Source organism: Rhineura floridana, chromosome 11 (genome assembly GCF_030035675.1).
Source record: "Rhineura floridana isolate rRhiFlo1 chromosome 11, rRhiFlo1.hap2, whole genome shotgun sequence".
NCBI lineage: Eukaryota > Metazoa > Chordata > Lepidosauria > Squamata > Rhineuridae > Rhineura > Rhineura floridana.
In genome coordinates this window covers 27,063,532-27,135,620 of record NC_084490.1, presented here as the reverse complement: position 1 = coordinate 27,135,620, position 72,089 = coordinate 27,063,532, and the positions used below count along the sequence as shown (strand labels likewise).

Genomic DNA, 72,089 nt, shown 5'->3' with positions numbered 1-72,089 from the left:
ATATAAATGTAGGTTAATTCTTACATTATTTTTCTTTTTAAAAAAATCTGTACTGTGAACTATATTCTAATATGTTCAAGGAACACACTTTCTCAAAAGAAAGAATAATTTCTTCATTTCTTTACGTTATGTTTCCTACCCTTCTGGTGAGAAACCATCCCTTCTGGACATGGAGCACAATCATAGCAGCAAAATCTCTCTCCCTCCTTCTTTTTCCTACTGAAACCAGGATAGCAGTTGTCATTGCACACAGAAACTGGCAGCACCTGTACAGAATCATAAAAGAGAAAATAGCAATAAGAGATTAGCCCCCTTCAGTTATTCACCTCTCGCATGACAAGAATCATGTGTATGTGTGTATGGGGGGGGAGAGTGTGAATGAGTCCAATGTCCCCGTCATCATTGATTCATGTAGCTCAATATCTCCAGGACAGAGCCTTCTGCACTTGTGACCCCCCCCCACCACACTTACTTTAGAACTCTGCATTATCAGAGTTCTAAATTGCATTGGTAGTTTATGTAACCAGTTGTTTATATGTGGAGAATGATGGGACTGGCCAACAAGTGTGTGATGGAGAGGGTAGGGCTAGGGATAGGTTAAGATTTCAATTTAGTTCACAGTTTCTGAAGCAATATGAGAACCGAAACACAGCCATCCTTCAAAATTTGCAATTATTAGAATTCTGGGATTCGCCAACTAAACATTTACAAAAATGCATAGTAATTAGAGAAATATGGCATATATTGCCTTCTCAGTTACAATTCGACCCATATGCTGACACTAAAATAACTTTATAGGGTATTCCAGATTTGAAGATATAGCTTTTTTGTGGAAGAAATGGGTTTAATGTGGGATATTTACATTACATCAGCTGATAGGCTCAGATGGAGAATTCTTTCATTTCCTATATTATGGTTTAATATATCATATACTGCAGAGTGCTGCATGGCAATATCTTCAGTTACATTTGTTGGTGTCTATTTATAGACCATGTGCTCTCAATATTTCAGCATCTCCTGAATTGTCAGAGGAAATTATTGGATTCTTACAGAAAGTCAAACTCATAGCTGCTGTTTATAAATGCTTAAGGGAGCTTTGTAAGGTAGAAATTCAGGAGTTTAGGGAGGTGTGGAATACGGAATTAGAATCTATCATACAGCCTTAACAATGGAAAATTGCTTTAGAATCTGTAGAGAATGTTTCTTTAGATTTGAAATTGAAACTGACCCAGCAAAACACTAATGTTTTCAGTATACTGGTGTCCATAACATCTGTATAGGACATCACTGTCTAAAATAGATAGATGTTGGAAGTGTAATGCTGAAAATGCCTAGCTGAAAATGCCTGTGGGCTTATTTAGTGATGTATTATTTTTGGTTTCAAGTTAGTGTTCACATTAATTTTGTATTGGCAAAATCCTTAATAGTTTCAGATGTTCATGTACTTTTACATTATATTCATGTAGTCTGGGTATTAACTGTAGGAAAACAAAAGTAGAATTCATGAGCTCTTCTAGTCATTAAGAGGATAAACATCAGCATCTATCACACAATGGCCTGAGCAACTCACTGTCCTTGCTACATTTGAAGATATTTCTTAAAACCGTCAATCTCATGTTGATTCCTATTTGACTATCTGGAGGCTTATATTAACTTAAATATTTAACTTAAGATATATGTACTGTTGGTTATTGTATCCTTAATTTGAGACAATTGTGTTTTTTAATTATTTATATATTATTCTTTTTCATTTCTTTTCTTCTTTTTTGTTTTTTCTTGTTAAATTTGCAAATAAAAATAAAATTGATTCTTGTACAATATAAATGAATATGACAAATGTGAGTTCATTGTTACTACTGAATATTTAAAAGGTGGTAAGGATTTTTTAAATCCTATCCAGCATCATTCAGCGGCTGAAGAGCAGGCAGAATAATGACCTGACCAAAATTGAACTTTTCCCTATTAAATACTCAAGCATTTGCAGTTTTGTCTCACCTGGTTAAAGCTTTTATGCCACATAATCAGGCCTTCTTTAATGGTTAACTCTTTGCCCCTAGGAGCATGTGGGTCCAGTCTTCCAACTTTGACTCTAACCAGTGAGCCATTGGAGAATATCAACCAGTTTGTAACATCAAAACCAGCAGCTAATTCTCCATTTTCATCAAAATATATGGTGTCCCCAACACTGTTATTGAATACAATATGCCTTAGAAAGTGATGGACCTAGATTGAAACACAATATTAACAAAGTGAAAACAGGTTTTTAAATAAATTCAGCGAGCTTCACAAAGGCCTTTCTCTCTTGGACAGTATACGTGTTTACATTTCAAATGGTCATTTCCCTCTGTTTGTTCCATTGTGTGACTAAAAAACTAACACTGTTACATGTGACTGACACTACTTTTACAAATGGATGTGAAAAAAGCCCCACAACTATAAGGAAAATCACAAACAATTTTGTTGGAATTTCTTTATGCACTCTACAGTTCCCTTTCCTCAGGAAGAAAATCCACCCTGACTAAATAAATTAATAAAACAGTGTTGAGATTGAATCACCTGCCATGATTGTACATTCTGAAATCCCTGTCTCCCTCTTTTTACTATTCTGTGTTTGCAGCTGGATTTGTATATGGCATGCAAAGCATGTGCCACGGCATAGATAGCATTGTAGACATTGTAGCTGTGGCCAGTCATCTTCATTTCAAACAGAATTCCAGGAATATGCTCCAGCTTCTCCTCCCCAGTGCATAATTTATTATTTTCCTCCCCTTCCTCTTCATCCTCAGACATTTTTAATGAACAGCTGAATGCCTGTTCCCAGAAGTCCTGGATAAAACCATCTCCTTTTGACCAGGAAGGATTTATCATCTGGATAAACTTTTGGAATCCTAATGGCTGATTTGAGTGTACTGTGAAGGATATGGAACCATGGAAGGCTTGCATATCCCATATCTTTTGAACAGGAAGTGATGCAAAATCCCAGTGGGATGTAACAATCCACACTTTACCCAGAGGTGACACTGAGAAAAAGGGTGCTAGAAACAACAATATTCTCAATGCCTGAAAGGATGGTGGCTCGCCATATACGAAATATACATTGGCTTTTCTCTCAAAGAGAGTTTCAAAATATTCCCACTTGTGTAAAATCATGTGTATAATTTCATCCAGATAATTCCATTTTGGTAGTCTCACTATGAAGGCATAACAGATGCCATTTTGGGAAAGTGTTGGTACAATTGTTTGTAAAAACCTGTCTCCTTTGTCATCATCCACAGCCAAAACCCCAATCCACGTCCATCTGAAATATTGTAGTAACTGTACAACTCCTTTGTGCTGTTTGGCTTCATTTGGGACCATCTGGTACAAAAATGGGAGTAGACTTTTGACATCTTCTACTGGAAAAAAGGATCCATAAGTGAGCTGAAAAATATATAAAAATTTTTTTCAGTTGGATATGAAGAGAATGTTATATCATCAAATGATAGCATTTGAAGGATGCTGTGGACCATTCTGTGGAAATCCAGAGTGAGTGGATCTTCAACCAATGGCTTTCCAGCCCTACTTTAAACAGCTCCAACGAGGGAAAATACTTCCAGTAATCAGTTCCATTGTTGAACTGCTCTTTCCATTCACAGCTCCTGCTAATCGGTTCCATTGCTGAACTACTTTTACTATTCAGCCTTGTGGTCAATTATAGTTTTAGCTTATTTTAGCTTTTTTGGCATGTCTTTTCATAAAGGGATTCTATAGTTATATTGTTGAATTTTAATAATTGTTATGGATATATTTTAGTGATTGTAAACCACTTTGTGAGACAATTGTTCTGAAAATTAGGGAAAACAATATCTAAGCCTTTATAACAACAGCAGCAATAGGAGTAGCAACAACAACATTTTGTCTAATATTCAGTGAAATCTAGTTCCGTCCTATGTTGCAGCAAAGAATTAATCATTGCCCACTTCTATGTGGCAGTCATTGAGTTATGTGGCAGTTACAATGAGTTTCCCTTGTTTTGTCTTCTCAAGCTACATACCCATTTCCTTTATTGGTTCCTTATAGGACATGTTTTACAAATCCCTAACATTCAGTTTGGTCACCAACATATAATTGGGATAGTTATCAAAAGCTTTGCTGACATCAATATGATGTCCTATGATGAATAATCATTCATAAAGCTTACCTGGGGAGTTTTGTGGATAGCTGAAATGGTAGCAATATTGGCAGAGATCTCAGAGATACATCCCCCAGTGAGAGCAATGAGATTGTTCTGGTGGTGACACTTAAAATAGGGCACAAACTGATGTTGTGTGGAAAGCAGGCTGAGGGTAGCCTTATAGGTCATCCTTGCCGTGTAGTAGCTGTTGAGGATGTGGAACCCCAAAGAGATATTTGATAAGATTTTGGGATCCTCATTGATCTCCTTTATGGCAAACACTAAGGACAAAATGTGCTGGTAGTTCTTAGGCATTGAACTGTAGTAAGAGTTAACAGCATTTTAATAAAAGATCAGTAACATCAATGAAAAATGCAGGTGGAAAGCATCTGTATGCTTTCCGGATTGAATTGTATCTGCGAACCGTAGAAGATAATAGAATGAAGTAAAAAAAGGGGAGAAAAAGACATCGGAAATAAAAAAAATCATCCCATAAAAACCTAAATGCTCAGATTATTATGGAATAATTCAAGTGCTTAATAAACTCCCTAAACATCCTGGAGTTATTCCCCTTGAATACCAACAAAAAAAACACAAGGCAAATAAGACAGAGACAAACATACAAGACATATGTATGATTCTCTCATATTTCTTTAAAAGCAATAAATGAAAGAACATAGAGAGTGATACTCTTCTTTCATATTTGTCATTTAGGCAACACACTGAGAAATCTTGTGCCAACACTTTCAACGAAACAAGAAATATGCAATAAGATGTACAATTTATGTGACGTCAAATGAAGGAACTGCAAAAACATGTATCATAAACATTCTTTCATGAGTGAGTCAGATTTAGTTCCCACTACAGTATGCTTTAAGTTTCAGCAAGAAACCTGAATTTGTCTCTTTATGACTTGAGAATAGGCCATGCAAATTGCAGAGATGAAAATAACAGAAAGAATGAATTATTATTATTAAAATACTACATGAGAAGTGCTAGGGTAGGAGGCAGAGATACAGTAGAGGGCAAGGATGAAAGACAGAAAAGCTGTAGAAACAGCAGGTATAACAAAAACTAAATTCTAAAACTGATATAATCAATCATTTGGTTATTCTTCAGAAGCCCTATAGAAATGCACAGGATCCATTCATTTCAAAGGTATTGTGGAGGAAAACAAAATAGTTGTTTATGTCCAGCAATATACTGTAGTAGGTGGGGGGAGATGGAAATTAGCAAGTGGAAATATTGCAGGAATGCCACTTACTGTATCGAATTAACAGAAAGTAAAGAAATTGCTGTTTCATAACAGTTTTGCATAATATTAAGTTCCTAATCATTTATTGTGGTCTGAATGTACTACAGAATGAGAAACATCAAAGAAACAAAGCCTTACATAGGTTCACCAATCATGATCTGTGTAGGCTGCTCCATAAAAGAGAGGTTACTATAGAGGAAGAAGACTTGAGAAACAATCCCACCAATCAGTAAGTCCCCTGACTGGTAAAATTCATGAGGAATAGGAAGGGGGTCATCATATATGCTGCAATTAATTGAATGTGTTTTGCATACAGTATGGCACAGTAATACAAGCAGCAACACCACCACCAGTATGATTCTGTTAACAAAATGCTCCCTCCCAACAAGGATTTCCATATTTCCAGCTACAGCATTATATGCAGATGTTAGCAATGCTGCTACAAATGATGGATGATATTGTTACTATGATGATATTGTTACTACACTGATTTATACCTTGCCTTGTTAGGGAATCCGCACATCCATACCTTAGGCTTATAATTAATAATGGCTCCTTGTTCATCAGTCTTCCTGAACAGCGTATTTGGGGGTTGAAGTCAGATTAACTTAGTTAAAATTAGCTCTCACTGATATCAATGGAATTTATGTTATATCTAATTTGTCCCATTGATTTCAGTGGGAGCTATGTTTAACAGGTAATTAGTTTGGATAATTTGTCACCAACACTTTGTCACCTCACTTTATTTTCTAAGACTGAGTGAGAACTATTCTTTTTCTTTTTCAAATCCTCATATACAGCTGTTCAGGTACACATATCAATGATTTTGCCGTGGTGTGCAAATTTTTAAAAGTGTAACTTTAAGAATGTTCAGTCGTGTTCAAAGGAACGTACGGTAAATTACAGTAATGCAGTGTGCATGTTAATTAATTCCTATGTTATAAGGGCCAGTTTTTCACAGTAAGAATCTGAGGAGTGTAAGATTCAATAGGCTAGGGCAAAAGATGAGTAACTGGGATACTCATGGTACGCTTGTTAAAGTTTATATTCATTGTGAAATCAGCTAGGGGAAGCTTAGCATATAAAGGGGAAAGGATCATACAAAAGATCAAGAGCACTGCCTATCCCTGGAATAATTTCTGAACAATGTGCATTTTATAGGTTTTTTTTCAGATACTGAAAGGGTCTGAAAATACATTGTGTCAAAACATGGAAACCAGTAATTTTGACTATAATATAGATTATTATCAATGCCCCAGTGTGTTGCTTGCTTTTGAAACTGCATCATTCATGAAGAGGGAAAAAACTGCTAAGAGGTTTTCTTTCTTTCTTTCTTTCTTTCTTTCTTTCTTTCTTTCTTTCTTTCTTTCTTTCTTTTCTTTCTTTCTTTCTTTCTTTCTTTCTTTCTTTCTTTCTTTCTTTCTTTCTTTCTTTCTTTCTTTCTTTCTTATAACTTTGATGGATGATAAGCATTCGCTGGCACATATCCAAGGAGGTCCAGGAGCTTCTCTCAGAACTAGAATTAAATTTACTCACATTTCATTTATTTCACAATTTGAAGCAAACTCCTCTCTTAATTTTGCATTATACAGCAGATTATAATAGTTTAAACAGGAGGTTACAAGAGCATTAATTACATGCCAGGCTCTCGTTCATAGCTGATGAACCAGCACTCCTTATCATGGAAGTCACCCGGGCATCCAGTGAATCAAGTACTTCCAGAATCCTTTATAGTGCCCATGGGTCCTACTTTACAAATGAGAGTCTTCCATTTGAACATATACATCTACCATATCAACCATAAGAAGAGAAGGCAGGGGCCTTGAGGTTGCTAATCAACAGTTAGGGGCTGGACAGCAGATTGAGCAGGAAGACCTCATAATTCTAGAAGCTGGCATTTATCCAATTAAGATGAATGGGGCGGTGGGGGTGGAGATTCACGACAGGCAAAAGATAACCCTTCACACATCACATAGTTAAGTAAGTAGTTTGGAGTTACAACATGTACCATGTTTTAAAGTCTACCAATTCTTTAAAATAGAATCAGGCAAATTCATTAAGGAATTGCCTGGAGTCATGCCTATATTGTCCCAGTATCAGAAGCATTATCCCTCTGAATCAGAGCTTGGAAGATTACTTTAAAAAAGTAATAAATTACAGCTACAGTTACATGGCCCCAAAAGGCAGTAATTACCATTACAATTGCTCTGAAAGTAACTGACTACTTTATTTTTGCTCAAAAGTAATCACTACAATTACATTTTAGTTACTTTTTTTAAAAAAAAATTGCCTACAAGGTGCTGGCCTTGGCTGCTGCACATATAAGTAGCCTAAAATAACATTAAAAATAAGAACACACACACAGAGGGTAGTAGAATAAAAATGTTTATCTGTAAGATTAACAGAATGGCATAACAGAATCACACATCCCCCACCCCACCTGCAGCAATGATGATACCCCAACACACATATAATTCACTTGAAATAAAATTTTACATTTGAAATGCTGCTTTTACAATACATTTCTGTTATATCTCAAAAGAACAGGATGCTCAAAAAGCATGTCAGACAAGGGATGTCTTTTTACAGATTATGCTGCCATCAGTACTGAACAGGCGTTCTACAGCAGCGCTTGAAGGCATGCCTGTGTTGTGCTGTAAAAAACAACGCAGAACCCCTTTCAACTAAAACACATTTTGATCAATATGGCAATCCCCTATCATCAAAGAAAAATGCAAACTTTAGTACCTGTACTCTAGTAGTTGCCTTTGTAATTTTCTTTGTCAACAGTATACCTTAGAGGTAACTTAATCCTGTACATACTTACCAGGAAGTAAGTCCCATTGAACTCATTGGGTAGACATGCATGCACAAACTGAACTGTCAGAAGCAGAACTTAAGAGACATAATGAAGGTAAACAGAAAATGCACATATCAAAAGTAATCCACCAGCATAAACGTTATCCCTTCTCCTGCAATTAAAAATGTGGTCTTGCCCAGCATATAGTGAAACCATGGAATTTACTACCACAAGAAGCAGTGATGGGTACCAACTTGGATGGCTTTAAAAGAGGATTAGACAAATTCATGGAGGATAAAGCTATCAGCGGCACCTAGCAATGATGGCTATGTTCTACTTCCACTGTCGGAGACAGTATGCTTCTGAATATCAGTTGCTGGAATTACAGGTGAGGAGAGTGCTGCTGGTGCACTCAGGTCCTGCTTATGGGCTTCCCTTTAGGGCATATGATTGGCCACTGTGAGAACAGGATGCTATGCTACATGGGCCACTGGTTGGATCCAGAAGGCTCTTCTTAAGTCCTCCTTTATCCATGTTCTTGCCCACTGGCTCCTTTCTCTCTCCACTCCATTCTTCACCACCACCATCCATTTTTTAAAACAATTGTTTTCTCCACTCCACCCCATCTCACTCTCCACCTCCTCCCTCGTTGCCTCCTAAGCACCCATAGAGCACGAGGGAAAAGCGACGCTGCACAGAAGCCCAATTTGAAGCACATGATTTTTATCCACAAATCAGAGGAGCAGAAGACTTCCCCTGCTCACCCCCCCCCAAGTAATGCCCAAAAGTAACTCTGGAAACGTTACAGTTACAGCTTAAAAGCAATGAAGTTACTACTCGTTCTATTACCAGCAAAATGTAATGAAGTTACCCACTCGTTACTCAAAAAAGTAATAAATTACAAATAACTAGTTATTTGTAACTAGTTACTTCCAAGCTCTGCTCTGAATAGAGTTGCTGGAGATCATGAGATAGAGAGTGCTATTGCCCACATGTACTGCTTATGTACTTCCAACAGGCATCTGTTGTCCTACAGGATTCCCTTTTGCCCCCGTGCTATTTAACATATTTCTAAAACTGCTGTGAATTGTCATCAGAAGATTTGGAGTGAGGTGTCACCAATATGTAGATGACACTCAGGTCTAACACTCTGTTCTGTCTAAATCAGGAGAGGTGATTAATGTGTTAGACCAGAGCTTGGAGGCAGTGATAGGCTGGATATGGGCCAATAAATTGAAGGTGAGTCCTGAAAAGGCAGAGGTGTTATGTGTTCTAAGTTCTCAAGTCTGGAAGCTGGGAAAACAGCCTGTTGGGGATGAAGTTGCACTCTCCTGGAAGGAACAAGTATGCAGCTTGTGGGTGCTTCTGGATTCAACATTGCTACTGGAACTCAGGTGGACTTGGTTGCTAGGTGTGCCTTTTTCCAGGCATGTTTTCTTTTATTCACAGGGAGCCACAGCCTATGGCTGCTAACATGCCCAGGAGTTGAGGGGGATGTTCCCTTAGAATTAGAATTAAGTTCACCTGCCTGGACAGTTGGATTTTGGCTTAATTTGGTTAATTTGGTGGATTTGGAATGCAGGTTCTCCAAAAATTCATTATATTTCAATAAATATAACAATCCATTTCTGTGTTTTGAGTATTCCTTTGGGTGTGGGAGCAAAGATGGATCCAGAAGCACCCCTAGACTACAGATCTGCTTTTTCAGAGGGAGTATGACCCCATCCAAAGCAGGGAATTGACCAATTATCTGAACTCGGGAATCATCAACCCACAGTGCCTCTATTTGGATTCAGACTTAGTTTATTGGCCCTCATCCAGCCTACCCCCTAGTCCAGGCACTGGTCCAGGGCTTTCACAACCTCTCCCGATTCACATGTTACAGAGAAATAGAGCTGGATATCATCAGAGTACTGCTAACACCTCACCCCAAATCTTCTGATGACCACTCCCAAGGTTTCATATAAATGTTAAATAGCATTGGGAACAAGTTGGTACCTTGTGGCATCCCACAACACAACTGCCAGGGGGGCGAAAAACAATCACTCTGGAAATAACCCTGCAGATAGGATAGGAACCATGGCAAAACAGTGCCTCCAATACCCATCTCACCACGTTGGCTCAGAAGGATACCATCATCAATGGTATCCTTTTTTAGTTGGAGTTTTTAGTTGGAATGTGTTGTAGTTATTTTATTTTAATATTGTTTGAGCGTATTGTGTGTATTGTGTTAATTGCATTGTATTATTGATTAAGTGTGTGTATGTGTGTGAATTTTTTGTGTGTTTTGGTGTAAATGTGTATTATTTGGTGTAAATGTGATCAGGTGTGTGTATTGGTGCTTTTATCTCTTTTAATATGTGCCTGGGAGAGTGTATTATACATCAACCGGGGAGACCTTCGGGGGCCCCAATTAGCGTAGTGATGGGTAATGGGAGGTATGGTGTTGTGAGGAGAACATGCCAGGTAAGGGGAACCCGTCCCAGACAAGTAGTGTCTGTGACCCGTTCCGGTTCTCCTCATATCCCCAGGACTGCTGGTTGTCCTATCAGTCAGCCTTCGGATCTCCATATGCTGTTGTTAAACGCCAGGTCGGTACAGCATAAGATCTCCCTTGTTCATGATTTAATTGTGGAGGAGGCGGCTGACCTGGCGTGCATAACCGAGACCTGGGTGGGTGATATGGGAGGAGTTGCTCTTTCCCAGCTTTGCCCACCTGGGTATACGGTTCAGCATCATGGTAGAGCCGAAGGTCGGGGAGGTGGGGTTGCTGTGGTCTATAGAAGTTCTTTCTCACTCTCCAAGCACCCTGTACAGGTGACGACTGGTTTGGAGTGTCTCCACCTTGCGCTGGGCCAGAGAGACAGGCTGGGAATTTTGTTGGTGTACCGCCCGCCCTGCTGCTCAACAAATTCCCTAACTGAGCTGACAGAGGTAGTCTCGGAGGTATTGTTGCAGTCCTCTAGACTGTTGGTACTGGGGGACTTCAACGTCCATGCCGAGACTGCTTTATCTGGGGCAGCTCAGGACTTTATGGCATCCATGACAACCATGGGGCTGTCTCAGTTTGTTACTGGCCCGACGCATGTGTCGGGACATACCCTTGATCTGATCTTCGCCACTGGACAGGGAGATGGTGATCTGGAGGTTGGGGTTTTTTCATCTACCCCATTGTCATGGACAGATCACCGCTTGCTGAGGTTTAGGCTTACGGTGACCCTTTCCCTCTGCAAGGGTGGGGGACCTATTAAATTGGTCCGCCCTCGGAGATTAATGGATCCTGAGGGTTTCCAAAAGGCTCTGGGGGATTTTCCGACTGAGAAGACTGGCGCTCCTGTTGAAGCCCTGGTTGAACTGTGGAATACGGAGATGACCCGGGCGGTTGACACGATCGCTCCCATGCGCTCCCTCCTATGTAGAGCTCATACAGCTCCATGGTATACCCCGGAGCTGAGAGCGATGAAGCAAGAGAGGAGGAGGCTTGAGTGCAGATGGAGGTGGACTCCCGACGAATGCAATTATGCCTTGGTAAGTGCCTGCTCTAAGCGATATATAGCAGTGGTGAGGGTAGCAAAAAAGAGATATTTTGCTGTCAGTATTAAGGCATCACTCTCCCGCCCAGCGGAGCTTTTTAAAACTGTACGAGGGTTTTTACATCTTGGCCCTCGGGATACTATAGATTCATCTGTAGCCTGCTATGATGAGTTCGCTGGACACTTCCAAGATAAGATCACTTGCATTCGTCGGGACTTAGACTCCAATATTATAGCAGTTGGATTCAATGAAGCATCCAGACCACGGTCTTGTCCTCATTTATTGGATGAGTTTCAGTTGGTGCAGCTTGAGGATGTTGACAAGATCCTTGGACTGGTGCGGGCGACCACGTCTGTGCTGGATCCTTGCCCCTCTTGGCTGGTGAAAGCTGGTAGGACCGGAACCGCCGGCTGGGCCAAGGAGGTAATCAATGCCTCTTTGCGAGAGGGAGTGGTCCCTGACTGCCTAAAAGCAGCGGTAGTGAGACCGCTCCTGAAGAAACCCTCATTGGACCCAGATAACTTGAACAACTATAGACCTGTGGCGAATGTTCCGTTCCTGGGCAAGGTTCTGGAACGGGTGGTGGCCGGCCAGCTCCAGGGGCTCTTGGATGACACTGATTATCTCGATCCGTTTCAATCCGGTTTTAGGCCTGGGTTTGGTACCGAAACAGCCTTGGTCGCCCTGTATGATGACCTTTGTAGGGAGAGGGACAGGGGGAGTGTGACCCTGTTGATTCTCCTTGATCTCTCAGCTGCTTTTGATACCATCGACCATGGTATCCTTCTGGGAAGGCTCACGGAGTTGGGAGTTGAGGGTAATGCTTGGCACTGGCTCTGCTCCTACTTGGTGGGTCGTCAACAGAAGAGAGTGCTTGGGGAACACTGCTCGACACCCTGGACTCTCCATTGTGGAGTCCCACAGGGATCGGTACTGTTCCCCATGCTTTTCAACATCTATATGAAGCCACTGGGTGCAGTCATCAGGAGTTTTGGAGTGCGTTGTCACCAGTACGCTGATGACACGCAACTCTATTTCTCCTTTTCATCTTCCTCAGGTGAGGCTGTTAACGTACTTAACAGTTGCCTGGCCGCGATAATGGATTGGATGGGAGCTAACAGACTGAAGCTTAATCCAGACAAGACCGAGACGCTGTTAGTGAGTGCCTTTTCTGCCCAGATGGTGGATGTTCACCCTGTTCTGGATGGGGTTACACTCCCCTTGAAAGAACAGGTTTGTAGCTTGGGAGTTCTTTTCGACCCTTCCCTGTCTCTTGAGGCTCAGGTAGCCTCAGTGGCACGGAACGCTTTCTACCATCTTCGATTGGTAGCCCAGCTATGTCCCTATCTGGACAGTGATGACCTCGCCTCAGTCGTTCATGCTCTGGTAACTTCTAGATTGGACTACTGCAATGCGCTCTACGTTGGGCTGCCCTTGAAGACAGTTCAGAAACTACAGTTAGTCCAGAATGCAGCGGCCAGATTGTTGACGCGGACCAGAAGGTCTGCTCATAAAACACCTGTTCTGGCCCGTCTGCACTGGCTTCCTATTTGTTTCTGGGCTAAATTCAAAGTGCTGGTTTTGACGTATAAAGCCTTACATGGGATGGGATTTCCCAATATGAAACTACCCGTACACTGTGCTCAACATCTAAGGCCCTCCTCCGAGTACCATCCCATCGAGAAGCTCGGAGGGTGGTGACTAGAAATAGGGCCTTTTCGGTTGTGGCTCCCGAACTGTGGAATGGTGTTTCCGATGAGGTGCGCCTGGCGCCGACGCTGCTATCTTTTCGGCGCCAGGTGAAAACCTTTTTATATTCCCAGGCATTTTAATGCATACTATTAATATTTATTGATGTATTTTGCTGCTGCTTTGATTATTTTTGTTTACGTCTGTTTGGTTTGATTCTATTGTATTATTGTATTTATATATTTTTTGATTGCTTTATTGTTATGTACACCGCCCAGAGAGCCCCTGGGCTTAGGGCGGTATATAAATAAAATAAATAAATAAATAAATAAATCAAAAGCCACTGAAATATCAGGTAAGAATAACAGGGTCACACTCCATCTGCCCTTCTCCTGATAGAGGTCATCCATCAGGGCAACCAAGGGCAATTCAGTCACATAACCATGCCTGAACCCAGACTGGAATGGGTCAAGATAATCTGTTTCATCTAAGAGTACTTGCAATTGCTGTGCCACCACCATCTCAATTACCTTTCCTTAAAGGGGGGTATAGTACTGGGGGATGTCAACATTCATGCCGAGGCTACTTTGTCTGGGGCGGCTCAGGACTTCATGGACTCCATGACAACCATGGGGCTGTCCCAATATGTTAGTGGCCCAACACATATATCGGGGCATACACTCGACCTTATTTTTGTTACTGGACATGGGGATAGTGATCTGGATGTGGGGAGTTTTACATCTCTCCCTTTGTCATGGACAGATCACTGCTTGCTGAAGTTTAGACTTTCAGCGACCTTTTCCCTCCGCAAGGGTGGGGGACCTATTAAATTGGTCCGCCCCCGGAGACTAATGAATCCTGAAGGTTTTCAAAGGGCTCTGGGGGATTTTCCGGCTGATAGGACCAGCGCTCCTGTTGAAGCCCTGGTTAATCTGTGGAATGCGGAGATGGCCCGGGCTGTCGACACGATCACTCCTGCGCGCCCTCTCCTTTGCAGAGCTCATTCAGCTCCTTGGTATACTCCAGAGTTGAGGGCGATGAAGCAAGATAGGAGGCGGCTTGAGCAGAGATGGAGACGAACTCCTGAGGAAAGCAACTATACTCTGGTTTGTGCTTTCACCAAGCAGTATATAGGAGTGGTGAGGGCGGCGAAAAAACAATATTTTGCCACCACTATTAAGGCATCTCTCTCCCGCCCAGCGGAGCTTTTTAGAGTTGTCCGAGGGCTACTCCATCTAGGCCTTCAGGACACTGTAGATACTTCGGTGGCCCGCTGCAATGAGTTTGCTGAGCACTTCCAGCATAAGATCTTACGCATTCGTCGGGACCTAGACTCTCATTTTATAGCAGTTAACCCTAGTGAGGTGTCTGGTGCACAGTCTTATCATGTTTTGTTGGATGAGTTTCAGTCGGTTCAGTTCGAGGACGTGGACAAGGTGCTTGGACAGGTACGTGCAACCACTTCGGTACTAGATCCTTGCCCCTCTTGGCTAATAAAAACTGGCAAGGAGGGAACAGTTGGCTGGGCCAGGGAAGTGATAAATGCCTCCTTGCGAGAGGGAGTGGTCCCTGGCTGTCTGAAAGAGGCGGCAGTGAGACCACTCCTGAAAAAGCCTTCCCTGGACCCAGAGGATTTCAGCAGCTACAGACCAGTGGCAAATGTTCCATATCTCGGCAAGATCTTGGAACGAGTGGTTGCTGACCAGCTCCAGGTGCTATTGGATGAAACCGATTATCTAGATCCATTTCAATTGGGTTTCAGGCCCGGTTTCGGCACTGAGACGGCCTTGGTCGCCCTGTTTGATGATCTATGTCAGGAGAGAGACAGAGGGAGTGTAACTCTGTTGATTCTCCTTGATCTCTCAGCGGCTTTTGATACCATCGACCATGGTATCCTTCTGGAGAGGCTTGCGGAGTTGGGAGTTGGAGGCACTGCGTGGCAGTGGTTCCGCTCCTACTTGGCAGGCCGTCTCCAGAAGATAGTGCTTGGGGAACATTGCTCGACACCGTGGGTACTCCAATGTGGGGTCCCGCAGGGTTCGGTTTTGTCTCCCATGCTTTTTAACATCTATATGAAGCCGTTGGGTGCGGTCATCAGGAGTTTTGGAGTGCGTTGTCACCAGTACGCTGATGACACGCAACTCTACTTCTTTTCATCTTCCTCAGGTGAGGCGGTCAATGTGCTGAACCGTTGCCTGGACGCGACAATGGACTGGATGAGAACTAACAAACTGAGACTCAATCCTGATAAGACTGAGATGCTGTTGGTGGATGGTTTTTCCAATCAGATGGTGGATACATATCCTGTCCTGGATGGGGTTACACCCCCCCTAAAGGAACAGGTTCGTAGTCTGGGAGTCGTTCTAGACTCTTCCCTGTCACTTGAGGCTCATGTAGCCTCGGTGGCACGGAATGCGTTTTACCAACTTCGATTGGTAGCCCAGCTACGTCCCTACCTGAGTAAGGAGGATCTTTCATCAGTAGTACATGCTCTGGTAACCTCACGTTTGGATTACTGTAATGCGCTCTACGTAGGGCTACCTCTGAAGACGGTTCGGAAGCTACAGCTGGTGCAAAATGCGGCGGCCAGACTGCTAACAAGAACGAAGCGGTCTGACTATATAACACCTGTTTTGGCCCCTTGCACTGGCTTCCAATACGCTTCCGGGCCAAATTCAAAGTGTTGGTATTAACCTATAAAGCCTTATACGGCGCGGAACCTCAATATCTGTTGGAACGCCTCTCCCGCTATGAACCGGCTCGTACACTACGGTCTGCTACGAAGGCCCTCCTCTGGGTCCCGACTCATAGGGAGGCCCGGAGGGCAGTGACAAGATCAAGGGCCTTCTCAGTGGTGGCCCCCAAACTATGGAATAGTCTCCCCGAGGAGGTTCGCCTGGTGCCGACACTATCATCCTTTCGGCGCCAGGTTAAAACCTTTCTCTACTCCGAGGCATTTTAATTTTTTGTTAATGATTGTAATGTTTGTAATTTGATTTTAGCCTTTGCTGTTTTTAGATTGTGAAATTTGATTTTAGACTGATGTTTTGTATCATATTGTATTTTATTGTATCTATGTTCACTGCCCAGAGAGCTATTGCTAGTCGGGCGGTATATAAGTTTTAAAAATAAATAAAAATAAATAAATAAATATTTGCTACCAGGTAGTAGTTGTCATTAACCAATGGGCCCAGCGTGGGCTTTTTCAGGAGTGGTCAGATCACTGTCTCTTTCAGGGTGACAGCTGTGACAGCCAAGTGAGCACAACCAGGTTCACTCCCCTAATTATATTCTTCCTCTCACTGAAGCTAGTTGTCCCACCTCACCTGCCTTTTATAACTTCTCTAAGGTTACTAACAGCCCATGAGGTAACTGCCCAAAATAGGAGCAATAATATAAATGTTGAGACTGTATATCCCAGTATGTTTTTATGTGCATGACCAAATCTATATGGGCTCCAGCATTATTTTTAAAACTGGCTAAACCCCAGCATTAGTGAGATCTAGACAGCATGGTAAAGCAAAGAGGAACACTTTTATTTAAATCAAGCACTTATTTAGGACAAGCATGTATAACTGGCATATAAGCATGATGGTTATACTGTTACAGATTCAACCTTTCCCTGAATCTTATGTCTCAATGTTCCTTTTTTTAAGATTTCCACTTCCCTAGCACCTCATAACACTTTTCAATCCTACTTATCCCTTCTCTACCTTTAATCCCCACCCAAACTGGTTGTAACTCTAATCTAACTAGCTTCATCACAACCTCAACTCTCCTGCTTAACTGCCAAAACAGTCTTTTCACACTCTCTCCCTTCTCAACATTCCAATGTCAGGATTGACCAATAACTGTAGAGGATGGAACCTAGTCCTGCCCATCATAACAGCATCTTTAAAAATCAAGTACAGTAGGGCCGCGCTTTATGGCGTTCCGTTTTACGGCATTCCACTGATGCGGCAGCTTTCAATTAGGGGAAATTCCCCGTTTTAAAGCCGATTTTGTGCTTTTGCGGCATTTTGTGGCATCTTCTCGTCATTTTTGTGTGACGTGACCCATTATAGCTTTACGGCGATTTCCGCTTTACTGCGGGGGCCTGGTCCCTAACCCGTCATATAAGCGGGGCCCTACTGTAATCACTCTGAGCCTCTTCTTTTCCTGCAATAATTTTTATAATAAAGAATATGCTGTCAGTGTTGTGGTGGTCCTTGAGTCGTTTCCAAGTATCATAAGGGTTGCACTACAAATTTCAGGAACCCAGTGGAAAGAAGACTAGCTTGTATTGTCTCTACTTCATTAACAGACAAGGTGAGATATTTTTTCTCGTTGGCAGGGGGAAGCATACAAAATTGGCATTTGAAAGCAGAATCAAGGCACAATGCCAATTTGAGAGGAGCTGTCCCCAGTCCACCTCTATCGGCACTGCTACTACCAGAATTTCAGTTGAAATATATATACAGTATGAGGAGAATAAAGACTTATATTTGTTCACCTTTTCTGGTCATTATTTGCTCTTTGTTGTTCATTTCAGGCTTCAGCAAAATGATGAAGCATTTAGGGAGAAAGATGCAAACCAGTAAACCAGCACTGGAAGACAAGATGGAAAAGATCTCCACAGCTACCATATATTTTCCTTTAGTGCTCAGGTAGGTTGGAACAAAGGACAACCAAACACTGCAAAACACCAACATGCTGAAAGTGATAAATTTGGCCTCATTGAAACTATCAGGTAACTTCCTGGCCAGAAAAGCCACAATGAAGCTGACAATGGCCAGGAAGCCCATATAGCCCAAGACACAGTAAAACATTGTAGCTGAACCCTCATTGCATTCCAGTATGATTTCCCCATTCACTGAATGCATGTCCCTATCTGGGAATGGAGGGGAAGTACTTAACCAAAAAGTACAAAGCCCAGCTTGAATAAAGGAGCAAGAAAATACAATAGAATTTGTCAGTTTTTTCCCTACCCATTTCCTCATCCTTCCTCCAGGTTTGGTTGCAATGAATGCCAGTACCACAGTGATAGTTTTTGCCAAAATGCTGGAAAGGGCCACAGAGAAAATGATGCCAAAAGCTATTTGTTGAAAAAGGCAGATCACTTTTCCAGGCTGTCCAATAAAGAGGAAGGAACAGAGGAAAGAAAGAAGGAGAGAAACGAGGAGGATGTAGGTGAGGGTCTGATTGTTGGCTTTCACAATGGCACTGTCCTTGTGCTTCATGAAAATTCCAAGTACTAAAGTTGTGAGAAAAGAAAAAGAAAAAGCCAAGGTAGCTAAAATGGCCCCCAATTCTTCTTTGTAAGAGAGGAAGGTTTCAACCCTGGGAATGCATAGAGTTTGTTCCTTATTGGGATACCTGTCTTCTGGACAATTGGCACAGGCATCCATGTCTGAAAAAAAAAGCTGCTTAAGCATTTCAAGATGTTGCCCAGTATCTTTGTAGAGCAGTCATTTATAACAGCCAGTGAATGTGCCTGTTTTTATGCTCCTGCCACCCCTTTTTGAAAAAAGGTTCCATATTTTCAAAGAGTTATCAAGACTTTTGGTGGACTGTTGTGTTGAAGGGTGATATCCAATTATGCCCATGTGCAACCTTATATAATGGAACTACCCCTTCTTTCCCTTTGCACCCTGCAGCAACTTTTATGTCTCCCAAATCTATCCTAGACTGTTGAGGGACTCTTCTGAATACAGTTGTGGGTACCATGGGAGATACAGTGGGTTGGAGAAATGGAATTTTATTCACCCAGTGCTGGGTTTCACTCGATGTATTTTTTTCAGGGAGCATTTAAATACATGATTCAATGCTCATCTCAAGCCACAAACTCAGCAACTAGCCTGTGGTGAAACCATTTGCTCTCAGCTGAAGTCCTCATAGATGCTGATTTATTGTTAATGTTAATGTATACTGGGAGATTGGGATTATCTGTGGCATGATCTCAAAGGTACATGACACAGCATCCAGTTGAAGGTACAGAGTTCTGTGTGTGGTCATTTCCTTGATGGGATACCAGTGAGCCAAGCCATGTTACTGATTTTTATGTCAGAATCAGCTCTTGGAGTTTTGCTACCAAAGTTTTTGGTAATGTATGGTGGCACAATTTGGGATCTCTATAGCTCCACTGTAAAATGACCCTACTATCACATACTTAACAGCTGGTACAGCACAGTGTGGAGGAAAGCCTGGCTGGGAGTCCAGAGTCTGTGAGTTCAAATCCCTGCTCATGTCTCCTGGGTGTCAAGGGCCAGCTAAAGATCACCCCCACAGGGAGTGGCTCAGGGGTTACGTGCCCTGCCACCTGTGCAGCTGTGGACAAGATGCCCCCCAGCTGGCAGTTGCGGACAAGGAAGGGGCCGGATTGTGCAGCTGTAGCAAGCTGAGCAGGCCCTAGCCAGCTGGGGAAGACTAGCCTCAGAGGGAGACAATGGTCAATCCCCTCTGAATACCACTTACATGAAATCCCTATTCATAGCATAGCCATAAGTCGGGATCAACTTAAAGGCAGCCCATTTCCATTTCATCACATACTTATGCTGTTGTGTCTCTAGCCATCTGTGAACAAATTTGAATTGTAATGGGAAAGGAGAAAGCACATGATATTGGGATGTACTTCCTTTTTATCTTGAACCATGAGGTCCACCAGTTTCAATCAGGGGAAAATATTAGGAGGGGTGAAATAAGATAATGGCTCAGAAACAGTGCAAAATGCCTATTTCACCTGTGGAGCCATACACTGGGATGACCTGCCTATTAAACCTTCTTCCAGATTAGTACAGATCAATAGTCTAATCCAGAAGAAAAGCCTTTTTGTTGTTGCTGTAAACAAGTAAAAAAAATTCTCATTTGTGTACTACAGATTATCCTGGGATCTACTGGTAGATCACAATCTACCTTTTTCCCATCCATGGGTAGGAAATCACAGAGGTGAGAGCTTTAGGTTTTCAAGACCAGGTCCGAATCATTGTAAGAACATAAAAACACATTTGAGTTCTTTGAGAACGTTCAGGTGTATGCCATCCAGACCCGGCCATTTGTTAGTTTTTATTTTGACTAGACTTTCATCTCTCATTCCCACTATTTGCCTCAGTTTCTGACTCCCTGCAAAAGTTAGTTCAGGCACAGCAATCTGCCCTATATTATCCACTGTGAAAACAGATGCAAAGAATCCATTTAGCTTCTCTGCAATCTCCTTATCCTGCTTTATCACACCTTTGAATCCCTTGTCATCCAGCGGTCCAACTGCTTCCCTAGATGTATGTAAATAATTGTTTTGTTGTTAATTTTTATATTTTTAAGCAATGTGCTCCTCAAGTTCCTTTTTAGCATCCTTTACTATCTTCTTGCATTTCTTTCACCAGAGTTTTTTTATTCTCCTTTTCATTTTTCTCATTTGGACAACAAATCCATTTTGTAAAGGAAAGCTTCTTGCCTCTAATAGCATCAAATCAAGCTAAATATGGCATGATAGGGAGAAGGAAAAAACTCATTTCTAAAACATGATCTTCCCTTCTAATTTAGAGAAGAAATCAAGGCATAGGAACAAAGGTACATAGAAACATAGGAAGCTGCCTGAATCAGACCACTGTCCATCTAGGTCAGTAGTCTACTCTAAATGGCAGTGGGTCTCCAGGGCTTCATGCAGGGTTCTTTCCCAGCCCTACCTGGAGATGTCAGGGACTGCATTGGGGACCTTCTGCATGCAAGGCAAATGATCTACCACTGAGCTATGGCCCTTGCCCACATAACCACATTTTTTTATTTCTATCTATCTATCTATCTATCTATCTATCTATCTATCTATCTATCTATCTATCTATCTATCTATCTATCTATCTATCTATCTATCTATCTATCTATCTATCTATCTATCTATCTATCTATCTATCTATCTATCTGTCTGTCTGTCTGTCTGTCTGTCTGTCTGTCTGTCTGTCTATATCCTGCCCTTCCGCCTAAAGGATCCAAGGGCAGCAAACACATCAACAAATCATTTTAAAGCATTCTAAAAACAGTTAAAGCCTTCTAAAACTAGTTGCAGTTAAAAATATTCTAAAAACAGTTACTGTTAAAAACATTTTTTCATCCAGTGATCTCAGGGTTGCCAGGAACAGTGTCCTTCAGCTATCAAATGCCTGAGTAAAGAGGAATGTTTTCAAATTCCTCCTAAAAGTGAATCATGATGGAGACAGATGCATCTCACTGGGAAGGTGGCATTGCACAAACAGGGAACCACCACTGAAAAGGCCCTGTCATGGGTCAGTGCCGACCAGGCAGCCCCTGTGGTGGCACCACCAGCAAAGCCTCATCTGCCAATGTAGGGTCCCAGATTTTTAATACTGAGGAAAATATTCTTTTAGGTACTTGGGTCCCAAGCCATCTAGGGATGCATATGCTTGAACGAATAACCTGAACTGGGCCCAGTACTCACTGTCAGCCAGTGCAGTATTATCAGGACTGGAGACACACAATCCCATTGGGCTGCCCCACTTACCAACCTAGGAGTTGCATTTGCATTAGTTGCAGCTTCCAGATGGTCTTCAAGAGCAGTACCACGTATAACACATCACAGTAATCCAGATGGGAAGTCACCAGAGAATGGACAACTGAGGTCAGCCTATCCCTGTCCAGGAATGGCCATAGCTGATGAATCAGTCTGAGCTGGGCATAAGCACTCCTAGCCACAGAAACCACTTGGGACCCTAGTGACAAACTGGAATCCACAAATACTCTCAGATTATGAATCTATTCCTTCAGGGGGTGTACATCCCCCCTGAACAGATTATACACCTAATTCCTAGACACAGCACTTCTATCTTATTCAGCCTCAGTTTATTGGCTGCCATCACTGCTTCCAGACACTGGTCTAACACTTTCACAGCCTCTCCTGATTCTGATGGAATGGAGAGACAGAGCTGTGTGTCATCAACATACAGATGATACCATGCTCCAGTTCCTCAGACAATGGTCCTAATGGTTTCATATAGATGTTAAATGGCATAGTAGACAGAATGGACCCTTGTGGGACCCCACATAGCCATGGAGCCAACCAACAATTTCCTAGCACTACTTTCTGGTAGCAGCCCTGCAGGTAGGAGAAGAACCACTGTAATGCAGTACCTCTAACTCTCACCTCTTTCAGCCACTCCAAAAGAGCATCATGGTCAATGGTATCAAAAATCACTGAGAGGTCAAGGGTTGCATTGCTCTTGTCTCTTTTCCAACAAAGGTCATCATGTGGCAACCAAGGCCATTATTTATTTATTACATTTATACCTCACCTTTCTTTTCATGCTAGAAACCCAAGGCGGCTTACATGTGGTTCCCAGGCAATCTCCCATCCAGGCCCTGACCAGGCCTGACTCTGCTTAGCTTCAGCAGGGAGCTGGCCTCATGTGCCTTCAGACCATAGCCTGGGACAGTTGTGAATCTTACTGACCGATCAGAGAAACTAATGGAAGTCAGGTGTTCCTACACAGATCGCAGAAACCATTGCTAAATGTTGTTTATAATGTGCTAATAGTTCTGCTCCTGAATGTCCAAGTACTTGCTGTTGCCAGAAGTATGGTATATTTGCTCAGGTTTAAATGGTAGACCAACTGTGTCCCTTTCTAGAGAATGTAGTTCATGCCTCAGTTACATTGAGATGGCAGTACTACAATGAGCTCTACATGAGGCCTCCTTTGAAAAGTATTTGAAATGTCAGCTGATACCAAATGCAGCTGTTTGTTCCTTATCCTTAGGTAGTCACTGGGGGCAAGTACCTTTGTTGTTGAAGCAGCTTTGCTCACTTCCAGTTCATTTTGAAGCCCAATTCAAATATCGGAACATTTTAAGGGCAGATAATCTAAAGTACCTCCTTCTCCCATGTGGCTCTACCCATACCCCAAGATCTGCTAGAGGTGTTCTTATAGGGGTTTAGATGTATCATTGTTTGGGACCCAGGAAACATTCTCAGTGGTTGTAGAACTCTTGGGTAAGTGGAGGGGTGGACCAGTTTGGCTCTTTATATTTCAACAGGGTTTTAGCTAATGAGATAACGGATGTTGTTTTATGCTTCATAGGTCTATGACAGGGATAAGAGAAGTTGTTGGACTAAAACTCTCATTAGCCCCAGCCATCATAGCCAATGATCAGGGGTTATAGGAGTTGCAATCCAACAACATCTGGAGGCCACCACCATCCCTACCCCTGGTGTGAGCTTACCCTATCCAGCTTTCTTTAAAATAGTTTATAAAGAATATTTCTAAAGTTTGTAAAGTATTATATCCTTCTGGAGAGACTCGCGGAGTTGGGAGTTGGGGGTACTGCTTGGCAGTGGCTCCGCTCCTACTTGGCGGATCGTCTCCAGAAGGTAGTGCTTGGGGAGCATTGCTCGATACCCTGGACTCTCCATTGTGGAGTCCCTCAGGGATCGGTTCTGTCCCCCATGCTTTTCAACATCTACATGAAGACTCTGGGTGCGGTCATCCGGAGTTTTGGAGTGCGTTGTCATCAGTATGCTGATGACACGCAGCTCTATTTCTCCTTTTCATCTTCTTCAGGTGAGGCTGTTGATGTGCTGAACCATTGCCTGGCCGCGATAATGGACTGGATGGGAGCTAATAAACTGAAACTCAATCCAGACAAGACTGAGACACTGTTAGTGAGTGCCTTTTCCGCACAGATGGTGGATGTTCATCCTGTTCTGGATGGGGTTACACTCCCCCTGAAGGAACAGGTTTGTAGTTTGGGGGTTCTTTTCGATCCTTCCTTGTCACTTGAGGCTCAGGTAGCCTCGGTGGCTCAGAATGTGTTCTACCACCTTCGGTTGGTAGCCCAACTACACCCCTATCTGGACGGTGATGACCTCGCCTCAGTTGTTCATGCTCTGGTGACCTCTAGATTGGACTACTGTAATGCACTCTACGTGGGGCTGCCCTTGAAGACGGTTTGGAAGCTGCAGCTAGTGCAAAACGCAGCAGCCAGACTGTTGATGAGGACCAATTGGTCCTCACATATTACACCTGTTCTGGCCCGTTTGCACTGGTTGCCGATTTGTTTCCGGGCCAAATTCAAGGTGCTGGTATTGACCTATAAAGCCTTACATGGTGTGGGCCCGCAATACCTGATGGAACACCTCTCCCGCTATGAACCTACCCGTGCACTTCGTTCGACATCTAAGGCCCTCCTCCGAGTACCGACCCATTGAGAAGCTCGGAGGGTAGTGACAAGATCCAGGGCCTTTTCAGTGGTGGCCCCCGAATTGTGGAATAGTCTCCCCGAGGAGGTACGCCTGGCGCCTACGTTGTTATCCTTTCGGCGCCAGGTTAAAACCTTCCTATTCTCCCAGGCATTTTAATGTATTTTAAACGTTTTAATGTTTGGTTATTTTAATTTATTTTATTGTTATGTATCTGTATTTTACATTTTGTGATTTTGCTGATTTATTGTATTATCTTATGTTGTACACCGCCCAGGGAGCCACAGGCTAAGGGTGGTTTATAAATTAAACAAAATAAATAAATAAATAAATAAAGTTTGTAAAGTATGATTAGTTGTTTCTTTAAATTTGTATTGTGAACTGCCTATATGTTCATTCAAGGGATGTACATTCATTAAACAAATAGCAAATAAATAATATATTATATTATGGAAATGTCTTAATTATGCATCGTACCCTTATAGTCAGAGATCATCCCTTTTGGACATGGAGCACAATCATAGCAGCAAAACTTCTCCCCTTCATTCTTTTTCCTGCTGTAACCGGGATAGCAGTTGTCATTGCACACAGAAAGAGGCAACACCTGCACAGAACCAAAACTGATAATAAACATCAAGGAAATGTATATTGAGCCCATCTGATCTGCAACTAATGGGTTGTTGAGATTGTATGTGCCAGGAAATTTATCCTGACGTGAGTACAGATGGAAACTTCATGGGCTCAGTAAAACCTGAAGAAACGTGAGGTGAACTTTCAAAACCCCAAATCCTCTTCCAGTTTGGACTGAGATCTGAGATGTAGAGAAAGTTTCCATTTCCCTGCCTGATAAATACTTTGCACATCCAGACATGTTTTTTCTTATTCCAGGATCATCCAACCCACTCCCAGAGATTCCCAGTGGGAGTATGTGAGGTTGTGCTGTTTTAGCAGCTAGATCATACAATAATTCACATACTCCATCCTTATCTCTCAAAATCATCAGTCCAGATGTGGACTTCAGGGGGAAATCAGTGGGGTACAGAAAGCTTCACTGTTCAAGATAGGTTCCTTCTCTGCAGAAATGATTTAAAAAATAATAAATTTATGAGCTCCAAGTCTTTGCACAGCTGTTCTATTCAAACTTATTAGAATCTAAGAGATTCACAGGTGTAAGGAGCACTTCCTCTGTCTCTTATTCACTGCCGGCTGGGCCAAGCCACAAAGCTACAAAAAAAAAGTGAGGGATGTGGTTGTTAGTGGTTAGGAAGTGTATTAGAGGGTGCTGATTGTGGTTCATATCGATTGGGATTGGTAGGGTGTAAGGCAGGAGGCTACCTATACGGGAACCAAATTCAATGATAGGCACAGCCTGAGCCCACAACAGGCAGAGACAACTAATTCAAGTTATGTCCGTATCCGCCTCCTACTGAGTTTTACAAGGCAACACTGAGCAGGAGGAAGCTGCCAGGCAGTGTCACCCCTGCAGTGATTGTAAGTAAGAAAGCAGGCAGATGGGTCTGTCTGAAGGCAGCTTGAGTTTGGTGGGGCAGTGTCCCACTCGCCTTGGTAGACCTGCCTCCAACGGATTACATCATGCTTCATTCCTAAATGTGACTATTGAAAAGGCATGGATATGGCCGGAACATGTGAATGTCTACACATTTGCTGATAAGATGATATCTAGTTCATGAAATAAGAGTTTATGTGACATTTTTGCAGTATTACACCTGGAACTCAATACAGTGTTTTAAAGAACATGGGGGGAAGGGACATGGGATTTCACCTTCATCTTTTTCTGCCATTCAGGGTGGTGGTGGAAGTGAAGCAAAGTGTCCTGTGAAAAAGGTGGGGAGAAATTATTTGAACTCTCAGGTGCCAGTGGACGTAGAATTTGCATTGTTGCATGGTCACAGAATTGTTATGAATGGACCTTGGACCTCCTCATGAGCATAGCTCACTAGAAATGCAAGTTCGCCTAACATGAGGGTAGTGAGACCTTTTGCTAGAGTTAATCCGCATGTAATCCTTAAAGTGTGTATGACTCTGCCCTGAACTCAATGATGCACATAGAAACTAAGATAAAAGTTGGTTTTATTAAGAGAGGAAACAAGGAAAAATATTACAGTTTACAATTACAATTAATAGCTAGCAGCGTTCTAACTATTACTCATTCATTCGTTCTATAGAGCTAGATAGACTGAAGCAAAGACACTAAACCCTACGCACACTTCTGAGTCAAGCTCACCCACACAGGAGAAAAAGAAAAGAAAGGAGCCCAGAAATTGTGTATACCTTTCCTGGAGAGTTGCTGTGAGTCTAAGGCTAAGAGAGAGCCTTTCGTATCTAGCCCAAGGAGCCAAAGCTGCACCTTGTGCTAGATTTGAAGGATCTCATCCAAATCCTTAGCTCTGAAGCTCAGTGTTTGTCCTAAGGATGCTGGGGTGCAGGTAGCCATTGGAGCCCTCCAGAAAGAGGAACTGACGACCACTTCAAACCCCTCACGTTTTATACCTTTTCTAACTAAAATAACCCTAATGTAAACATGACCACTGAGATTCAGAAGTGACAGGTAAGGACAAGAAAAGGATTTAGGAATACTGGTCAAGGAATCTGTTTTCCCCCAGAAAACTATTTCCAGATGAATTCCAGATAATGACTGCAATCTCTCCACTGTAAATTCCTGATGTTTCAGATAATCGGTATTCTGTCCCCTTCTAAAGGTTAAGATTATCATAAACACTATGCAGACTATTTCTTTGTTTGAAAGGAGTGCCTGCTTCTTCTGGGTGACATTCCCCAAATTTCTTTAGGAGTCTATACCCTCAGGCTTACAAGATGTGCTCACAGAGAGGCTGTTTCCCAGGATTCCTTGTTATTGCAGGCTTCCAAACTTTGGTGCACTGAGATGAATAAAAGATTAAAAATCCCAAATATTTCATCCATCCTTGCATAATCTCTGTAGAAAGTGGTGCCAGCAGGGAGAGTTTTTTGTTTGTTTGTTTGTTTTTAACATAAACAGGCCACTTGGCCACCATGCACCTTTAATATGGTAAGTAGAGACCCACCTACCCTCCCTTGAATGTTCTTCAAATTACTTCTGCTGTCTCTGAGTGAAGACCTTTGTACACCAAAACTAGAACCTTTAACTTGGCCCAGTAGCAAATGGGCAGCCAGTGCAATTCTTTCAGCAGTGGGGTGACATGTTGGCAATACCCTGCCCCAGTGAGCAGTTTCACTGCTGCATTTTACGCCAGCTGCAACTTTTGGAACAAACTCAAGGGCAGCCCCACATAGAGTGCATTACAGTAATCCAACCTGGACATTACCAGTGTGTGGACAACAGTGGTCAGGCTATTCCAGTCCAGAAAGGGCCACAGCTGTCTTACCAGCCGAAGCTGGTAAAAGGCACTCCTTGCCACTGAGGTCATCTGGGCCTCTAGCAACAAAGAAGGATCCAGGAGCACCCTCAGACTACGAACCTGCTCTTTCAAATGGAGTCCAACTCCATCCAAAGCAGGCAACTGATCAATTATCCAAACTCGGGAACCACCAACCCACAGCACCTCTGTCTTGCTAGGATTCAGACTCAGTTTATTGGCCTTTATCAAGCCCGCCACTACCGAGTCCAGGCAGAGGTCAAGGACTTGCACGGCCTCTTCCTATTCAGATGTTACAGAGAAATAGAGCTGGGTATCGTCAGCGTACTGCTGACACCTCTCCCTGAATCTCCTGATGACCACTCCCAAGGGCTTCATATAGATGTTAAACAGCATGGGGGACAAGATGGTATCTTGTGGCACCCCACAGCACAATTGCCAGGGGGCCGAAAGACAGTCACTCAATGTTATTCTCTGAGAGCGACCCTGGAGATAGGATCAGAACCACTGTAAAACAGTGTCTCCAATACCCATCTCACCAAGTTGGCCCAGAAGGATACCATGGTCAATGGTATCAAAAGCAGGTGAGAGATCAAGTAAGAATAACAAGGTCGCACTCCCCCTGTCCTTCTCCTAATAAAGGTCATCCATCAGGGTGACCAGTGTAGGTGAAATAAACAAGTTTGGTCTCATCAGTTTTGTGTCATCTTTACAAAAAAGGGAACTACCTTTGATTTTGTTTTTAAAATAATAATAAAAATATAATAATGCTATTATAATGCTAGCATAATTCAGTATCTGAAGAACAAAATTATGAATTGATTAAATTCTTCTCTTTTATATAGACTCAGCCATCTACCACTAGGCCTTACCTGATTAAAGCTCTTATGCCACACAATTTGGTGATCGTTAATGCTTAACTCTTTGCCTGGAGGAGCCTGAGGTTCTAGTTTTCCAACTGTGACTCTAACCACTGAGCCATTCGGGAGCATCACCCAGTTGGTAACATCAAAACCTGCAATTAGTTCCCCATTGTCATCAAAGTGCACAGTGTCTCCGGCACTGTTGTTGAATAAGATGTGCTTCAGAGAATTATGGACCTAGATTAAAATATGGACAAAGGGGCAGATAGGTCCTGAAATTATTTCCATGAGCTTTACAAAGGCCTTTCTTAATCAACATCTAGATTACTCTATTTAGTCTTATCTAGCTGTCTTTTCCCTACTTTTTTGCTTCATGTGAGTGGCCAGTTACAGTATTATTTTACCATGTGATTGGATCAAAAACAAGCCTGGGTGGAGGTTGGGGGGATGGATGGACTGTATTGAGTTGTAATTACCTGCCATGATTGCACATTTTGAAATGTCAAGCTCTCTCCTTCTCCCAACCTTCTATATTTAGAGCCATGGTTGTATATGGAATGCAAAGCATGTGCCACAGCATAGACAGCATTGTAGACATTGTAGCTGTGGCCAGTCATCTTCATTTCAAACAAAATTCCAGAAAGGCTCTCCAGTTTCTCCACCCCAGTGCACATTTTATTCTCTCCCTCTTGTCTCTTGGATTTTTTTAATGAACAACTGAATGCTTGCTCCCAGAAGTCCTGGATAAAACCATCTCCTTTGGCCCAGGAAGGTCTTACCATCTGAATGAACTTTTGGAAACCTAATGGCTGCTTTGAGTGAACTGTGAAGGATATGGAACCATGGAACGTTTGTATGTCCCAAATCTTCTGAACAGACAGTGATGCAAAATCCCAGTGGGAGGTAATAATCCACACTTTACCTAGAGGTGGCAATTCCAAGAATGGTGCTAGGAAGACCAACACTCTCAGAACCTGAAAGGATGGATTTTCTCCATATACAAATAATACATTGGCTTTTCTTTCCATAAGAATTTCATAGTTTTCCCGCTGCTGTAAAAACAAGTCTATCAGCTCATCTACGTAAGCACGTTTTGGTATTCTAATTATGAAAGCAGAACAGATGCCATTCTGGGAGAGTATTGGCACAACTGTCTGTAAAAACTTGTCTCCTTTGTCATCATCCACAGCCAAAAGCCCAATCCATATCCATCTGAAATGCTGAAGTAACCGTACAACTCCTTTGTGCTGGTGGGCTTCATTTGGTACCATTTGGTACAAAAATGGGAATTGCATTTTGGCACCTTGTAGTGGCAGAAATGATCCATGAGTGAGCTGAAACAAAATGTATAAATACTTTTTCAGTTACAACAGAGGTGAATATTAAATAATAAAATTACATGATATAGGCCTTGTAGTACAATATCCTAAATGAGGCAGGAAGCCAGAGTTAAATGACCTGGGACAAATAATAATGTAGCCACTGCTTGGGGACCTCCAATGAGGGAGACCCCACCATCTGTTGGCAAAGGTTTACAGTATTAAACTATTCTCAGCATTTAGAAGTTCCTCCTAAAGTTCAACCTTTTGCTCTCCGGGGCAGCAGAAAGCACATATTTGCCCACTTCTGTATTATCGCTTTTTCAGTTTTGGAAGAGTACTATAATGTTCTCCCTTAGTCTGCTCAACTGCAGGCTAAATATATGAGTTCCTTAAACATCTTTTCCATACACCTTGCCAACTTTGTTGCCCCTCTCTGAATCTACTCCAGTATATCTACATCCTTCTAAAAATATGCTATTGTGAATTGAACATAGTACTCCTCTTCACATCTGTGCTTTTATGGACTTGAAAACTTTCAGTTTCAGACATGCTACTGGCAAGCAAGATCTCCACCAATCTGTACTGTGCATTTTATTTGACACCCCCAATGCATTTGTCTGCACTGGATTTGTCTGCATTCATTTGGTAGTTGCATCCCATTTTGCATTCTGTCAATATCGTTTTATTCCTATCTATCTATTTATTTATTATTTGATTTACATCCTACCCTTCCTCCCAGCAGGAGCCCAGTCTAATGAGGTGTCAGCTACTGCTGGTGTACACAGTCTTCTACATATGACCAATATTAGGTATTTACTATGAAAAAGTGTAGAACAAAGGAATGAGAAGTGTAAAATGAAGCAAAGAAAGCATGGAGGGATTTGATCTGATGTGTTGCCGAACCAGTGGAAGAAGGAACAGAAAGGAAATAGAAAATGTAGTTAAAACAACTAAAATAGTTTTTGAAGATTTAAAGATTAAGGGTGTGCATTGAGCCCCGAATTCACCTTTTATCTGTACCTGTGCATTAAAAAAAAGTTGATATGTTTCTGAGTAGCTCTGTGCATTCTTCACTTTGATCAGTAACTTGTCTCCTGAGTAGGGGTGAGGGAGAATTTTATTTTTGTTTGAATTTTAATGTGAACTTACCTAATTTGCACTTTACAAACCAACACAGTTGTCTTTTGAAATTTGCACTTACTCAAATGTTGTGATGCCATTCTCCAGCCAAATGATACGTAAACAATATGTGTATTAGGGGAAAGTGTAATACAAATGCATTATATTCAGGGAGATTTCTTGCAAAATATTATAAGAAATTTGCACTAAAATGCTGTCACATTTTCACGAGTACTTTTTTTTAAAAAAATCACAAACTAATGGAGAAATGTGGAGAATGAAATTTAAGACTAGAAAAATGAAAAACTGAGATAAATTGAAATTGTCAGATTCATCCATCCCTACCCCTGAGCCTCTCTGTTTTGAAGAAAGCTCTTTGTTATCTCATACACTATAATGGGGAATTTAGAATTTGGTATACCATTTGGCAAAAGTGGATGAAATTTGCAGGCACATACTATAAATCCCTCCTGAATGGATTAAACCTGCCAGATTGCAGAGAGATATTTTTTTGGGGGGGGTTAAGTAAAAGTGACTCACTTTGCTCGATTATTCCTTTGTGTGTGTGGGGGGGATGTTATCTTTTTCTTACCATAAAATAATTAAGAGATGACTGAGGGATATGTATTCTTGCCTGTATGTGTGTGTGTGCATGCATGCATGCATGCATGTGCGTGTACTTTGCAGCTTCACATTGCAGCTTTCTGATGGTAACATTTGTTCTCTAGTAGGTTTTACGGAACTCCCAGTAAGCCTTTACAGGGCTCCAATAGGCCTTATAATTTTTGTTAAGGAAGATTAGGTAGGATTGTTTGTTAAAAAAATTAAACTTTAACTTTAAAAAAAAAAAATCCCCCGTAGCTGTGTTTTAACAATAAATAAATAACCTAAAGATCTTCTGTGCTCTGTAGGGAAGAGTTTTGACAGTTTCAATTCTTGCAAAGTCTATGGACCTAAAGAAAGATAGAAATACTGTATAGGAAATACTGCTATATCAAATGAAAAAGCACAGAAACAGAGCACTCTGTGGCTCTGCAGGGCCCCAGTGTGACTCAGATTATTGACTTCACACTTTGATTTAGGGGAGAGCCCTGAATCACCCCAATTTGCCTTGTCATTCAATCAATGTACAGAGTTAATACACACCACTAAGCTACCCCTTCCCATTTTGTGATATCTGCAAATGTTATAAGGATTCCTTCCACTTAATTTAAACCATTGATAAATGTTGAACAGTATCAGTTCCAGGACAAAGCTCTGTGGCACACCAAACAAAAACTCCCTCAAGTCTGATGAGGAGCTATTGATGAGCACTCTTTGAGTTTGGATTTTTTTAATGAGGTGGAATCCATCCAACGGCATTATCATTTAGTCTGCCTTTAACCAGTTAGATAACCATAAGATCACTTGAATCATTATCATATGATTTGCTGAAATCAGGATGTTGTGCCACAGTGGTGAAATCTCCACATCCTCACCCATACAACTTGCCTGTGGAGTCTTGTGGATTGCTGAAATGAGCGCCATGTTGACAGAGATTTCAGAGACACGTCCTCCAATGAGAGCTATCAGATTGTTCTGGTTGCCACACTTGAAGTTGGGCACAAACTTATGTTGTGTGGAAATCAGATTGAGGGTGGCCTTATACGTCATCCTTGCAGCATAGTTGCTATTGAGGATGTGGAATCCCAGAGAGATATTTGATAAGATTTTGGGATTCTCATTTATCTCTTTGATGGCAAATGCTAAGGCCAGGATGTGCTGGTAGTTCTTTGGCACTGAACTGTAATAAATATTACAACTGTTTAACAAAATATAACAAATACAAGAACACAAAAATATTTGAACTCTTCGTCATCATTCAAGTTAATGATCTGAGGACTGAAATGCAGTTTAAACCATAAAACAAAATGCATTGAAGGAAGGTAGAGAGAAGTTAAACATGTGAAATAGATATTTCTTCAATGAACAGCTAAATGCCCCCCATGGGATTGTTCTACTATTAAATTGCTCCCTGCATGCATTGCAGTCTCTCCCTTTGCATAAATACATACAATAACAAGAAGAAAAACAACAACAAATAGTATTATTCTGGGAAGATTCACTGGATTGGGCTTTGGAGTTACTGTACTGCAGAGCTGCATGTGGGCATTTGAATGAAAAGATCAAATTTGCAGTTAGAGGGTGCTTGAGGATCCAGCACTGGAAGCGCACATGACCATAGTGGATGAGAACACCTTTTATCAGGGTCAGCCAATACACCAGCTGTGATACTATATGGTCAGAGATAGCTTTGCTACATTTCCTCACTCTCTGGAAACGTCTCTTGTTGATTACTGCAATGAGTTATACATGGGTTTCATCTGGGGAGGGATGCCTGGAAATGTAATAAGTTCAGTATAGGACAGCAAGGTTGTTAAGTGGGGATGGTTGGTTCAACACATTGCACCAATTGATGAAACTCATAGAACAGAAGAGACAGCAGCATTCTTGTCAATTTCTATTTTATTAAATTCAGTAAAAATCTCTGAATCAGTGAAATATACAACAACAGGGGTTCAGCCAACTGATAAGGGAACAGTCTGAAATGAACAGTATTCGTGTGGCAAAAGGAACTAAATAAGCATGCAACCCACCATTTGGTTATTCTACAAAATGAAGCTCTATAGAAATGCTCACTAATCATTCTTAAAAGCCTGAGAAATGCACTTATCCATTTAAATGGGGTTCATGGAGGAATAGATATTAGGTGCTTTGCACCAATTTGTTGTTGTTATGTGCCTTCAAGTCGATTACGACTTATGGCGACCCTATGAATCAGTGACCTCCAAGAGCATCTGTCGTGAACCACCCTGTTCAGATCTTGTAAGTTCAGGTCTGTGGCTTCCTTTATGGAATCAATCCATCTCTTGTTTGGCCTTCCTCTTTTTCTACCCCCTTCTGTTTTCCCCAGAATTACTGTATTTTCTAGTGAATCATGTATTCTCATGTGTCCACACTATGATAACCTCAGTTTCATCATTTTAGCCTCTATTGACGGTTCTGGTTTAATTTGTTCTAACACCCAATTATTTGTCTTTTTTGCCGTCCATGGTATGCGAAAGCTCTCCTCCGGCACCACATTTCAAATGAGTTGATTTTTCTCTTATCCGCCTTTTTCACTGTCCAACTTTTGCACCAATGGGATGGGGAGGGGAAATTATCAAGCCCAAACATTGCTGAATGCCATTTTCCTCATACCAGAAAGTAATTAAACTGATACTGTGCTTAATGATATAACATCAGTGGTTGTGGTCTGAACATAAGGAGAAAGAGAGAAAGAGAGAGAGAGAGAGAGAGAGAGAGAATAATGGCTTACATGGGTTCGTCAATCAATATCTGCGTAGGCAGTTCCATGAAAGACAGGTTGTTATAGAGGAAGAAGACTTGGGACACAATCCCACCGATGACAACTTCTCCTGGCTGGTAAAATTCATGAGGAATAGGGAGGGGATCATCACAAATGCTGCAGTTAATGGAATATGTCTTGCATACACTATGACAAAATAGTAAAAGCAGTAACACTACCAGCAGCATGATCCTGTTGAAAAATATTTTCCTCCAAGCATAGACTGCTCTATTTCCAAATGCAGTATCATAGGAGACTATTACCAGATTTGTTGCAGTTTCCCCTAAATTGTGAAACACTCTGTTGCTGTTCTGATATACCACTTGGACTGTTAGGAAATCATCGTGCCAGTACTGTGAAGTGGTGTGAGTTAACTAACAGCTCATCAATGAGGTCCAATTTTTCAGTGGCAGTTCTGGAAAAAAAACCCTGAAGATTTTATAGGTTTTTCCCCATGCTGTTAGTTGATCTTATTAACAGTTCTAGGTGTCTGTTGTGTAAAAGAATGGTAACCAGTAATTTTGACAATGATAGGGATGACCATCACGTTCCCCAGTTCACTTTTGAAGTTGCATAATGCATAACCTTTTTTCCCCTTGAATCCCACAGCTATTATTTTCTTCTTTGGGGGATAGCAGACAGTCAGTGGCACATGCTCCACTAGTTGCCAGCTGCCTCTGCCCAGAATCATATACACAGAGGGGATCATCATGTATGCTACAATTAATAGAATGTTTCTTGCATACACTATGACACAGGGATGATTATCACTTCCTCAGTGTGCTGTTCACTTTTGAAGTTGCAAAATGAATGACAATGAGGATAGTTTCCCCCTGAATTCTCCTTTGAGGGATAACAGGTAGTCAACGGCAAATATCCCAGTGGGTCCAAGCTACTTCTGCCCAGAATTAGAACTAGATTCACCCACAGATTCTTTACACTTGGCACAACTTGAACACTCTGTTTAGACTGAGGAATTAGAGGCTCAGTCTTATCATGTTGATGGGTACATCTCTTTCCATGCATCATTTTACACTTGATTACCTTGAATTGCATATGCTATCTTACTGTCCATTCACCCAGTTTCAAGAGATATGCTGCCTCTAACAGTGGAGATAGAACATAGACATAGTGGCTGGTAGCTACTGATAATCCACAAATATGTTAAATTCTCTTGTAAAGCCATCCAGGTTGGTGGACATCAATGTCTTTGGGGAGCGAATTCCATTGCAGCCACAGTCAGGAAATGAAGAGGCAAGACAGGGTGAAGTGTGGGTAAAACAAGGTCCATGCTTATTTAGATAAACCCAATTAAGTGACTGATTATGCAAAATAATCTGTATAGATAAAGTACAGGACAGCGCTCTTATCCAATCAGGTGAGGACACCCTGCCATGAGAAAAGGAGTGATCCAAGCCCACTCCCCTTCCCCCAGCCCCAACCTCACAGGGTGGTTAGGGAGACCTTCCTGCTCTATCCCATCCCACAGCCTCACAACTCTGAGTGGGTGCTACAAGTTAGCCCCACATGTGAATCTTATCCTGCCAACAGGCCTCACTAACTTGGAAGGCAATCTCAAATCCCACCTTTCACCTTAAAGGGTGCCTAAGGGTGGTCTCCAAGCCCTACCCCCTGTGAAATTCCTACACATATCCACAATACTTGGTGTGAGTAAATTAAAATCCCAGGTCCCAGGCTATGGTCTGAATGCACATGAGGTCAGCACTCTGCTGAAGCTAAGCAGGGTCAGGTCTGGTTGGTACCTGGATGGGAGACTGCCTGGGAACCATATTTAAGCTGCCTTGGGTTACATGAAAAAGAGACGTGGGGTATCAATGAAATAAATAAAATGGATGGGAAGGGGCCATTTTCAATCAAGCAACTGCAAACTATTTTATGCAGGAAATGAAAAATCTAGGGGGGAGTTGAATCTGCCATTCCAGTCCACCCTGCCCCATTTCTGGGACTGTTCCTTTGGGCACTGGATGCAACAGTCTTACTTACACCCCACACTATTTAATGTTAATTGGTTTATTTTAAAATGCAGTAAACTATCCGAAATTGTGCTCTGACAACTCCACTGATGAAAGTACATACTGTACATAAATGGGACGCTTACTGAAGATATTTGTCCTGCCACATGCTGGTCTGGAGCGTTTGTCCAAGTCTGATGTATTTAGAACAAAAGTGAGCAGACATCTGGCCAAAATGGGAGAGTGGATGTAGGGGAAACCCTGCCAGAGCCGTTAGAAAGGGGATTATTGCAGGGGGAGCAATGAAATAGATTACTTTTCCTAGATGAGTTTCTCGTGTACAGGAACAGTACTTGGTGGGAGTAGTAAGGCAATTCCACTATGTCCCTTGTGGATCTGGCTGAAAGACGGGACACCTCCCCCCAAAAAATAATGGTCTGGAAAGTATAAGTGAAGGGTTTATTAAAATAAATTTAATCCCAAAGAAGAGTATCCCTCATTGATATTCTGAGGTTTGGACCCAGGCCACCTGTGATACAGTGAGACATAAATCACCATAAATGAGAAGAATAAGCAATTAAAAACTAGAAGACTGTTCACATTTTACAATATCCTGAGTTATGTTTTAAATTGATTAATGTGTGGTTTTAAATTGTATGTTGATATTTTGATGTTGTGAACCGCCCAGAGAGCTTCGGCTATGGGGCAGTATAAAAATTTAATAAATAAATAAATAAATAAATAAATAAATAAATAAATTATAAAAATAGTTCTGGACAAAGTGATTTTTGGAGCTCAATTTCAGAAGATGGGATATATTGTACATGTCAGTCATAAGAAAGCTAACGTTACCTAACATTTTATTCTTGTTTATGAATGTTGCAGGCCTCCAAAATGGTGCACATTCCCTTCAACCCACCAGATTCCATTTGTCCCGAAAGAAGGAGGAAAGAAGAGCAGTGGGCGTCATAATAGAATACAAAATAGAAAACAAGAACTATAGTTTATTTTACAGGAAGATGAAGTAAGATAGGTATACAATTTCAAATAAGCACCTAAGCTTACAAAAATCGGGAGAGAATGAAGTCTCTTAATAAAGGCTGCTTTCACACATGGAGCTGATTGCGTTTAACGGATTAAAAAGGAAGCGCTTTTGTCCTGATTTCTAAAACCCCTTTTGTGACAATGGACTTTATTTGTTTGAATTAAACAAATGTATTTTGCTTATTTGTTTGCTTAAAGTAAAAAGTGTTGGGCCTGTTTGAAATTGTAGCACAGTATGACTTGCTTGTGTGATAATTTGCTGACAGTTAACTTACTTGTGAGTGTGTAAAGAGAAATGCTAATTTGCTAACTTGCATTTTCATTGTTTGTTTAAAGCTGCGTTTGCAAAAATAAGGTCCCAGGCTTTTAGTTGCAATGTCCACCTGTACTGTAGAAAAGTATCAAATATTGTTGCAACATTCAAGGTGGAATAGTGTGAAAAACAAGTTCCATATATGGATATGGAAGCGAGGGGACATTACCAGAAGAAGATGGGCAGGGATTAAAGTGATGTAATTATGATCATAATGATGCATGCATAATTAGTAAAACAAAGCTGATAAAAAGACTAGCAAGGCATAGTTTGCCAGAACTAGCTTGCTACTTCTCCACGTGCACGTGTTAGCAATAAATATACTCCATCCTCCATCTTGTTTCGTTCGTTCTTGAGCTCTATTGAGTGAGTATTTTGAAGCGAACCCAAGCCACTAGACCTCAAAAAGGGGCTAGGGCGTTTTGTTTATAACACTTTCACACTGCAGTGCCTGTTATACCGGCATTTCATGCAACAGGCTTTCACACCACAGCTACAATAAACAGAGCAGAGTTTTTCTCCCCCCCCCCTTCATTTTAGGGGGTTTGGTGTATTTCCCCCCCAACTTGTTTTTTGAGGCTCATGGAGGCAGCCCTGGGGGTTAGGGGGCGCCGGCGCCTGCTATTGCGGCCACCAGGAGCTCACAGAGGTGGCTCTCCTTATTTTTAATTTTTATTTTGGGGGCTACAGGTGGCGGCGCCAGCTTCAGCAGCCGTTGGTAGTTCACTGAGGCAGCTCCTTTTACCCTTGCTCTCCCTGTCTCAGACTATACCGGAGCTGGCGCCTGTGGCTCCAGTCCATGATAATGCACCTCCCTTCGGCCCCAGTCCTCATTTCCCCCTTCTATTTAAGGTGGCTCTTGCTAATTCCCCCCCTCTGTTTTAAGGTGGCTCCTGCTTTTTCCCCCTGTTCCATACTGCATGCTGGCATGCCTGTCACGTGAGCAGCAGCAGCTAGCTCAAAACTCCTGTGATCTTCCGGGTTCCCAGCCTTGCTAACAGATTATTTCTGGTATAATTTATTGTGGAATTTAGCGCTATACTTTCACTACATTCCACCAGAATTCCGGAGCTACCCGTTATGTCGTGTGAAAGCTCAAATATAATGAGCAAATTACCAGGTAAGAAATCGGCAGAATAACGGAATAAACTGCAGTGTGAAAGCACCCTAAGTGATCCACAGTTTCTTAGATCTGCCTGTGCCTAAAGAATCTTGGGTTAGAAAGCAATTTTAGGTCTCAGTCCCTAGGAGGTTTGCACATGTTGCAAGGATGTGTGTAGGAGTGTGTGTGGCTATGTGATCTGACTTCATTCTCCCTGATGCTCACGTGTTCAGTGAACATCAGAAGTTGTATTAGTGTCTCCTTTTTGCATTAAAGACTCCACTGCACATATGCTGCATTTATTTATGCTTTTATTGTTGTTTTTAATGATGTTTCAATTGGTTTTTATTTTTTATGATTTTTGTATGTTCTAAGCTGCCATTGCATGAAAGTTTGGCTTATAAATACTTTAACAAATAAATTAAAAAAATGTAAGATAAACTTACAACCTTTCACTTTTTCTACTCATTATTTGCTCCCTATTATTCAGCTCAGGTCTCAGCAAAATAATGTAGCATTTCGGAGAAAAGATGCAAAGCAGTAAACCAGCACTCGAGGACAAGATGGAAAATATCTCCACAGCCACCATGTATTTTCCTTTAGTGCTCAGGTAGGTTGGAACAAAGGACAACCAAACACTGCAAAACACCAACATGCTGAAAGTGATAAATTTGGCCTCATTGAAACTATCAGGTAACTTCCTGGCCAGAAAAGCCACAATGAAGCTGACAATGGCCAGGAAGCCCATATAGCCCAAGACACAGTAAAACATTGTAGCTGAACCCTCATTGCATTCCAGTATGATTTCCCCATTCACTGAATGCATGTCCCTATCTGGGAATGGAGGGGAAGTACTTAACCAAAAAGTACAAAGCCCAGCTTGAATAAAGGAGCAAGAAAATACAATAGAATTTGTCAGTTTTTTCCCTACCCATTTCCTCATCCTTCCTCCAGGTTTGGTTGCAATGAATGCCAGTACCACAGTGATAGTTTTTGCCAAAATGCTGGAAAGGGCCACAGAGAAGATGATGCCAAAAGCTATTTGTTGAAAAAGGCAGGTCACTTTTCCAGGCTGTCCAATAAAGAGGAAGGAACAGAGGAAACAAAGAAGGAGAGAAACGAGGAGGATGTAGGTGAGGGTCTGATTGTTGGCTTTCACAATGGCACTGTCCTTGTGCTTCATGAAAATTCCAAGTACTAATGTTGTGAGAAAAGAAAAAGAAATAGCCAAGGTAGTTAAGATGAACCCTAAATCTTCTTTGTAAGAGAGGTAACTTAAAACCCTGGGAATGCACTGAGTTTTGTCTTTGTTGGTAAACTGGTCTTCAGGACAGTTGATGCAGGCATCCATGTCTGGAAAAAAAGGAAGAGCTGGTTTAGCATTTCAAGAAATTGACCAACTTGTATCTGAAGCTACAATCTTAACAATGTTTACTCAGAAGTAATGTGATTTACTTAGGATTTCAGTGTAAACTAGTTAGTGAGAGTGGCTGTTTTGTGTTCCTGCAGATCTTTGGCCAGCTCTAGGAGAAACAAGTTCCATAATTTCAGAGTGAGTGAAAATGCATAATATTGTATTCTTGTGGTTCCAAAGTATTTGGTGAGATATTGAACTGAGGTATTTGCTGAGATATTGGACTGTCGTGTTGAAGAACAATTTTGTGCTTCCCTTTGTCATCCTTCCCCTTGGAGCCACCTTTTGTGCCCAAAATCTATTATACAGAGTTGAAGGACTCTGTGGAATACAGCTGTGGAGACCATGGGGGCTGTAGGGCGGTAGACAGGAATAAGAATTTAATTCACCAAACAGTGGATATCACCCTATGATTTTTTTTCCAGTGAGCAGTAAATACAGCTCTCCTCATTGAGCCTAGAACTCAATAGGTACCCTTGGGCAAAACTATTTGCTCTCATCCTTAGTTCATCCTTAACATTTGTGTCTGTGGTGTCAGAAGAAGTGTGCTTGACAATACATGAGCACCCAGAGCCAGAAAACACTTATTCAAAGGAGGTTTTTTCTGTGAAGTAATGTTTTGCACCTCCCTCTGAATCTTGAGGAAACAACACCATTTCTGTTCTTTTAATAAGCTATTACTTTTATTTTAAATTACAAAGAATAAAAACAATATTTTAAAGCAATAATATTATGCAAATATTGTAAACTCTAGAATTTTTTTATTGCAACTGAGAACTAATGTTAACATTTTGGGGGGCGTTTTTCTAACCCCATTAAGAAACCTGCAAGAAAAAACTGCCCTTGGTTAGAGAAATATGCCCAAGCAACAATATATGGTTTGTGCCAACCTATTGACAACCCCAATACTTAATTTCCACCATGATGTGGACTCTACAACATAACCTCCCACATCTGTTGAACTCTTTGCTGGTTTTCTTATTCTCTACCCTACTGCAAGAGTGGCAGCGTCCACTTGTTCCAGATGCTGCTGCAGATGGAGGTGTATAAACAAAAGCAGATGCCACAACCCAGATGCTTGAGTTTGAATCTGGCCCATCTTCTATCTCTGGCCAAGTTAGTCTTTCATTAGAGATAACAGAAATAGGTACCTTCAAAGTACGGATAGTTTTTTTTTACCCATAGCACATAGCTACCAGTGGTAGCAACTTCAAGCACATTGAAGAAAAGCATCATTGACAATTCTTCCAAGGACTCTTGTGTATGGTACACTGCTGCTAGAACCAGTACTCCAATACATGTCTTCAGTGTTGTCAAGAGACTTCCACATTCTCTGTCTGGTACAATTGGCCTCATTCCACTCCCTGAAGACACATTCTGCCTCCCTGTTGGTTTCAATCAACAGGAGAATGTTCTCCATGATAAGCAAAAGTGTCCACCAAGGTCTCTTTCAGGGCATCACTCTTTGGCCCTGGGGGTTATCTGATGATGTTCCTGGTGGTTCATGGTGGATTGGCTGCAGACCTCTCCCCCAGGCTCTTCCCTTTCTTCCTCTCATCACTTATCTGTCCTTGGTTATAGCTGTTCTTCTTGGAGAGGTTCTGCTGAATGGGGCCTTGCTACCGTCCCAGCACTACCTCTGCCTCTTTTTCCTCCTTGATGACCAAACGCTTGAGACCAGCCTCTTCCTTGTCTCTCAGAAGGAATTTTCATAAACTGCTGCCCTTTGCAAGGCTGCTTCTCATTGCTGGATATACTGGAAGAATGTTCTGATGGAACACAATCTTCACTTTCTGAGCAGCTTTCCATTAGCAGCACAGTGTCCTCATTGTTGCTACCTCTGTGATCAATTTCAGAGGTACTGTCTATGTCAATTTCACTACCTTGGAGATATGTTGCATGCACTTCCTGTGTAGTCATGAATTGCCTCACTTTCTGTAAAATGAATCAAAACAACTTCAGCATGGAATACTAAGGGTTTGTTCACGTGGCAACTTACTGTGCTACTTGCTTCCCCGTTTAATTTGCATGGTTCACATGACATTGCAGACAAGCTGAAGCTATAATGCAGTTTTCCCTTTTAAATCTGTATTAATCTGTTGATTACGCAGAAAGTGAAGGAAAAACTGTCTCCTCTTTGCTGTATTCCTCCATGTAGGTGCTGTGCTCCAATGTTTTTTGCTGGGCAGGTGGATCATCACTTTCAGATACTCCCCTTTCTCCACCCACTAAACTCTCTATGAATTCCATTTTGTTTCCAGTGGCTCAACCAGCCATTTCTGACTCGCTGTGTCCTCCTGCATCAGAATTTGCTATACCCTTCCTTCCCCCCTTTCCCCCCATTGTTCCTTCCCTCAATCCTTGAAACCAGAGATGTGCTCCGTTTCCATGTTATTTAATGATGCACTCCATTTCCACGGTATTTAGAATTCCTCTCAACATTCTTTCTGACATACCATTCTCTTATCTTCATTCCCTCTGTGTGCCTGTATTCCATTTTATAACACACACACTCAGATATAAAAATTGCATTTCATACCTTCTTTTTTTAAAAAGGGTTTTTTTACTATAAATATGTCAGGAGGAAATGAAACTGACAGAAAAAAGGATGGGTGAATGCCTACTTTGCCTTTCACTCACTTCATTTATAGCTTCATGTCAATTGCACCCCTGGCTTCAGCATGCAATTGACAAGAAACAATGAAACTGACAAAAAACCCTCCCCTTCTCCATTAGCAATATCATACTCTGGAGGGAGTAAACATGTAAAATTGGGTGTGGGGCCAAAAGGAAACAATGATACTAAATCTTTCCAAAGGAATGCTGACTAGTGTGAATGGAAAACAGCAGACTGAAAGGTAGAAAGTGTAAACCCTGCAAATCTATTGCAATGGAAAAAGCTGCATCATTAATACAAAGTTTAGCTGAAGTGTGAATGAGCCCTAAGTTGCCAGCTGTTTCATGCAGGGTGGTGATGGTGGTCCAGAAAACTGTCCTGGACATGTCAAAGTACATCTACCCAACCCATGAGAGATGCTTGGAATCAGCTCTGGATGGACGCATATTACTTATTTCCCTTCCCATCCCAGCTTCTTTCAGAAAATGGAGTTGGAAGGGTTATAGCCTAGGCAAAAGAAAGAGCTTTCTCTCATTTGAATGCTTTGGCTATGGGGCGGAATACAAATATAATAAATAAATAAATAAATATACATTTATTTATAAAGTATACATAATACTTTCCTGGCATTTATCTGTAGAAATCATGGTTTTCTTCTAACAACCTAAAGTGTGTCCTTCTAGGTAGAGCCTCACTGCAACCATGGGTCCTTGGAGATGTGGCTGCAAGTTTGTTTACTCCTTTGTCATGTGGCTGCAAGCTTGTTTCCTTTTGCAAATGTGGGAGAGGGAATTTGATTCCATTGATCTTTGGTGACCTGACCCGGGCCAATTTTCTATGAAAAAACAATGGGATATTTTTACTACCCCAATCTGCTAACATTGGCTGGGGCTGTAAATAATTCCAATTACATTCAATAACATTCAAGGCATTTCTGGGGCATTTTATGCCCGAGGTAGGTTTTGTTTGTTTGTTTGTTTGTTTCCAGAAAGGAAATGATAAATGGTAACTGGATGGAATTTGGAGATGTTGTATAGGTGACAATTTGTGCCAATGTCCCAGCAGGACTACCCTGTAAGTCTACTTATGTGTAAACTGCTCAATGAAAAGTGTGCCAGGGGGACGTTTTTGTTCCACAACCATGGCTGAAGGCCTTTGAGAAAGGACAAAGTGGAATCTAATTCTTTTCTGTCTAGAATCCTGACATCCATTAAGTTGAATCAGGAAGAAAAGTGGATTGGAGTGAAATAAGATGGTGGCCGAGAGACAAAGCAAATTGACTCACTTGATGGATGATTTGCCAGTTTATAGTCGGGTATGGTATATTTGCCCAGTTTTGACTGGTGTGCCACCTGTGCCTCTTCCTAGAGAAAGTGATTAGTTACATTGAAATGCAGGGGGTTGGACTCGATGGCCTTATAGACCCCTTCCAACTCTACTATTCTATGATTCTATGAAATGCTGATATTGCAATGAGTTACACATGGGGCTACCTTTGAAGAGTGTTTGAAACTTCTGCTAATGCAAAATGCAAAATGCAAAGGGAACAATTGTCATTTCTAAGCCCAATTTAATTTTGAGTGATGACTTTGTATAACCTCTTCTTAAGATATTTAGAAATTGAAAGTACACCTCCTTCCTCCCACCGCAAATCTACTCAGATACCAAGATGTGCAAGAAGGGTTCTCATTAGGGTTCCAACTTCAGATGTATCATTGGCTGGGATCCAGCAGAAAGGTCTTTCTCAGTGGTTGTGTAACTGCTTAACAGTAAGGGATTTGGGCCTTTTTATTTCCACAGGGGTTGAAATTACTGATGTTATATGTTTCATAAGTCAAAGTTCACTATGATGGGTCAAACAGTATCAAGAAATCCCAAAACAATTGTCTTGTATATGTTCAGTGGGGAATTTACAAATGTGGATTCGCATTTAGTAGCAACTTTGCTCACAGTGGTGAAAATGTATCACTCAAAAATGGAAAAATAACTAATCCCTAATATTGATAAATTGGCTGAGAAAAACTTGGGAAACAGTATTAATGATAAATATGACATATAACAGGAATGCTGTGTACCATAATTCTCAAAATATGTTTTTAGAGAGATGGGCCTTGTTTATACAATTTTGGAACGCTAAAGTGACAGATGAAATAGTTCTGTTAAATTCATTTACTTTAATATAGTAACTTATGAGTATGTTTAAAAACACAAATATGTAAAGAGGTTTTTTCTTTCAAAAGAGTTTATTTCATCTTTTCTTACCCTTTCTCTCCTCTTTCAATGATTCTTTAACATAATGCTTTTGTAACACAAGTTGTGTCAGATAAATCAATTTTCTTTTATAATTTTTGTAATTATGTAGCCTTTATATTTCCCCTTTTTGCTTTGTTTGTGAGCACTTATTGTACACTAGTGTAAAAACTGTAATTTAATAAATAAAGGAAAAATAAGTTGAAGTTCACCATATCCAGGTTTCTTGAAAACTGTGAAGCATCTTCATATTCATTCTCCAAACAAATAACTAACAAATATCACATTGTGGAAATTTCTTGATCACAACTCTTACCTTTCTGGGCAGAAATCATCCCTTCTGGACATGGAACACAATCATAGCAGCAAAATTTCTCCCCCTCCTTCTTTTTCCTGCTGTAGCCGGGATAGCAGTAGTCATTGCATACAGAAAGGGGCAGCACCTGTAAAGAAACAAAAATGGCATTTAACATCAGGAAATATATCTTGATGTGGGCTGTTGAACAGTGAGCTGTTGAGATTGCTTCTGACATGGAATAATGAAATTAGAGGTGCCTGAAAATGTCTCCTGATGTGAGTACAGATGGGGCTTGCCTCAGTGGTGAAGTGAACGTTACAAACCTCAGAATCCTCTTCTAACTTGGATTTAAAACAACAATGTATATACTGGTTAAACACTTTACTCTCTAAGTGGTGTACTGTGAGATTAAAAAACACAGTAAAGATGAATGTAAGAGGTTAAAATCCTACCATAATCAGCCCCAGGACTGTGGGTCAGTGAAGGGCAAATAAAAGTAAACAAGTCTGATTTCATAATTTTTACTGCCTCTTTACAAAGAAGGGAACTGAGTGTGATTTGATGTAACAGTGCTATTACGATAATTAAATATCTGAAGAGCAGGCAGAATGATGGACTGGCCAAATGCAGCATCTTCTTTTTAAATGTTCAGATATTTGCTGCTATGTCTTACCTGATTAAAGCTTTGATGCCAGGTAATTTGATCATCATGAACAGTTAACTGTTTGCCTGGAGAAGCCTGAGGTTCCAGTCTTCCAACTTTGACTCTAACCACTGAGCCATTGGGGAACATCAGCCAGTTTGTAACATCAAAACCTACAACTAATTCTCCATTTTCATCAAAGTGCACAGTGTCTCCAGCACTGTTGTTGAATAAGATACTCTTTAGAAAATGATGGACCTATGTTAAAATATGAATGAAGGGATATACTATATAAGTTGCAACAGTATTTTGACAAGCTTCACAAATGCCTTTTTTAACCAACATCTGGATTACTGTTTGGTCTCATCTGACTTTCTTTTCCCTACTTTTTTGGTTGATATGGGTGGCCAATTATGCAACTATTGTATCACATGGTTGGCAGTATGAATGCAAATAGAAATGCAAAAAAGGTAACAATTTTGTGGATTCCCTTCCCCCTGACTAATTGATGGTATGTGAGCCACTCAGGGAGCCTTTCTGGCTGAAGAGTGGGGTACAAATACAATAAATAAAATAAATAAATAAATAAATAAATACATGTGGATGAAAAGCTAGCCTCCTTTAAAACAAGAACTGTCGAGATGTAATTACCTGCCATGATTGTACATTTTGAAATGACAGTCTCTCTCCTTCTGCCATTCTTCTATGTTTGGAGCTGGATTTGTATATGGCATGCAAAGCATGTGCCACAGCATAGACAGCATTGTAGACATTGTAAGTGTGGCCAGTCATCTTCATTTCAAACAAAACTCCAGGGAGGCTTTCTAGGTTCTCCTCCCCAGTGCAGGATTTCTTCTTTGCCTCTTGTCCCTTAGGTTTTTGTAATGAACAGCTGAATGACTGTTCCCAGAAGTCCTGGATAAAACCATCTCCTTTAGCCCAGAAGGGTGTTATCTTCTGAATGAACTTTTGGAACCCTGATATCTGATTTGAATGAACTGTGAAGGATATGGAACCATGGAAGGTTTGCATATCCCATATCTTTTGAACAGGAAGTGATGCAAAATCCCAGTGGGAGGTAATAATCCATACTTTACCCAGAGGTGGCAATGAGAAGAAGGGTGCTATGAACAGCAACATTCTCAAAACCTGAAAGGATGGATTTTCGCCATATACAAAGAATACATTGGCTTTTCTTTCAGTGAGAATTTCATAGTTTTCTCTCTGCTGTAAAAGCAAGTCTATCAACTCATCTATATAATCCCGCTTTGGTATTTTTACTATGGAGGCATAACAAATGCCATGCTGGGAAAACATTTGCAGTATTATTTGTAAAAACCTGTCCCCTTTGTCATCATCCACGGCTAAGATCCGAACCCATGTCCATCTGAAATGCTGAAGTAACCACACAACTCCCTTATACTGGTGGGCTTCATTTGGGACCATCTGGTACAAAAATGGAAACTGCACTTTAGTGCTTTGTATTGGCAAAAATGATCCATGAGTGAGCTAAAATGAAATGTTTTGATTTTTCAGAAGGAGTAGAAGATAATATTAGTTGACCATTCAGCCACTGCTTGGGGACCTCCATTTAGAGAAAGCCCACCCACCTGCTCTCTTAAACCGCTGTGTTATTAAACTACTCTTACTATTAATAAATTTCTCCTAAAGTTCAACCGTTTGTTTTCTGGAACAGCAGAGAAGAAATATTTGCTCTCTTCTGTGTTACGACCAGTGAAATTACGCCCAGAGCTTTCAAAAATGTTATCCCTTACTGTCCTTTTCTACAGACTAAACAACTTCCATTCCTTCAACTTTTCCTTATAGGGCTTGGTTTCCATATCCCAGATCAACTTTGTTGCACTTTCTGAATAGGACATATTAGTCCACATGGCATCTGACAGTTACGAAATAAAAGGGAACTCTTACTTCTTGTGACCCGGAAACTGGGTTGTATTTATTTGGCCAACAACTGTATACACTTTTAAATATTTGTGGTATACTGCTTCTCTCCCCCACTCCCATAGTAATTTACAAATCCCAGTGCTGCTTTATGCAGATGATGTGCCTCTAATTTCCTTATCCCATGTGAGTATGAGAAGATTGCTTACCACATTTGAAACATTGTAAGCAGCATGATGTATCTATTAAGGCTGTGCAAATACTTTGGACTAACCACACATTCTGAACTGAATCAGCCTGGTCTGCAGTAGATTGAGGCAGGTCCAGATTGGTCCAAAGTGAGTCATTTTAATCAAGAGAACTTCAGACTGATCCAGAGTGCTTCAGACTGATCTGGAGCTCAAAACACTTTCTAAGAAACCCAGACAGCTTGTCTCCAAAGTGTTGCAACAGTGCACTTTATAATGATAACATCAAGGTGGGGAGAGTGAGAGGGGAAAGAAGGGAGCTGAACTTTGTCCATTAAGAGCTCTAGCTTCCAGTTGAGGATTAGAAACTCACCCAACAATATCCAGTCATAGTGCTTTGGGGAGGCTGGAGGCTGTTAATACTAGCAGCTCACTCTCACTGCCTTCCATGCTTTTGCAAGTTCTCTGAATGTTAAAGAGTTTTGCTGAATTTGGTAGTGTTTGCTCAGCTTGTCTTTTCTTTATGTTACCCAGCCTTTCTTATATATAATACATCTGTTTGTTTCCCAACCTTTCCCATCAATCCCAGTCCCATACTTATTCATTTGTTCAGCTAGTTTTTTATTTTGTCCTTCAGTTCATACCAGTACCCAGCCTTTCTTTTATACATGGTTGTTCTCCAGTCCTTTCTCATCTTTTCCCAATCAGTCCCAGTAATAGAAATCTCCCACTGCTGGGATACGCCAACCTGGCCACCACATGTAAGTAGCACCCTCATATTGCTGCTTCCTCTGCTGCTGTCTGGCACCCTCCATGTCACCTGCCACTCTCCTCCTGCCTACCTGGAGGGAACCAATTTGGATATCTGAATTTGGATTTGGATTCAGGGTCCAAATTGGGTTGAATAAGATTTACATCAATCTGAACCAATCTGATCTGAATCGGATGGGCCTAACACTGCCCTAGTATCTATTAATTTCAGTAAAATAAAAGTGGGGGTGTTTGCCAAAATGCATCAGATGCATAATAACATTCCCACTCTGTGTGGGCAGCTTTGCCCTCATCCTTCCCTTTGGCAATGAAGATTTGGGAGGTTTACTCCCGAAGAGAGGAGTAAGAAGAGGGGGCATGTGATGTCCCATAGCCTATGAGAAGGGGTGTATACAAAGAGGAGAAGGGGAGCTATAAGGTTGCTCTGCCCCCTCAACTCTCCTCCTTGTGATCATTTGCACCCTCCCTCCCTATATGTAGTATGGGCAATGTTGGGGGCCATATAGGATTTTTTTTTTGTGGGGCCCTGCAGTTTATGACCCTTTGCATTGTGCCTGCTCCATAATGTTGGGTTTAATTCATTTAGCCTTAGGGAGAGGTACAGGTGTTGCCAGTATGGCACTGTGTGGGGCATGTGAGGAACTTGGGGAAAATATTTCAGATATACTGCAGTAGTATTGGATAAGGGCACCCTCCAGAAATCCATCAGGCCTTATGGTCTGGGGGGAACTGAGGGGTGCCTCATGTGGCCTTCACACACATTGGGGTGCATGTATGTATAGCAGTGCCAGGGTGCATGTGGAGGTATACACCTAAGGCTCACCCAGTAAGGAGCGAATATTATTCCATATCCTTTGCTGGGAAGCCACAGCTAGTGGCTGCATACATGCCCAGGGGATTGGAGGCATGAGTCCCTACCAGAATTAGTTTAATTCCTCACCTGTCCATAGTTTATAATTGGATTAACTGAATATGCTTTAATTCAGATTCAAAACCTCTTATATTTGAATACTACATCCAAACCAATTGTTATGTCTCATGAGTCTTTTTGCAGGTGTGAGGGCAAAAGGGTTTTGAATTGTCATTTCATCAAAATGTGCCACTCATTTAAATACTCAGGGCTCCATCACAATCTCTTTGTTTTTTTTTTTGGCAAGAACAGCCTAGAGGGCACACATTTTAAGGCAATTAAAATTTTCATTGCCTGTTCACTGGGAAGCATAAAGATACTTTATTATACTAAGAGTCATTATTCGTTAGAACAAGTGATAAAAGTTTTTTTGTTGCTAAACCATATCTTGCTTGTTATATGGTCCAGAAATCTGGAGTAGCTCTAAAAGAGATAAACTGGATATATTCCTTAATGAGTTCCTATATGTACTACTTGGAATCCCACAGCCTAGAATATTTTTTAGAATTGAAGTAGGGGTGCTTTCTCTAAAAACACACATTCAGAATTCCAAGTCCTGAGTTTGGTATATTGCAATTAAATCTCTCTGCTTATCTGTTAAAATTAACATTATTTCCTGTTAGACATGCCTACACACAGCTCACATTTCAAACAATACCCAAAGAATATTGGAATGGTAAATTATTTAATAGGCAACAAATATCCGTCATGCCAGACCGAAGTCATTCTGCATTAAGGAAATGAATGAACATGAATAACTTAGGTCCATTCATTTCAAGGGATTTGCTCTGAATTGGGCTAGCATTGGATGTGGCCCTGTATCCTGTATTTCCTTTTATTCAATTCACTTAGGGATAGATTCCTCTAACAACATCAGAATTTCAATAATATCAATAAATTTCAAAATTAATTGGTTGCTGCCCAAAGTAGATGTGCTTATAAACTATATTTTTGTGATTGTAAATTGTTTTAAGCTGCTTTTAATGTTGTATTTTAAATTGTTGTACCTTGCCCTGGGACTTCAAGGTGAAGGGTGGGTAAAACTTTTATGATGATGATGATCATCATGGTGATGATGATATGATCATCATGATCATCATCATAGCTTCAGTGAGAAAGTTATCGGATACTTTCTGACCCAAAACTATGAAGGAAAGGGGGATTTTGAGTGGGGGGAGTTTGCAGTTTTAAAATTTTGAAAAATGATATGAAAACTGATGTTCTTTTAGCTTGGTTTGTTTTTTGCGTATGTGTGTTTTTGTATGATTTATATTGTAATGGCCATTACCTGTAAACAATAAAATCTGACTAATGGACAGACGGACTCACTCATATTTTGTTTCTGATAAACCATAATCTTTAGATTCTTACTAGGCAAAATCTCTCCTATTCTTTACCTGTTCATGTGAACTGATTAGCCTCCTCAGATGCAGAGCTTTGTATTTCTCTGGGCTGAATGCTAAGCTCTCTTTGGAGCAGTTTTCCAAAGAGGTGTGAATCCAGCAGTTAGTAATTATAATTTAACTGTTATTTAATCAGTTTGCTAACCAAATTATCATTGAGTTCCTTCTAAAATAGTTGGATGAAATCAAGATGGTGAGCCACTGTTGTGATATCTTCTTACTCAAATACATACAGCTTACCTGTGGAGTCTTGTGGATTGCTGAGATGATGGCCATATTGGCAGAGATTTCAGAAACACATCCTCCAATTAGAGCAATTAGATTGTTCTGGGTGCCACATTTAAAGTTTGGAACAAACCTGTGGTGTGTAGAAATCAGGCTGAGGGTAGCCTTATAGGTCATCCTTGCAGCATAGTTGCTATTGAGGACATGGAATCCCAGAGAGATATTTGATAAGATATTTGGATTCTCATTGATCTTTTTGATAGCAAATGCAAAGGCCAGGATGTGCTGGTAATCCTTAGGTACTGAACTGTAATAAGAATTGCAGACTGTTTAGCCAAACATACAAGAACAATAAACAAATTTTAACTCTTAATCATCACTCATTTCAATGCTTAGAAGATGAAGATGCAGCATAAACCATGAAATAAAATATTGCGAAGAAGATAGAGTGATGAAAGAGAGAAAGAAAGAAAGAAAGAAAGAAAGAAAGAAAGAAAGAAAGAAAGAAAGAAAGAAAGAAAGAAAGAAAGAAAGAAAGAAAGAAAAAGAAAACATGCCATAAGACATAGACATTCCTTCAATGGATTTCTCAAGACAGCATTCTAATGCTTAATAAATTGTTACTGAAGTCACTCACTTTGCATACAAATCGCCACCACCATTCAAGGTATCACTTTGGATAGGTTGTCTGATTTGCTAATTGGAGGCACTGCATTGCCATAGTTCTTCTCCCACTTGGATGTTCAATTTCAGAAGGTGATGCTGTGATATTGTTGCTCTAACCCTTGACAGTAGCTCTATTTTATCCCCTTATGCTGTTGAATCTCTACATAAAAATGCTGGGACAGTTCATCCAGAAATGAGGACTGAGGTGTCACCAAGGTGGGATGACACCCCATTCTGTCTTTTCTTTTCATCAAATACAGGTAAGGCAGTGGGTGTTCAGAATCAATATATGGGTACAGTAATGGACTAGATGGGAATCAATAAACTGAGACTCAATCCAGACAAGATTTAGGTGCTGTTTCCCAAAGTGGTTGGTGTTCAAATTTTCTGGAAGGAGTTGGACTCCCCCAACTTTTCTATTTGTAATTTGGGGGTGCTCTTAGATCCAACATTGTCACTGGAAGCACACATGGCTTAACAATCAACCCGTCTTCCCAGGGAATCTAGTTCTGGACATTGCACTTTAAGAAGGATGCAGACAAACTGGAAGATGTTCAGAGGAAGGCAACAAGGATGATCAGGGGACTAAAACAAAGCCCTATGAGGAGAGACTGAAAGAACTGAGCATGTTTAGTCTTGAGAAGAGAAGACTGAGGGGAGATATGATAGTACTCTTCAAGTACATGAAAGGCTGTCACACAGAGGAGGGTCAAGATTTCTTCTCGTCCCAGAATGCAGGATATGGAATAATGGGCTCAGGTTAGAGGAAGCCATATTTCTACTGAACATCAGGAAAAACTTGCTAACTGTTAGAGCGGTACTACAATGGAAACAATTAGCTAGGGAGGTGGTGAACTCTCTAACACTGGAGGCATTCAAGAGGCAGCTGGACAGCCACCTGTTGGGTATGCTTCAATTTGGATTCCTGCACTGAATCCAACCCAGGGGGGTTGGACTCAATGGCCTTATAGGCCCCTTCCAACTCTACAATTCTATGATTCTATGATTGTAGCTCTGTGGGGAGAATAAGGATATCCTAACAGCATCCTTAATAAACTACCGTTCTTCCCAGGATTCTTTGGGGGACGCCCTGACTGTTTAAAGTGGCATGATGCTGCTTTAAATGTATAGTGCAGATTTGGCCTGAATTGTACAGGCCAATTTGAGAATGGTCTGGAAACATCCAAAATAGGGCAGAAAGGTTGTTAGCTAGAGCTGGCAAATCTATTACTCCAGTGCTCTGTCGTGTGCACTGGCCTCCAGTCCATTTCTGGGCCCAAATCAAAGTGCTGGTATAAACCCTCAAAAGAACAAAATGAGGTGGCTATTAGAGAGACATAAGAGGCTTGCCAAGCAGGTTTGTTTATTTATTTCTTCGTTTATTTATATAGAAAGTTCTGTAGGGTGCTTAATCAATTAAAAATGGTTAAAAATTAGTATACATAAAATAATTATCAATAAAAACCATACAACAAATGTAGATAAATAAATTACATTTCTGGGTGGGCTTGCTGAAATAATAATAATAATAATAATAATAATAATAATAATAATAAAATTTTCAGCAGGTGTTAATACAGCAAGGGTGACAACCTAAATCAATATACAGGGAGTTCCAAAACATAGGTAAGATTCAGCAACATAGGTTGTGGTATTTTCAGTGCCAGGGACAGACTATCTTCCCAGATATTTCTATCTCAACTTTAAAAAAAATGTTTTAAAAACATTTTTTGCATTAATGTTATCTCCTGATCTTGGGTGTTTTTTTTTTTTAATGTTGCAGCAATCTTTAAAATTTATTTCATGTGCTTATTTTTCTACTTTTTAAAGGATTTATTTTACTGAAAATCACTCAGAGATGCTTGACATTTGGATGGTACATAAATATTTCAAATCATCATCACAACCAATCCAAAGTAGGTAGGGCATATGTAAGGTCTGGTATGTTTTCTAGCTTTAAAAAAAAAAGAAAACTCAAAGAGGAGACATTCTTGTTATTTCACCAATATACTAAACATTTCTGTATCAAGAGGTTCAAGTGAAACTAGAAATATTCAAGAAGTCTCTCCATACATCTCACAACATCATTTATATTATCTGAAGTTTGAGATATAACAGAAGGGAACTAAAGTAAGCCACCTGTCTGGTATATTTTAATTTGGATTCCTGCACTGATCAGGAAGTTGGACTCCATGGCCTTATAGGTCCCTTCCAACTCTACAATTCTATGATTCTGTGATTTTGTGAAGCGGATGAAATCAGATGTGTGATTGCAAATGGGAAGTATAAAGGGATGCCTTAAAAGCTTCCATAAATTCACCAACATTTGAAAGTAATACTCCCATATATGTGAGACCAGTACGTGGTGCTTGAGAACCAATTCACAAATTCCTTTTTTTTTAAACAAAAACAAAACACATATCCCTATATCTTGTGTGCCAGTTTAAAAGTATGAAATACAAGTGGGGGCAAAACATATACAAGTTGTAGGGTCTCTCTCAGGGTGCTTTAAGATTCAGTAAGAAAGGCAAACTGGTTCTTGTGTAAGGTGGGAACAGGCTGGGCAAATGACAGTAGCTAAAGCACTATGAAGAATGAAATCAGGTGTAAATGTAATTATATGAAATGAAATATTGTTTTTAAAAACGGAAGACTGGAAATCCATGGGAAAGGACAGATATGAAGGCAAAGGTTGAGTGCGAACAAAGGGTGAAACAAACAGTAGTAGTATGGGAAAAATATAAATAAATAAGGGCATAATCCTCCATGTAGATATTCTACAGAATGATGTTCCATAGAAATGCTCACTAATAGTTCTTAAAAGGCTGAGAAAATGCCCAGAAATGCACAAGATCCATTCATTTTAAAGCAGTTCATGGAGAAGTACCATCTAGGTGCTGTACAGCAAATAATATAATGTAAAGGGGAGGATTATCAAGTCTAAGCTTTGCATGAGTAACATTTTTCTCACACCAGAAACATACTGTGTCATCAATGATATGATCTGAACATGATGCAGAACGAGATTCAGATAGAAAGAGAGAGAGAAGTACTAATGGCTTACATGGGTTCATCAATCAATATCTGCGTAGGCAGTTCCATGAAAGAGAGATTGTAATAGAGGAAGAAGACTTGAGAAACAATCCCACCAATGAGAAGATCTCCTGGCTGGTAAAATTCATGAAGAATAGGAAGGGGATCATCATGTATGCTGCAGTTAATAGAATGTATCTTGCCTACGCTACGACACAGTAGTACAAGCAGCAACAGCACCACCACCATGATCCTGTTGGCAAAACTTTTCCTCCAAACATAGACACTATGTTTCCAAATGCAGCATTATATGTGGCTATTGCCAGTTTTGCTATAGCTACCCCTAAATTGTGAAAGATTATATTGCTATCCTGATTTACCACTGGACCTGTTAGGGAATCTTTGTGCCAGTGCTGTGAAGTGGTGTGTGAGGGTCAATTAATACCTCATAAGGTCCAGTTTTTCAGTGTAATAATCTGGGAAATGGCAGTTAAACTGGACAAGTAATAAAGATAATAAGGATGACGAAGAAGGATATACCCTGCCTGCTCTTGTGGGCTACAAATCAGATGATGGAAATATGCCCTAGAATAAAGACATTAAATGACTCTACAAAAGAATGACAGAATCCTGCCTAACCCTAAATGAAGTTCTGAGCAACATGAAGATTTTACAGGTTTTTCCAGATGCTGATTGCTGATCAAATTCTAGATGTCTGTTGTGTAAGAGGATGGAAACCAGTAATTTTGGCAATAACAGGGTAATTATTAAATCCCCAGTGTGCTGTTCACTTTTAAAGTTGCATCATGCACAACAATGTTTTTCTCCCCAGAATCCCACAACAATTATTTTCTTGTTTGTGGAATAGTACACAGTCGGTGGCACATATTCCAGTAGGTACAAGCTGCCTCTGCCCAGAATCACAACTAAGTTCACACACATTTGGCACAACTTCCAGACAACCTGTTTAGTGAACATTCATCTTGCATTTTGTACAAAGTTTGAGGGGAGGTTAGACAATGTCAGCTATGTATTGAGCATTCATTCTAGTTTGTTTGCAGGAAGTCAGAAGATATTGCAGCAAGTAGATGTTATCCCACTCTTTTCATGTCACCTACTGCTTATTGCAAAAAGTTCAGTTTGGAGCAGAGGTAAAAACAAGTTTGTTTCACAAGACTTGCACAAGACCTTCAAATCATAGAATCATAGACTCATAGAATTATAGAGTTAAAAGGTGCCTATAAGGCCATCAAGTCCAACCCTCTGCTCAATGCAGGAATCCAAATTAAAGCATTGTTGTTGTTATGTGCCTTCAAGTCGATTATGACTTATGGTGACCCTATGAATCAGTAAAGCATACCCGACTTTAATTGCACAACCTGAATTTGCCATTGCCAGTATGTGATTGTCTCTCACCCCAAAACAATAATAGTTGGAAGTGCCCTAGGAAAGCAAGTTTCAACAAGTTTAAAATATTACTGGGATCATCCCTGTGGGTGGAAATACCCAAGATGAAGGAAAGTCAAGATAGATGGAAATATCTTGAGTGATATACTTAAGGCACAATCACAAACCACTCCAACAAGCAAGAAAAACTGGGGGTGACCATATAAGAAGTCATTTGATGAACTCAGGTTGAAAAGGGAATAGAAAGAGGGGCCAATCATGATGGTTGTTCACAAATCAGTAGTTACAGCTTTTAGAGAGAGTGTCAGAAAGGCTAGAGCTAAAAATGACCTTAGACTTGCAAGAGATGTTAAAAACAAAAAAGGATGGGGGTTGACTATGGGCTCGTCCAAACGACCGTATAATCTGCGATATGATCGCTTTGTGTATTCATAAAGTTTCCATGGTCCATATGATGTTACCCGTTTTCGCAGATTTTATTCCGTTTAAATCCGCATCTGGAGTATCGCAAATAATGCGATTTGCTTTTTTAAACCGGGAATAATCCGCTGTAACATTAGGCGCTCAGATGCAATACCACGGACTTTAATGATGTGTAGGTGGTCCATGGGCGGTCCGTGGCCAGTCCCCCATGCCCCTTCCTCATTTTCATTCAATCATGCATGTTCACTTTTGCGCATGTGCGCAAATATCCATGGGAAAAGCCCGGGAAAATTGAACCAATCAGAGCAATTGGCTATACTGTGCCAATGCAGAAATGCACATTTCTGCAGAAGTGGCAACGGCTGTTTACGTTTGTTGTCAGTAGGGGTGAAAGAAGTGATTACCAGGCGATTGCATCTTTCCGTTTCACTTTTGCCATCATGGGGGCATCCTGTTCATTGGCCGCATAACACGATAATCAAGGTAAGTAGCTGCAAACCCATCCCCGACAAGGGTAGGGCAAAGGAGGGGCCGGTTATTCCTCCCGGCTGGGGCAGGAGTGGTGTTGGATTTGTTGCTGCTGCTGGTTCTCCTGCGGCTGCAGAAGAGAGGTGCCACCCTGCGTCTGCTGGAGAATCCACTCTCAACGGAGGAGGGGGAATGCTGTGTTCAGGGGCCAGAGGTGGAGGGGTGTTGGTGGGGGGAATTCTCTGCCTCCCGCCCCGGCATGGGTCATGTTGGTGAATAACGGTGGGAAGGTTTCTCTTCTTTCCCCACCCCAACTCCACCCACAAATAGCCACGGTTCCCACTTCCCACATGTAACGAGATGCATGTCGCTTGCTTCTTCCGCCCCGGGGTACTGGTGGTGGGTCTACTCCCACCATAATCTTGACCCTTCCCAGGGTTGTGTATACGCCCACACCCAGGGTCCAAGCCTCTCCCAGTGTTGCCCATCCTTTGGCATGCTGTTTGGGACTGGATGAGAAACGTTGCAAGTGCTTCTGTGCATGCCACTGGGATGAACTGTTGACATGCTTTCTTATCCTTTCCTGCCTATTTCATCAAGACAATCCTACTGAAAAGAGGTATGACAGCCACTGAGTAGACTGTTTCCAGTAGCTAATACATTCCCCTTTCATGTGAGATGCATTGGCATGAAGAGTAGGCTCCTTTTGGTATATACCAAAAGGCATATACTGATATATACCAGTTGCTGTTCTTACCTAGTCCACTTTTGTACATACATAATTTTTTGGCTTTTAAGGTAATGCTGGTTTTTTCAAGTATATGTATTCTGCAAGTCTTTGCATTTTGCTGTGGAAGGTGATGGAAGGTTTCATATATATATATATATATATATAAGAAATGTAAAGAAAATGCATTCAAGTTGATACATTCAACCCTTTCTTTTTCCCTTGCCACTTTCTAGGTAGCGGAGACAGAACACATTCAGCAGGAATGGCTGACCTACCTGTTGTTAACTCCATCAAAGCAGACTACAGAGAAAGGAAAGGAGGGGGACAGAGACACCGGAAAGCAAATTCAAGAACAGGATGGCACAGGAAGGGCTTGTTTCTGCTCCTGATCTGGCCCAGGAATGTGTGAATGGAGCCAGAGGTCCCAGCTGGAGTTCCTGCAAGGTCATGGATTTGTTGGATATTTGGGGTGAATCAAAGGTGCAAGGTCAACTCCGTAGTAGCCACCGCAATATTGACACCTTTGAACATATTGCTAAGGAGATGGCGAGCTGAGGGCACTTCCGGACAGCCACGGAGTGCAGAAACAAGACCAAGGTTATGCAAGGGGAGTATCGCAGGGTCGTCGCCCACAATTCCAAATCGGGAAACAGTAAGACCACTTGCCCCTACTATGAACAACTGCACCGCATTCTCAGAGGGGATGCAAGTGTAACGCCACTGCGAGTGTCCCAGAGTCTGCATATTCGTAAGCACACCGATGCTGTGCAGCAGGGAGCTTCTTCAAAGAATGTGACCACAGCTACAACTTTGCCCGCAGCAGTCCGTCCAGAGTCATCATGGCAAAATGAGATTTCAATGGTCAATTTAAGTGACCTTGAGGAATGTGGCCTCTGGCGTAAGTGGTTGTCCATTGACCCCTACTTTTCAGTTTAGGGCAAAATGATTTATGGACATGCAGTGGGGTGGAAAGCAGCAGGTGTGGGGTGGGCGGGACAGGCAGGATTCAATAAGGGGGTGATCCAGCACCTTGTCACCCATGTCCCCTCAGGACAGTGCAGTCCAGGGGTGTTTCTTCTGCACATGTGTGCACTGCATATTTGGACCGTGGAGTGAGGGTGGATGGTGTTTCAAAAGTACAGATTGGCTTCCCCCCCCCGGTGAGAAAGTACAGCAAGGTGGCATTTGTGTGGTGGTGTACCCATTTTCTCTGTTTATGTCTTTCCTTATGGATTTCATATCCTGCCCCATGGCAAAACCACTGTGGGCGGTTTTCTGTAACTTCACAGAACAAAAGGCCATCAACATGTGCCTGTGCCACTGCTTTCTTTTGAATGCTATGACCGCTATTTCTTGGAATGAATTTGGAAATAACATGCATGGTGACCGAAACGAATTTAACTTTTGTCTTGCAGGGACAGAAACAGCTGCAAATGAAGACACTGGACATGAGCACGACATGAAGACATGTGCTCTCAGCTCTCATCTTAGTTTGATGTCATTTAGGAATATGGCGTTGGCCTTCAAGACTGGCACCTTGTTTGAGTTCTACCTTACAGCCCACAATGTCTCATGCTCTCCCTGCTCTGAAATATGCGTACAAGTACAATAGGTACAGATTTTTAAAGCGCCAGGAACACTACTGGAGTATGTTACCAATCACTTTGGTTATCACAGACAGTAGTTTTCCTGTATACTTCTTTCCGTTCTTGTCTCACCATGTCTCCAGATGGTTTGGAAGTGGGTGTGGCTGTCCTGGAACATGAGGATGCAGAAGACGCATGTGCAAATGTTGGTAAGTAATGTTGTTGTTGGCTTGTTTCCAACAGTCTGTGAGAGTTACTCCTGCTATGTGTTAGAACTTATGGTTCCTCTTGCTAATGTCACTGAACAATGCATCTCATAATTTCAGATAACACCAGTAACATGTAACATTGCTCAATTGACAGACCCAGCTATACACAACCCAACTGCGAGCCTGTCACCAGCAGTCCGTCTTGCCGAACTAAGACGTAAGAAGCCCAAAGGAAGCAGAACAGACATGCTCCTCATGTCGATACTGGAAGAGGTGAAAGAGGACTCGCTTCGGAGAGAGAGAGCGGCAGCAAGTGAACATAGAGGACTTCATGGTGCTCATGAGGGAAAGCAACGACCTTTCCCATCAATGACTTTCCAAGATGGACGACAGAGCTGCACAGAGAATCCTGGACAGAGACATGTACTTAGAGAGACTGGATGGGATCGTCTCGACAGTATTTATTTTATTATTTTTATTTAATTAAGCTTATATACCGCCCGACTACCAACAGCTCTCTGGGCGGTGAACATTAAAAATACAATAAAAATAACACAATACAGTATATCACAATACAAAACTGTACAAAAAACTGTACAGTCTGAAATCAAAATAAAATAATTTAGAATTAACAGTAATTAAAATGCCTCAGAGAAGAGAAAGGTTTTAACCTGGTGCCAAAAAGATGATAGCGCACCTCCTCGGGGAGACCATTCCATAGTTCGGGGGCCACCACTGACAAGGCCCTAGATCTTGTCACCACTCTCCGGGCTTCCCTATGAGTCAGAACCCGGAGGAGGGCCTTCGTAGTAGACCGTAGTGTACGGGCCGGTTCATATCGGGAGAGGCGTTCCGACAGATATCGTGGTCCCGCGCAGTATAAGGCTTTATAGGTAAGTACCAACACTTTGAATCTGGCCCGGAAGCATATTGGAAGCCAGTGCAAACGGGCTAGCACAGGTGTTATATGCTCAGACCGCTTAGTTCTTGTTAGCAGTCTGGCCGCCGCATTTTGCACTAGCTGTAGCTTCCGAATCGTCTTCAAAGGTAGCCCTATGTAAAGCGCATTGCAGTAGTCCAGACGCGAGGTTACCATAGCATGTACCACTGATGTGAGGTCCTCCTTACTCAGATAGGGACGTAGCTGGGCTACCAACCGAAGTTGGTAGAACGCATTCCGGGCCACTGAGGCTACATGAGCCTCAAGTGTGAGGGAAGAGTCTAAGATGACTCCCAGACTACGCACCTGTTCCTTTAGGGGGAGTGTAACCCCATCCAGGACAGGGTATATATCCACCATCCGATCAGAGAAACCATCCACCAACAGCATCTCAGTCTTGTCAGGATTGAGTCTCAGTTTGTTAGTTCTCATCCAGTCCATTGTCGCAGCCAGGCAACGGTTCAGCACGTTGACTGCCTCACCTGAAGAAGATGTAAAGGAGAAGTAGAGCTGTGTGTCATCAGCATACTGATGACAACGCACTCCAAAACTCCTGATGACCGCCCCCAGCGGCTTCATATAAATGTTAAAAAGCATGGGAGACAGAACCGAACCCTGCGGGACCCCACATTGGAGAACCCACGGTGTCAAGCAATGTTCCCCAAGCACTATCTTCTGGAGACGACCCGCTAAGTAGGAGCGGAACCACTGCCAAGCAGTGCCTCCAACTCCCAATTCCGCAAGCCTCTCCAGAAGGATACCATGGTCGATGGTATCAAAAGCCGCTGAGAGGTCAAGGAGAATCAACAGAGTTACACTCCCTCTGTCTCTCTCCCGGCATAGGTCATCAAACAGGGCGACCAAGGCCATCTCAGTGCCAAAACCAGGCCTGAACCCCGATTGAAATGGATCTAGATAATCGGTTTCATCCAATAGCGCCTGGAGCTGGTCAGCAACCACACGTTCCAGGATCTTGCCCAGGAACGGAACATTGGCTACCGGTCTGTAGCTGCTGAAATCCTCTGGGTCCAGGGAAGGTTTTTTCAGGAGTGGTCTCACTGCCGCCTCTTTCAGACAGCCAGGGACCACTCCCTCTCGTAAAGACACATTAATCACTTCCTTGGCCCAGCCAACTGTTCCTTCCTTGCTAGTTTTAATTAGCCAAGAGGGGCAAGGATCCAGTACCGAAGTGGTCGCACGAACCTGTTCAAGCACCTTATCCACATCCTCGAACTGAACCAACTGAAACTCATCCAACAAAACATGACAAGACTGTGCTCCGGACACCTCAGTAGGATTAACTGCTATTAAATAGGAGTCTAAGTCCCAGCGAATGCATGAGATCTTATGCTGGAAGTGTTCAGCAAATTTATTACATCGAGCTACCGATGTATCTGCCGTATCTTGTAGGCCTGGATGGAGTAGGCCACGAACCATTTTAAAAAGCTCCGCTGGGCGGGAGAGAGATGACTGAATAGTGGCGGCAAAATGTTGTTTTTTTGCCGCCCTCACCGCTCCTACATAGAGCTTAGTAGAAACACGAACCAGCTCATAATTGCATTTGTCGGGAGTTCGTCTCCATCTCCGCTCAAGCCGCCTCCTGTCTTGTTTCATCGCTCTCAGCTCCGGAGTATACCAAGGAGCTGTATGAGCTCTACATAGGAGAGGGCGCGCAGGAGCGATCGTGTCAACAGCCCGGGTCATCTCTGTATTCCACAGATCGGCCAGTAAGTGTCATTGTGTCTAGTCTTGAAACATTAACCTGCACTTACGTGGACCAAAGCAATGCTGCTGCAAGTGGTGGCACTGTAAGTGGGAATGGTGGGAGAAACATTACAGAAACCAGAAGTGTGCCACTGCAGCATCTCACGAACCCGTCCTGTAGCCATAACACAAATCTTGGTGGGAAGAGGAAAAGACCGACAAAGGCCACTGGGAAGGAAAACAAGGGTCACCCCTTAAGTCCAACAAGAACTTCTTCCCAGCCAAACACAGCAAGGCAACACTGTTTTAATTTGCCACCTTCTCATGAGAATCGCAGGTGTTCCAGTGGGGAGTCAGACGACAATACACAGATTGATGCAGAGCAATCTTCTGCAGTGTCGCAGATCATGCAACCTCCAAGTCCAATCGGTGGCAGTGTCGACAAACATTGTCCCGAAGTGTGTCCATCGTAGTTGGTGGCCCCATCAATCGTGCCTCTTACGTCAACCCCGCAGTTTCCCCACAGAGCACGACTTATAAGAAAGCCAAAGCCATACAGCCCGTAGTCTTCCTTTTATTTTCAAATGCTTCATGACAGCAACAGCAATGCTTAGTGGGTTTGAATTGCTGACAGGCTCTGATCTATTGATGCAATGCAAATGGTCTTGGTTTTGTTCATATGGTGTTGTAAACTTCGCCTTGTTTCTTTTAAGGGGAGCCTTGTCCATGGCCAGAGACTGGTCCTATATCTGAAGGAGATGAGAAACAAGGGAAAGTGCCGGTGTTCTTGAAAGTTTGCATAGAGAAAGTCCAAGCGGTGTCATTCCCACTTCCCCCTGCTGAACTTGAAAAGCTACTGAAGGCCTGTTCTTTCTCCTCCCACACGTCTGTGGTATCTGTAAAAGTTGGGCATGGGGAAGATGGAATTCCACTGTCTGGATTTTCTGAATGCACTCTTTACACAACCCCTGCACTTGCCAGACTTTATCTTCTCCTTCAGATACAGAATCAGTCTCAGGCCATGGAGCAGGCAACACCACTTTTCCTACAGTTAACATGTGTTTTGGTTCTGTGAGTGCATCTTTTTCTCTGTGGAGCATTCACCCACAATGTAAGCAGCACTGTACCCAGCAAAGCATTACATGTGCCCTCGGAGCACAATTCATACAATGTTTAACCTGTCATTGTTGATGATTGTTGTATAGGGTGGGATGGTTGGTGTGTTGGATGGTTGGTGTATTGTTTTCGGCCCATAATAAACGCTGCATTCCTTGTTCCAAACGCAGTTTTACTGTCAATGATTGAAATAAGGGAGCACCTCAGAGGTCAACAATTTAGAAAGTATCATAAACAAAGCCAACAGAGATGCTGTAATAAAACTTACTCGTGTTTTAGATTCATACTAACACAACCTGAACTACCTGGAATGGCCATTGTGAGAGGTGTCCCAATTGGGAGTCACACCTTCGCTGTTATGGGAACAGTAAGTGATTTGAGCTAACAGGGCACAGAGAAACACCAGAAATGTAAACACTCACGTTCTTGAACAAGTAGCCTTTCATGAGTATCTACAAGTTCAGTCAACAATCTCATGTGGCTAGACCAAGAAGAAAAAGGAAAATCCCAGGAAAGGTCACTTTAACTGTAATTGAGTAAAGCAGCCCCTGGTTTCTTGGATTTGAAATCATTCTGGACAGATGTGCGCCAACTTCCCAGCTCACTCAGCATCCCAGAAAGGCATGTAAAAATATGGAGAAGTCAGTCCAGAGGCCAGAGACTGGTCCTATATTTAAAGCAGAAGACATAGTACACCAAGTGCAGGTTCTGTCGCCAGAGTGCATCGAGAAAAACCCGGCAGTTGTCTTTCCCCTTTCCCCTGCCCAACTTCTAAAGATACAGAAGACTGCTTTTATGCCAAGGAACAGGTTTCTGTATCTTTTCCAGTTGAGCAGGGGGAAGTTGGAAGTCCAACGTATGGTTACTCTCTAGGTACTCTTCAAGCAACACCTGCACTAGGCAGACGTTATTTTCCCCTGCAGGTGCAGGTCCAGTGTGAGCACATGGAGCTGGCAACCGCAGTTTGCATACACTTCTCAGCATGACATGTGATGTGTTTCTGTAAGTGCATCAGTTTTTCTGTGGAGCATCCCCCCACAAAGTACTATACCCGGTGAAGCATTTACTGTGCCACCACAGCAAAATACATACAATGCTGCACCTGGCATTTTGCATGATTGGTGTCTCGGCTTGCCCAGTGCTTGCCATGACAATGACCCTTAAGAGTCTGCAAAGTGCTGGTGTTCCTGCCGCCCTCTGATGGCCAAAACCACAAGGTGGAATTCTCCCTTTGCCCTCCACAAGTTGTAAAGATGCAGCAGACTGCTGACCTGCCCTCCCAGTGGCGTGCAGTATGTACACTGGGAGTGGCATTCTGGACAGGCTGCACTGCGGGTTGAGAAGGCAATTGTTAATACACAGAAGAATTAAACCTGTCATTACATTACATGCAGTGGAAGGTATATCTGCTTGTGCTGGGCATAGCCGCAGGCAACAAACCCCCACAGAAATACCTATTGTCATGGTAACCAAATTAATCACTGTCTTCCCACATATAGTTCTTTGTTATTAATTGTGGTTATTAATGCATGAGGATGTATACAAATATCCAAACTATCACAGGGGTCATTGGAACAGAACTGGTTGATGTCAGTGGCACAGGCTAGCATATCCACACAACAAAGTTTTAACAGTTATCTTTATAAAGTCTGCTCACCAGCCGGGCGTCGATACTCCCATGATGGACGCCCCCTTTCCTTCAACAAGCTGTACAGCAGCTTGAAGTAATGTGGTCTTTTCTGCGGGGGGGGGACCCTGGAATTTGTCCATGGCAGCAAAGAAGTCCGCTTTCAATCGCTTACAGCACAAGCGCACCTGTGCGGCAGTGCGCAAATATCCGGCTTCCCCAAGCTGCCATGCCATCGCACAAAAAATAGGTGCTGTCAGCAGGGTGGTGCTTCCTATCAACCGCTCAGCTTTCCTCATGTTCTTAACGCAAGAAAGCATAAGGATGAGCTCCTCAGCTTGCCAATATTTCCCCTTATGCACGTCAGTGAGAGGAATAGCTGAAAGGCACTGAAAGGCAGGACACCACAAAATTTATGGAGAGAGAAATGGTGGGCGTACAATGCAACAAACACACGTGTGTTGATAGGGTGGATGAGGCACACAGCACTACAGAGGCTGGCGCTCTACCATGCTAGGCAATAATAATAATAAAATAATAAAATTTTATTTGTGAGTCGCCCATCTGGCCGACTCAACAGCCACTCTAGGCGATGTACACTCCCAATAAAATACAATATAAAACCAATAAAAAAATCAGCCATTAAAAAACACCACTCTTTCAGGTGGCCAACAACATTAAAACCTAACCCACCCCAGGAGTCCCAAAGGCCTGTCTGAACAGCCAGGTTTTTAAGGCATGGCGAAAGCCTATCAAGGAGGGGGCATGGCGGAGATCGAACAGAAGGGAGTTCCAGAGGACGGGAGCCACAATTGAAAATGCCCTCTCTCTGGTTCGTACCAGCCTAGCTTTTTCAGCTGGCGGAATCGAGAGAAGGTCTTATGTGGCTGATCTTGTTAGGCGGCTTAATTGGGGATGCTGGAGGCGCTCCTTAAGATAAACTGGGCCGAAACCGTATAGGGCTTTAAAGGTCAGTACCAGCACCTTGAATTGGGCCCGGTAAACAACTGGTAACCAGTGTAGACTGGCGTGATGTGATCATGGCGATGACAGTTCCTAATTAAACGTGCCGCCGCATTTTGTATCAGCTGTAATTTCCGGATCGTCTTCAAGGGCAGCCCTACGTAGAGCGCATTACAGTAGTCTAAGCGAGAGGAGACCAGGGCATGTACCACTTGTGGGAGCAGATGGACAGGAAGGCAGAGCCGCAGCTTCCGTATCAAATGAAGTTGATACCAAGCTGCCTGGCTCACTGCCGAAACCTGGGCCTCCATGGACAGTTGGGAATCGAGAATGACCCCGAGGCTGCGAACCTGGTCTTTCAGGGGCAATTTTACTCCATTAAGTACTAGGTCTATATCTCCCAACTTATTCTTGTCACCCACGAGCAATACCTCGGTCTTGTCAGGGTTTAGTTTCAGCCTATTCCTTCCCATCCATTCACTAACGGATTCCAGGCACTTGGACATGGTATCCACAGCCAACCTTGGTGAGGACTTAAACGAGAGACAGAGCTGAGTGTCATCCGCATATTGGTGACACTGCAGCCCAAATCTCCTGATGATGGCCCCCAGCGGCTTTACATAGATGTTGAATAGCATGGGGGAGAGGATAGAACCCTGTGGCACTCCACAATTGAGAGGCCAAGGGTCTGAAACCTCATCCCCCAAAGCCACCCGTTGGTGCCTGTCAGAGGGAAAGGAACGAAGCCACCGTAAAATGGTGCCCCCTATTCCTAATCCTTCCAGGCGATCCAAAAGGATACCGTGGTCAACAGTATCGAAAGCTGCTGAGAGGTCCAGGAGGACGAGGACGGTATATTATCCCCTATCCAACGCCCTCCTCATATCATCCACCAGGGCGACCAAGGCTGTTTCAGTTCCATGTCCAGTCCTGAAACCCGACTGGAATGGATCCAAATAATCTGTTTCATCCAAGTGTGCCTGAAACTGTTTGGCAACCACTCGCTCAATCACCTTGCCCAAGAATGGTAAATTAGAGACTGGGCAGAAGTTGTTTAACTCTTGAGGATCCAAGGAGGACTTTTTCAAGATGGGATTGATTATTGCCTCCTTGAGGGCTGAAGGCATTGCACCCTCTTCCAAGGATGCATTTACCACTGCCTTGATCCTTTCGCTCAGCCTCTCTTTACAGTTCATAATGAGCCATGATGGGCAAGGATCTAGTAGACAAGTGGTTGACTTCACAGTAGAGAGCACCTTGTCCACTTCCTCAGAAGGAAGAGGCTGAAATCGATCCCATCAGACCGGAATGCAACTGGCCGACTCTAGCTCACTTCCTGTGTCCATGGCGTACAGAATCATACTTTTCAGGCGCTCGATTTTATCAGCAAAGTGTTTAGCAAATATGTCGCAGGAGGCTTTGGAATGTTCTATGGGTTCCTGGGCAACTGGACTGACCAGGCTTCAGACCACTTAGAACAACCTCCTGGGACAACACTCTGCATATTAAAGTTTCTGGAGATACAGACGGCTGGCAATTCCACTTATTTCTCCAGAAAAGCAAGTAACAACATGTCATGTCTAGGAAGGTAGAGCACCAGTCTCTATGGTTCCGGGTGGCCAAGATGCTCTAGCAAACCACATGTATGCTTTTGCCAACAATTCCTGTGTTATTTTTTGCTTGTTTTGCAATATTTCGCAAAAACAACTGTATTTACACAAGACACAAGGTTGGTTGCCACTCTCCCACTTGCCATCAACAGCAGAGGGTAAATGTTGAGCTTTTCTAGAGTGCCGCGCTCAGCGGCAGCTCCCAGCTCCTCCCCATTCTCGCTCTCGCTCTGCCTGCCTCTCATTCTCCGTAGGTGGCAACATCGGCAGCATCAGGGAAGAGCCACCAAGAGAGGCTTCCCAGCAGCTTCCCAACCACTTTGGGCAAAACTTGATGCTCCATTGCCTTCACCCCCCTCCTTCTCCCTTTCCTTCCCATGGCCCTTTGAAAAGCACCAGGTTCTCGCTTTTCTCCGTTGTGCATGCCTGTGCATGTCTGTCTGTCTCCTAGCGAGGAAGAAAGAGCAAAGCGAGCTCCTTGCACCAACCAGCCACCCTTGAGTGAGACCAGCCAGGAAAAGAGGAGCTTTACAAACAACCACAATTACAGATCTCACCCGGAGCGGCCACCCAGTTCGCAGACTGGCTAAAAATTAATGGCTGTTGCTGCTTCTGCGCAAATGCACATTTTTGCATCTGCGCAGTAGAAGTTGCAGAGCCCCCCCCAACACCACCCTATTGCTCTGATTGGTTAAGTTTTCCCAGGCTTTACCCGGACATTCACACACATGCACAAAAGTGGAAATACATGATTGGCTGGGAATGAGGGAAGGGGTATGGGGAACCGCCCAAGAACCACCCATGAAATGCCCACAGCTCTAAAGTCCGCGGTATTGCATCCGAGTGCCTGAAGGTACAGCGGATGATTCCCGATTTAAAAAAGCAAATTGTATTTTTTGCTGTAATGCAAATGTGGATTTAACAGCAAGAAAATGCGGAAAAATGGGTGACATTGTATGGACCACCAAAATTTAATGAATACACAAAGCGATCATATCGCACATTATATTGTTGTCTGGATGAGCCCCTAGTTTGCTTTGATCTCCTACAGAAGGGAAACTGTGCTCAACCTTGCAAAAACAGATCAAATGAGGAAGGGAAGAAGTAGCAGCCCAAGATAAGTCAACAGATAGCATGGGAGAACCTAGCCACATTAAATGAATTCAAGTCACCAAGGCCTGATCCTAGAGTACTAAAGGAACTTGCAGATGTGAACGCAGAGTCTCTGAAAAATTAAAGAAAATACTTGGGAAGAGGTGAAACCACATAAGTGAAGCTGGAAGGAGTAAAATGTCCCCATCTTCAATCTCAATAACTATCAGCTAGCTAGATTGAAATCAGTTCCTGGAAATGTTTTGGAACAGATAATTAAGTGGTCAGTCTATTATCATAGCCAGCACAGGTTTCTCAAGAACAAGTCATGCCAGACTAACTTATATCCCTTTTGATACTTACTAGAGTTTGTAGTAAAGCACCAGTGCTTGCAATAAGTAACCTGAAGCAATGGGGGTGAATAGACAAAAAGGCAGCCTATTCTTCCCTTGCTGATACCTTTCTTAGAAACAACATGTTGATTGTTTTTCTCAGGCTTTACTTCCTCCCTCCCTCCTCTTGTTAACTAGTGTTAGTGTTTGTGAGTGATGACTCCATAATGGCCAGATATATGTCTATACGCAAAATGGCTCCCCCCCCAGGCATAATAAACCTTGAATTTCTTTATTTTTTCCGGCCCCAGACTATTCATTTTGGCACTCCACTGCTATATATACTAAACTCCAATAACTAGCTTGGTAAACTGGAGATACTCTGTGGACATAGTACATAAAGATTTCAAGAAAGAGAAAGACAATCCTCTTTCAACAAGCCTTTTAAATAGAGACCTTATCCCAGTCGGTGTCTGTGTTGGAATTGCTTTTTAATATGTTTTAAAATGTTCTTTCTAAAAAAAAAATATTTTTGAAGCTTTAAAAAAATGTTTTGTTTTAATATGTTTTTAATGGTTGTTTTATTTTAATGTAATTTAAAGTCTGTTTTTATGATGTGTTAAAGTGTTTTTAGTGCTTTTGGTTGCCGCCCTGGGTTCCTACTGGGAGAAACGGTGGGATATAAACCTAACAAACAACTAAAATAATAAATAAACAAGGCTTTTGACAATGAATCCCATATTTTCGCTGGCTGTTTGGTAAAATTGGGGTAGATGGTGTTATTGTTAGGTGGACTTGTGATGGGTTGATGGACAATACCCATAAAAGTGCTCATCAATGCCTCTTTATCACCTGGAGAGAAGTGACAAGTGGGCTGCCACAGGATTCTAATTTATAAAGTCAGTACTGACCTCCTCAGAGGCCGGGCTTTGTGCTGGTCTCAGGCTGAATGCTGTAAGAGTGCTGTGATGTTGCTTCAGCAACAGGCAACCTTAGCCTGAGCCTTATATGGGACTAACAGTTTCATCTCAATTGTTAACTCTGGCTTTCTGAAAGTAGGGATGAGCAAATCTGGCAGTTTTAGGTGCTCTCCGTTTCTCATTTTTCCAATATTAATACAGTTCTCCACTTTTCCACATCAGTTTGTAATATTTTTTGTGTGAATTTCTCTTAATATACAGATTGTTGTATGGATTTTTGTCTCATATGCACATTTGCAATATAATGAATTTTAATATGTTAATTTGTCTAATATATGTATTTGGATGCACACTTGATCCTAATATATGTATTTTTGAACGCATTACTTGGGTAAAGAACTGTATTTCAAATTTCAGAGAAGTGCAGATTTTGAAGGATGACTATGTTTTGGTTCATATATTTATTATTTATTTCAAGATGTGGAAATTGGATAGGTTCAAGCTTTAACATGAACTGAATAGAACTTCTCCCCTGTTACTAACTGAAAAGTGCCGATTCAGTTAAAGAGGAGCACAGGAGTAGAGAAGACTCTAGTTGTGCTGGGGCTTTTGTGATAGAGTCCTCTGAGACAGTAGATGTCAATGTGACATCTTCAGGCTGGAGAGACACTTGGTCCCATGGGGTCATCTTGTGGTTGTGCTTCTTGGCCTTGTGTGCAATTCACCTTCTAGACGATAGTCCTTGATCTCATTCCCTGAAGAAGGGAAGTCTGATCCAAGGAACATGACAATGTCCTGGATTTGTGGTTGTTCAATAACATAATGAATGGATTGGATGAAGGAGTAGGGGGGATGAGAAGTTTGAAGATGACACCAAACTGTTTGGGGTAGTTTTGATGACAGAAACATGATTTAAGATTATATTGACTACATGGAGAACTGGGTCAAAAATAATAAAACGAATGCCAACAATGATAAAGCTGTATTTAGGTAGAAATAATCAGATGCACAAATAGAGGATGGGTAACACATGGCTTGACAGCAGTATATTTAACAAATATCAAGTATTTTTTAAAGAAGCCCACAAACTAAACAATATAATGCAGTACCTAAATAGGCTAAGTGCAATTCTAGGCTGCTTTAACCAAGGTATCATGTCCAGAAAATAATGGTGCCCCTTGATTCCATATTGGTCAGATCCTTACATAGGAATAAAACTATTAGTTTTTTCCCCTCTCACTTTTCCTGCTTATTAGTTGTTCCCTGCTGTTTAATTCAGGCCTCATCACAATGATGTAGCACTTAGGAGAAAAAAGACAACCCAGTAACCCAGCACTGGAGGACAGGATGGAGAAGATCTCCACAGCCACCATGTATTTTCCTTTAGTGCTCAGGTAGGTTGGAACAAAAGACAACCAAACACTGCAAAAGACCAACATGCTGAACGTGATAAATTTGGCTTCATTGAAACTATCAGGTAACTTCCTGGCTAGGAAAGCCACAAAGAAGGTGACAATTGCTAGGGAGCCCA

The 72,089-nt window shown here is 41.9% G+C and overlaps 4 protein-coding genes across 4 annotated transcripts in view; all 4 read right to left on the bottom strand.

Annotated features, from left to right (window-relative positions):
- LOC133367639 (vomeronasal type-2 receptor 26-like) overlaps positions 1-4,468 on the bottom strand; it is an 8,601-nt gene extending 4,133 nt beyond the window's left edge. Inside the window, exons 1-4 of the mRNA XM_061591735.1 lie at positions 4,181-4,468; positions 2,602-3,420; positions 1,996-2,223; positions 140-266 (exon numbers count right to left, since the gene is read on the bottom strand). Coding sequence (XP_061447719.1) covers positions 140-266; positions 1,996-2,223; positions 2,602-3,420; positions 4,181-4,468 — 1,462 coding nt within the window. The remainder of the gene's footprint in view (positions 1-139; positions 267-1,995; positions 2,224-2,601; positions 3,421-4,180) is intronic.
- A 13,441-nt stretch (positions 4,469-17,909) lies between these two features.
- On the bottom strand, positions 17,910-30,121 carry LOC133367638 (vomeronasal type-2 receptor 26-like). Its single transcript, XM_061591734.1, has 4 exons — positions 29,630-30,121; positions 28,860-29,087; positions 25,088-25,319; positions 17,910-18,820 (listed from the first exon to the last, which is right to left on the bottom strand). The coding sequence occupies exons 1-4, from the start codon at positions 30,119-30,121 to the stop codon at positions 17,910-17,912; spliced, it is 1,863 nt and encodes a 620-aa protein (XP_061447718.1).
- Positions 30,122-32,659: 2,538 nt separating this feature from the next.
- Positions 32,660-55,680, bottom strand: LOC133367637 (vomeronasal type-2 receptor 26-like). The gene is made up of 8 exons (XM_061591733.1): positions 55,463-55,680; positions 51,748-52,039; positions 46,985-47,779; positions 46,364-46,591; positions 45,709-45,835; positions 39,558-40,464; positions 34,650-34,826; positions 32,660-33,092 (listed from the first exon to the last, which is right to left on the bottom strand). The coding sequence occupies exons 1-8, from the start codon at positions 55,678-55,680 to the stop codon at positions 32,660-32,662; spliced, it is 3,177 nt and encodes a 1,058-aa protein (XP_061447717.1).
- A 16,098-nt stretch (positions 55,681-71,778) lies between these two features.
- Positions 71,779-72,089, bottom strand: part of LOC133367636 (vomeronasal type-2 receptor 26-like) — a 12,954-nt gene continuing 12,643 nt past the window's right edge. Inside the window, exon 5 of the mRNA XM_061591731.1 lies at positions 71,779-72,089. This exon is cut by the window's right edge and continues 606 nt beyond it. Within this exon, the coding sequence (XP_061447715.1) occupies positions 71,779-72,089 (311 nt within the window).

Excerpts from the sequence above, each read along its gene's own strand:
- LOC133367638 (XM_061591734.1), bottom strand. The coding sequence starts at position 30,121 with ATGGTACCAAATGAAGCCCACCAGCACAAAGGAGTTGTACGGTTACTT. Across the intron at positions 29,088-29,629 it reads TCCAAAAGTTCATTCAGATG|GTCCATAATTCTCTGAAGCA; the intron begins GTAAGACCTTCC and ends ATTTTAATCTAG. Across the intron at positions 25,320-28,859 it reads GGCATAAGAGCTTTAATCAG|GATAAATTTCCTGGCACATA; the intron begins GTAAGGCCTAGT and ends TACTCACGTCAG.
- LOC133367637 (XM_061591733.1), bottom strand. The coding sequence starts at position 55,680 with ATGGTGGTGGTGCTGTTGCTGCTTGTACTACTGTGTCGTAGCGTAGGC. Across the intron at positions 40,465-45,708 it reads GATGATTTCTGCCCAGAAAG|ACATGGATGCCTGCATCAAC; the intron begins GTAAGAGTTGTG and ends CTTTTTTTCCAG. Across the intron at positions 33,093-34,649 it reads ATATTGATTGACGAACCCAT|TTGTAATATTTATTACAGTT; the intron begins GTAAGCCATTAT and ends TTTGTTAAACAG.